The 71,609-nt window shown below is 28.3% G+C and overlaps 10 protein-coding genes across 10 annotated transcripts; 3 read left to right on the plus strand and 7 right to left on the minus strand.

Moving 5' to 3' along the window:
• Positions 1–3,527: 3,527 nt before the first annotated feature.
• LOC124940584 (bifunctional riboflavin kinase/FMN phosphatase-like) lies at positions 3,528–6,492 on the plus strand. Its single transcript, XM_047481110.1, has 10 exons — positions 3,528–3,861; positions 3,938–4,124; positions 4,289–4,419; positions 4,718–4,787; positions 5,019–5,084; positions 5,173–5,327; positions 5,405–5,485; positions 5,645–5,781; positions 5,866–5,958; positions 6,066–6,492. The coding sequence occupies exons 1-10, from the start codon at positions 3,768–3,770 to the stop codon at positions 6,201–6,203; spliced, it is 1,152 nt and encodes a 383-aa protein (XP_047337066.1). The 5' UTR covers positions 3,528–3,767; the 3' UTR covers positions 6,204–6,492.
• Positions 6,493–7,050: 558 nt separating this feature from the next.
• Positions 7,051–8,088, minus strand: LOC124940585 (senescence-specific cysteine protease SAG39-like). Its single transcript, XM_047481111.1, has 2 exons — positions 7,737–8,088; positions 7,051–7,652 (listed from the first exon to the last, which is right to left on the minus strand). Exons 1-2 carry the CDS (start codon positions 8,062–8,064, stop codon positions 7,054–7,056), a joined length of 927 nt encoding a protein of 308 aa, XP_047337067.1. The 5' UTR covers positions 8,065–8,088; the 3' UTR covers positions 7,051–7,053.
• Positions 8,089–16,299: 8,211 nt separating this feature from the next.
• LOC124939964 (senescence-specific cysteine protease SAG39-like) lies at positions 16,300–17,334 on the minus strand. Its single transcript, XM_047480432.1, has 2 exons — positions 16,995–17,334; positions 16,300–16,913 (listed from the first exon to the last, which is right to left on the minus strand). The coding sequence occupies exons 1-2, from the start codon at positions 17,317–17,319 to the stop codon at positions 16,312–16,314; spliced, it is 927 nt and encodes a 308-aa protein (XP_047336388.1). The 5' UTR covers positions 17,320–17,334; the 3' UTR covers positions 16,300–16,311.
• A 3,038-nt stretch (positions 17,335–20,372) lies between these two features.
• On the plus strand, positions 20,373–21,721 carry LOC124938651 (bifunctional riboflavin kinase/FMN phosphatase-like). The gene is made up of 5 exons (XM_047479131.1): positions 20,373–20,556; positions 20,634–20,714; positions 20,874–21,010; positions 21,095–21,187; positions 21,295–21,721. Exons 1-5 carry the CDS (start codon positions 20,388–20,390, stop codon positions 21,430–21,432), a joined length of 618 nt encoding a protein of 205 aa, XP_047335087.1. The 5' UTR covers positions 20,373–20,387; the 3' UTR covers positions 21,433–21,721.
• Positions 21,722–22,281: 560 nt separating this feature from the next.
• LOC124938650 (senescence-specific cysteine protease SAG39-like) lies at positions 22,282–23,389 on the minus strand. The gene is made up of 2 exons (XM_047479130.1): positions 22,966–23,389; positions 22,282–22,881 (listed from the first exon to the last, which is right to left on the minus strand). The coding sequence occupies exons 1-2, from the start codon at positions 23,387–23,389 to the stop codon at positions 22,283–22,285; spliced, it is 1,023 nt and encodes a 340-aa protein (XP_047335086.1). The 3' UTR covers position 22,282.
• An 8,011-nt stretch (positions 23,390–31,400) lies between these two features.
• LOC124939902 (senescence-specific cysteine protease SAG39-like) lies at positions 31,401–32,427 on the minus strand. The gene is made up of 2 exons (XM_047480363.1): positions 32,085–32,427; positions 31,401–31,999 (listed from the first exon to the last, which is right to left on the minus strand). The coding sequence occupies exons 1-2, from the start codon at positions 32,410–32,412 to the stop codon at positions 31,401–31,403; spliced, it is 927 nt and encodes a 308-aa protein (XP_047336319.1). The 5' UTR covers positions 32,413–32,427.
• A 3,659-nt stretch (positions 32,428–36,086) lies between these two features.
• On the minus strand, positions 36,087–37,240 carry LOC124940045 (senescence-specific cysteine protease SAG39-like). Its single transcript, XM_047480522.1, has 2 exons — positions 36,811–37,240; positions 36,087–36,726 (listed from the first exon to the last, which is right to left on the minus strand). The coding sequence occupies exons 1-2, from the start codon at positions 37,235–37,237 to the stop codon at positions 36,125–36,127; spliced, it is 1,029 nt and encodes a 342-aa protein (XP_047336478.1). The 5' UTR covers positions 37,238–37,240; the 3' UTR covers positions 36,087–36,124.
• A 2,462-nt stretch (positions 37,241–39,702) lies between these two features.
• Positions 39,703–40,944, minus strand: LOC124937667 (senescence-specific cysteine protease SAG39-like). Its single transcript, XM_047477966.1, has 2 exons — positions 40,524–40,944; positions 39,703–40,439 (listed from the first exon to the last, which is right to left on the minus strand). Exons 1-2 carry the CDS (start codon positions 40,942–40,944, stop codon positions 39,841–39,843), a joined length of 1,020 nt encoding a protein of 339 aa, XP_047333922.1. The 3' UTR covers positions 39,703–39,840.
• Positions 40,945–41,489: 545 nt separating this feature from the next.
• On the minus strand, positions 41,490–44,294 carry LOC124937665 (ketol-acid reductoisomerase, chloroplastic-like). The gene is made up of 10 exons (XM_047477965.1): positions 43,961–44,294; positions 43,790–43,882; positions 43,638–43,703; positions 43,414–43,554; positions 43,097–43,324; positions 42,901–43,018; positions 42,675–42,814; positions 42,415–42,582; positions 42,166–42,321; positions 41,490–42,076 (listed from the first exon to the last, which is right to left on the minus strand). The coding sequence occupies exons 1-10, from the start codon at positions 44,249–44,251 to the stop codon at positions 41,711–41,713; spliced, it is 1,767 nt and encodes a 588-aa protein (XP_047333921.1). The 5' UTR covers positions 44,252–44,294; the 3' UTR covers positions 41,490–41,710.
• Positions 44,295–57,498: 13,204 nt separating this feature from the next.
• Positions 57,499–58,832, plus strand: LOC124939489 (seed biotin-containing protein SBP65-like). The gene is made up of 3 exons (XM_047479961.1): positions 57,499–58,008; positions 58,083–58,583; positions 58,668–58,832. Exons 1-3 carry the CDS (start codon positions 57,499–57,501, stop codon positions 58,830–58,832), a joined length of 1,176 nt encoding a protein of 391 aa, XP_047335917.1.
• Positions 58,833–71,609: the final 12,777 nt, after the last annotated feature.

The following is a 71,609-nucleotide window of genomic DNA, read 5'->3' on the forward strand; positions in this document are numbered from 1 at the left end:
TTAATAAAGTTTTTTATTCTACAAAATACCTAAATTTTCTTTCAAATATTGTATCATTAACAATTGCTCTCAATTTGAACCATCATACATTCATTCTCAATTCGAACTAGGGACGATAATAAGTACTCGTATACTTGATATTCGTAAGTATTCGATGGTCGGAGTCGAGTTTTTAAATCGGGATCGGGTTCAGGATCGAGAATGAGAATAAAAGTAGGTTACCAGATCGGGTTTGTGATCGGAAGTAAAGAGTGTACGTGCAAACCCAAACTCGAAACCTGATACAATTTTTAATTATTTTTTATATAAATATAAATACATATAAGCGAATATGAATAAAGGGCCGTAACAATGCAATTAATAATGCGCTGTCAATTGAGGGATCGACTACAGTATGAGAAAATAATGGTAAAAAACATAATTAATAGCATGACAGGATGACATGTAAGAAATTAATAAATGAAGAGTATTATCAACTCTCTTTTTATAAACTAAATACACCAAGAAAAAAAATATCTATCATCATTTACTTTCAAAATAAGATCACAATAATAAAATAAATTAAATAATAACATCAATAATAATAGTACGTAATAATAATAACATAAAAATTATTCACAATTTTCTAATGTAATAGAACAGTTGAAGATGACAAGTCTTCAAATTTCTTTTGTTTTCAAAATATTAGGTTTGAGAAAAAAAATATGCATAACCTAGTTTAATATAAATATTTATTTTGTTTTTAATATAAATATTTATAATAACTTAATTTATTTTTAATTAATTAATTAATTATAAATATTAAAATTTTAATAAAAAAATCATTTTTTAAACTTAAGTTATAAACTTGTTTATACTAATATTTTTTATTTAACTATAAATATTTATTATATATTATATCTAATTTATTTTTATTATTATCATTATTATTAATTAGTTTATAATAATATTTTTTTTATGATTTTGTTTATAATTTAATTTTATTACTTACATTATAATAATTATTAATTCAATATATCCAATAATTTACTAATATAATAACTATTAAAAAATGATTGTTGTAAATTAATAATCTTATAAGTTTATAATATTAAACTATATTTTATTTTAAAAATTACTCAAATTAATAATAATTAAAATAATTTTATTAATATAATAAATAATAATAAAAATTATTAAAATTGGCTATAGTTAACATAATTTACAAAAAGATAAAACCCAATTAATAATTATTTTAAATATAATCTTTACTAATAAAAATATTGATATTAATAATATATTATTCTAATTTGTTTCAATAAATATATAATATTTTTAATAAATATATATTATTTTTAATCTTATTATATATAATAACTTTGTATACATTAATTAATTTTTTTATTTTTCAAATTAAAATTCGAATTCGAATAATTTTTGTTTATTATTATTATTATTATTTTTAATTATAATTCAATATTTATTTTTTATTTTAAAAGTTTTGTTTAATTATTTTTTAAATAAAAACTCATTTACTATTTATTATATTTTACAAATTATTTATGATATATATATTTATAAATTTTATTATTATATGTATTTATATGTATGCAAAAATTTAAAAACTGTTTTAAAATTTTATTTAATAATCTAATTAATAATTAAATTAAAACATTAAAAAAAATTAATTTTTGAGTTGGATGATGTTAATTGGAAAAAATAAGTTAATTTGTTATATTTTTAATATAAATATTTATAATAAATTAATTAATTTTAAAATTATTAATTTAGTTAATCATACATATTTAAATTTTAATAAAAATATAAATTTAATATAACAAAAATATTATGAAATAATTAATAACTTTAATATAGCATTTATAGTTTTGGAGTAATACTTTTACTAAAACATAACTGTTTAAATAATTTTTATTATATTTTAAAAATAATTTAAAAACTCTGAATTATTATTATTATCATTACTAATTTAAAATAAATGAGAAATAAAAAATATAAGAAATTTTAAATGTTAAAAAGTGAAAAATAATATGTCTATTAAAATTAATTTAGTTAATTATAAATATTTATAATTTAATAAAAGATAGTTTTTTTTTTTTAAATTTAAGTTATAAATTTATTTATAATAATATTTATTTTATTATAAATATTTATTATATATTATCTATATAACATATTAGTTATTATAAGAAATAATAAACATAATAATTTTTTTAAATAATTTTTTTTGTAATATTATATATACATATATTTATATTAATATTTATTATTAATTGTTATTTATTATTTATTATTTTTATAATTTTATTATAAAAAATAATAAACATAATAATATTATTTAAATAATATTTTTAATATTATATATATTTATATTAATATTTATTATTAATTAATATATTTTTTTTTATTTTCTAAATTTATTTTATTATATATTATTTATAGTATATTGGTTATTATAAAAAATAATACTTATATTAATATTATTTAAAATGAGTTATTTTATAATTAGTAGTAGTGAGATTTTGTTCTTTAGTAAAAAATTTAAAAGAAAAAAAAAGAAATGTAATAAGTTGTGATAATTTTAAGAAGGATGAGATTTTTTTTAATAAAATAATTAAATCGTATTAATTTAAAATAATAAAATAAATAATATTAATTTAAAGTGAAGGGTAGGTTGTGTATTTCTATTTTTATTAAAATACAAAAGAAAATTTAAAAAATAAAAATTGCATACTACAAACAATATGAAATAATAATAATAAAAGTCATAATTACATAAAAATAAATAAATTTATAAATTTTACGTCATTATATATGATGAAGGTAAACTATAATTTTTTTATATTTTGTTTTGAGATCAAAATTGATTGAGCGAAAGAAGTTAACAAATATTTCAACTTCTAGAGCTCACTTTAACTATCAGGTGTTAAGTGGTAATTAATTTTTAATTTTATTAAACTTATGACTAACAATTTTTACAATCTTAAAATGTAAAAAAATAATTTTTTTGTGATTGTTTCTCAAAAGTTTAGTCAAATTGGGTATAAGTTGACCATATCTTACTCCCAAAAATAAAATAAAATTGTGTGAGCATTAGCATATTTCTTAGCATATACTCTAAGAGTTCTAAGAGACCAACTGCCCAAACAAAATAATTAAGTTTCATAAGTAGAGTTAATAGTCAATCTTGAGATTTTACTAATATTTAGTCTACTTGTTTTTGTTTCTTTTAAATAAAAAATTCTTCTTTTGTATATTTGTGCTTAAAAGAATTCAATAATATGGTAGTCTACTTATTTTTGTTTTTTTAAATAAAAAATTATTCTTTTTGTATATTTAAATATAGTAGTCTACTTGTTTTTGTTTTGTTTTTTTAAATAAAAAAATCTCAGGTCATTTTTTTCTTAAACTAATCTCAATAATTTTTTATTATTAAGCTAAGAATCTGTCTTTTGTTTCATCTCCAATTATTCCTAAATCAGTAAGTAATATATAATAAAATCCGATCAAAGACGATTTTCGTTTACCAAGGAAGAAGAAGAAGAAGCGGGAAGTCTGGTCTTCTCTCTTTCTTCTCCACTTTCTTTCTCAACAGTTCAGTTGATTACTTACTCTTGATTTCGTATTAAGGAAATCGATCCCCAACGCACTATTAATTCATTGCATTGTTGTTGTCCCCTTTATTCATATTCACTTCTCTGTATCATCATCATCATCGATCAATCCATATTCTCTTTCTTCTTCGCTTGCCAAGCAACAATCCTTCTACCATGGCCATGAACAGCCAGATTGGAGAATCTCGGAGCATAGAGAACTCTATTACTGCTGTCATTCTCGATTTGGACGGCACTCTTTTGAACACAGGTTTGATTTTCAGGAAATAGAATAATTCAGCCCTATATTTTATTCAGCCATGAAATTGATGCGTGTTTTGGTACAGAGCAAGCGACGAAGAGTGTTTTAGTGGAGGTTTTGGCAAAATATGGGAAGGTCGTGGACCATGACAAGGAAGAGAAGAAGTTGGGGATGATACACAAAGATGCTGCCGCGGCCATTGTTAAGGACTATGATCTGCCATTGAGCCCTCAGAGCTATTCGCAGCTTATCTATCCTATGTATCATGAAAAGTAATCCCAAATCTTCATCTTCTTCATTTCTTATTTTATATATATATATAATCAATCAAAGTACTCATTTTAATTGCAAATTAGCATAAGTTTCTTGAATTATTATCATCCAATTATTATTTGGTTTTAGTTAAAAAGAAATATGACATTCTTCATTCTTGTAGGTGGAAGAAATCAAAGCCACTTCCTGGTGCGAATAGACTACTGAAACATCTTCGTAAGCATGAAGTGCCGTTTGCTCTTGCTTCAAATTCATCGCGTGAAAATGTAGATATGAAGATTTCTCATCATGCAGGTTTTCTCACTGAAATGCCCAAACTCATGTTTAATTCAATCAGTTTATGCCTTTTATGTGTTGTTGCTGCTCTGTCCGGATTGATGCTACTATTGGAGTTTTAGTTTCATTTACAGGAGGCAGCAAACTAAGTTTTCTGTTATGTTACACATCTACCTTATTTGAAAACACTTTTTTTTCCTGACTGTGTGTCAATCTAAAATGATCCCATATGGCTGAAGGATTATTGTGTACAATTCTTTTGTTGATACTTGACTTTCTTTTTATTTGTATTTCATGTACAAATTTATCGAGAAAGGTTGGAGAGAATCATTCTCTGTCATTCTTGGAAGTAACCAGGTCAAAATGGGGAAACCTGCTCCAGATTTGTAAGTCAGAATTTCAACTTATGCTCTCATTTGTACATTGATTTACAAGATGGGTAATCACTGCCCTGAATCATCCGTCAACTCGGAGATTTCCTATTTAGAATGAAGTTTTTCTGAAGTGAATTGTGAATAAGCAAAAGCTTAAGAATTTTGTCCAAAGATGTACAATATGCGTTCATCATCAGAAATTAATCCCGTCATGTATGCAAATAATAACGTTTGTATGATTAGGTTTCTGGAATCTGCCAGCAGAATGGGAGTTGATGCAACTCACTGCCTTGTGATTGAAGATTCAGTGTAACACTTTTGCACATTTTCTCTGATAAGATAAACCGGTCATTTATTTTATTGAGTCTTTATTATTATTGTTCATGTTCCTCAATAGAGTTGGCGTTCAAGCAGCAAAGGCTGCTGGAATGAAGGTGGTGGCCATTCCTTCTCTCCCTAAAGCAGCCAATCAATATTCCAGTGCTGATTGTCTGCTTCATTCACTTCTAGATTTTCAGCCAGAGATATGGGGTCTTCCGCCATTTGAAGACTGTATGTGTCATTTTAGATTTCACTTTTTTCATTTTCTTGTGCTCGAATTAACCAATATACCGAATTGGATGGTTCAGGTGTTGATGATAGCGCATTTCCAATTGAATCCATCTACTTGAAGGGACTGTTTAGCAATGGCCTTTTGTATCAATCAGAAGGTTTGAGCCTGTATCATTTGTTTACTAACACTTTTAGAGTTTGAAGCAAAACATATAAATCTTTAGAGTATTATGTGCATATTTAGCTGTTATAGGCTATGTAGGTCCTAATTTTAGCCTTTATTTGTTTTTTATGCAAAACTGGAACACTAAATTCAGATAGCAAGCCATCTGCTCTTCCAGATCAAGTTTCTGGACTATTCTTTGGATGGGTCAAGACGAATAATGGTGAAATCTTCAAGGCGGTAACCAACTTTAGATGGAACCATGGTTGCTGTGGTTCCAAGAGAAAAATTGTAAGTTTTGTACTTTTAAACTATGTCAAGTCTTTTATGTATTTGCAATAAACTGAAAGGTTTTTTATTCTTGTTCTTTTGTAGCATGTATGCATTGTTGATGAAATAGATGCCAAAGTTTGCGATCAGCAGGTTCAACTGATGATGGTTGGGTATATTCGAGGATTTAGTGTCCAGGTAATTTTTCTTTTTTTAACAGTTAAGAGTATCTTGAGACAAACCTTGGAAACCCATAGTCATTTAAATGTGTGTTTTTACATGTATCTCTTCTAAATGGTTAATAGGAAGATCTAACCGCACAAGTTGAAGTACCTGAAGAAAGGAAATCCGCTGCTCGTGTGTATCTCGATTTGCCTATGTTCTCCACTCGACGAGATGACCCCTTATTTCTACAAGCTTCTTGGGAGGATCTATATGTCTGATTGGACTGTAGTTGGCTGCAGTACCTTCAGATTTGCATCATATAACATTTGAAAACATATTTTCTATCAGGATTTCTGATTAGATTCAGATGGGATCATATTTGAAAACTGAATTTTTTATACTTGCAAATTAAAAACATTGTCCACACGTTCTTGTACAAAAGGAGTGTTTCTCCTTATCTTCTTACATAAATAATTGCCCTATCTAATAACTTGTGATGTTGAAGAAGTGTATCCTTTTTCCAGGAGTGCTTTTGAGGTAACTCAGAATTACATATGTTTTCATGAAGTGTAATAAGTCGATAAAATGACCTTCAAGTTTAAGAGATGAAACATAAAGCTAGATTCTTCAACAAATCTTTTTACTGTTTTGAAAATCGAGATTCTTTTCATGGATCCACAGTACATACAAAGGCCTCATTTACCGATGAAGTTCAAACCATTACAAAACAACTTGCACTGAGAATACCCATATTTGTGTCATTGAGGCGATAAGCTTTCCAAACCTTCCCCCATGGGCTGGTATGAACCAAAATAGTGATTTGTGGAGTCTGAATACATCAGTGAGGGTAGATCAAGTTCCTGAGGGAATTCCATATTATAAACTTCTTTTTCCAAGTCACATTTAAGAGATGCATTTCTTACACCCAGTGTAAGAATATATTAATGAAAGAAGCTACTTTTTATACATGGATTGGTAACAAGTATGTATACTTTATACTTAAAATTAAGGTAAGAACTGCACATATATTTTGAGTTAAACAAGACTGCAGGTCCGCAAGAAAGAAACTTTGATTTACATTATATATGATCTTCTTCATGATTATGTTGGTATTTTGATATGATTTGTTTATTCCGCAGCAGTGGGATAGGAAGCCTGCATAGCAATACCGCATAGGCCTTCCTTGGCATCAATATCCCTCTGCATTCTTATGTATCCTTCTTCTCCCCAGCTCTCTCCCCACGAATTCTTTACAATCCAGTATTTGGTTCCATCATCTGTTGTTCCATACCCCACCGCGGTCACCCCGTGGTCCAGCTCAGTTCCACACTCACCGGTGAAGACCCCGCTAGAGTAGAATTGGAAATCAGAGTCTCCAGCATCAATTGCTACAGAGACAGGTTGATTGGCAACAGCTTTCATTAGTGAACTTTCGCTGTTGGCTGGCACGTCTTCGTAGCCAGTTATAGTGGCTGCGTAGTTTGATTCCTTCTTCTTATTGCAAGTCCCGTCAGATCCATCGTATACGTAGTTGGATTCGCTGGTCAGGCCCCCATTGCTTTGGATGAATTCGAAGGCGTCGTCCATGAGACCCCCGTTGCAGCCTTGATCCTGTCCGTTTACATCACAATCAACAAGCTCTTGCTCAGACAAAGATATCAGCTTTCCCGTTGCTATCTGAGCGATTCCTTCAGTCGCAGCCACAGCAGAAAAAGCCCAACAACAACCTGTGTAATATCCCGACCCACAAGTTAAAAATCAAATTTCTTTATACAAAACAAAAGATTAGTTCATTTATAATTACTGCTTACCGCATTGTCCCTGGTCCTTGATGGGGGTGACGGCACCCTTCTTCCGCCAGTCCATGGTGGCGGGCACAGCTGAAATGTTTTGGTATCTGAACAAGGAATTATTATCAGAGCAAACATGACTCTTGAACTTATTCCTTAGCTTGAACTCTTGGTTGGTAAGGTCTGCAAACTGATTGATTCCCATTTTATAAGGCTTGTTTGCGGCCCTGTTGAAGGATTCTATCATCTCCACGTTATCTTTGAATATGGTGTAGCGTTTCTCCTTTTCAGCTTCGTCTTTGTAAACGCGCCCTTGTTCTGTCATCCATCGTTCATGCCTCTTCTGCATTGTGGAATGGCCGTTAAGAAGAGAGCGAGATGCAGCTTGAGAAGCCAGTATAGTCAAAACAAAAAAGAGAGTCAGGCAGAGAAGTTGTTGCCGCTGCTGGTTCATCATGATGATGTTCTTGTAAATAATGTAGAAAAAAAGACTAGGAATTGTTGTAAGAAACACTGCTTGTTTAGGAAATGGATACTTTTGCTTTTACATGCAAGCTCTATAAATAGAAATGGATCCTAGACATGCCTTGTCTAGGAAATTATTAAATCTTTGTTTTGCCGTGGCTTGGAAAGTGTTGAGTGGTTTTTGTTTTATTAGTTTGAAAATGACTAATTAAGGGAGACTGCATTGTTGTAAGTATACATGTACACAATTGATTTTTTTATAGTCTATTTTGTAACATATTTGTTTGGCCAGCATGGAGACAACTTCATACATACCCAGAGGAATCAATGATAGTTGATAGTGAGTTGATGTCATTTGTGTTGAATGAAAAAGGTTCACCCAATAGAAAATATCATAGTACTTTTTTGCGATAAAATAGAATTGGTAAGATTATATCTATATATATACATGGGCGTGCCCAGAATTTCGAACTGGGGTGGGTTTGAAAAAAATTTAAGGTGAGCTTAAAATAATAAAAATAAAATTTTGATAAAAACAAATATATAAAAGTAAGTTTTACCATTTATTTTAATAATTAGATAAAAAAACAATGAATTATATTAATTTTTTTTAAGAAATTAAGGGTAATTACATATTTTTACAGGAAAACATTTTTTTTTTTTGGCTGGGCTTCAGCCATCCGAACCCCTACATAGATTCGTCCTTATATATATGACAAAGCTAATAAATAATATATTTAAACAAAACAAACTAAAATTTTCTCTACAACATTTCATAATTGGATTCAAAAAAAAATTTCTTCTATTTTGCTATTTTTCTTTAGGTTAAAATAATGGCTATCTTTTTGGAGAAATTGAGAATTTTATTCAAATTCTACGAATGATTAATGTCAAGATCAAAGGAATGCAAAATTGTCAACAATTAACGTTGCGTGCCCAGTGACTTGAAGCTTGTTTTCAGTTAATAATTATTATAATCTTATTAACTATACATACCAATCTTACCAAAAGAAAAAAAAAAAAAACCATTATTTTGTCTTCTACATCATGGCATAACTAACTAAGTCTAGACTATGACACAATTTATAAAGTTCCACACCATTATATTATTTTCTTTAAGAAACTATAAAATACATTATTTTAATAATAAAATATATTTTCAAAAGAAGGGTGAGATGCTCAGTAAATTCACTTTTATATTAAAAATAAAGCCCAGTTATTATTTAAGGCCAGAAATTAGTTTGTTTTTATTGAGGTGAATTAAACTTTAAATTATGTCATACGAGACTTTAATTATCACAATTTTTGTGATTTAATGTTTTTCACAGGCGAACGAATAAATGTCTGTATTTTTATTAATAGTCGGCCCTGAGTTTTGGGCTGTCCAGCTCCCTGTAGAAAAAGTAGATATTTCTTTTATTTGTAACGATCTGCCTTTAGTATATGAATTAATATCACATTTAATTCTACAGTTATGCAAAATTAAGTTAATATTTACGTTTCTTGTTTTCAACATTTTTATAGTTGTAGTTTATTTCTTTTGCTGTAATCTGTTTTATTTTATCTTTTGACAATTAGAAATCTCTCTTCATCTGTTGATTTCCACACTTCATTGTTCATCATTTTTTTGCATTCTACACAACAATTGGTATCAGAGTGGGTTAGATCCGATCAGATTATCACTTTTGTTTTCTGGCGAGAGAATGTCTTCAATGAATCTAAAAATCGAAAAATTCACAGGGCAAAACAGTTTTGGTCTATGGCAGATCAAAATGCGAGCCTTGCTTAAACAACAAGGCGTCTGGGCACCATTGTCGAAGGAAAATGCGAAGATAGTTGCAGGTCCTGCAAAGGAGTCTTCCTCTGGTAAAATCACTGCTGAGCTTGAGGTCTTGGAAGAGAAGGCGCACTCAACAATTTTACTCTGTCTGGCTGATGAAGTGATTACTGAGGTATCAGATGAAGATACTGCAATCGGTCTGTGGTCGAAGTTAGAGGCTTTGTACATGACAAAGTCACTGACTAACAAGTTGTTATTGAAACAACGTCTGTTCAGTCTTCGTATGCTTGGAGGTAAGTCTCTTCGTGAACATCTTGATAAGTTAAACACTATATTACTTGAATTGAGAAATATAGATGTTAAGATCGAAGATGAAGATGCTGCATTAATTTTGTTGGTATCTTTACCCAACTCGTTTGAAAATTTTGTTCAATCGTTCGTTGTGGGTAAAGACTCCGTAACTCTAGAGGAAGTTCGGTCAACACTTCATACTAGAGAACTGCGTCATAAGGCGAGCGGTGAAATTGTAGACAGTCAAGCATCTAGGTTGATTGTCAGCACAGTCAACTACAAAGGGCCTGGAAAGAAGAAGGATAAAAAATATAAAGTTAAGGGTCCTAGTGCTAAAGACATCTGCAATTACTGTAAAGAACCTGGTCATTGGAAGAATAATTGTCCTAAGAAAAGGGGCAAATATTCTACGGCTGCTATAGCACATGAAGACAGAGACACCGACTCAGAGGAGGACATTGCCCTTGTAGCTAACGCTTCTCTACACCCTATTGATACGTGGGTGTTGGATTCAGGGTGTTCATATCATATGAGTCCGAACAAAGAATGGTTCGATACCTATGAAGATTATGATGGTGGAAACGTTGTCATGAGAAATGATGCCATATGTAAAACGGTGGGTATTGAGACTATCAAAATTCTGACTGATGATGGTAAGATACGGACCCTAACTGGCGTTCGACATGTTCCTCAACTGAAGAAGAACTTAATATCTTTAGGCATTTTAGATGCTAAATGTTTCAAGTTTAGCGGTGAAGAAGGAACATTGTGCATCAGTAAAGGTTCAAAAATAATACTGAAAGGTATTAAACAGAATACCTTGTATATACTACAAGTTAAGACGCTGACAGGTTCCGCTGTGGTCGCATCCAAATCTGTGAATCGACACCCTGATGTAACCAAGTTGTGGCATATGCGACTTGGACATATGGGGGAGAGGGGGATGCAAATTGTGTCCAAACGAGATCTTCTATCTGGCCACAAGGTTACCAACCTTAAGTTGTGTGAACACTGCATTTTCGGGAAAAAACATCGCCGCAAGTTCAGTAAGGGAGTTCACAAAACTAAGGGCACACTGGATTATATCCACTCTGATTGTTGGGGTCCTGCTCAAGTTGAAGGTATAGGAGGTTATAGCTATTTTTGTAACATTCATAGATGATTACTCAAGGATGACCTGGTTGTATCTTTTGAGACATAAGAGTGAGGTATTTAAGACCTTCAAACATTGGAAGGCACTGGTGGAGAATCAAACTGGAAAGAAGGTTAAGAGGCTGCGAACAGATAATAGGCTTGAATTCTGTTCATCTGAGTTTAATGAGTTCTGCAGGGATATGGGGATTGCAAGACATCACACTATCCGAGGTACACCACAGCAGAATGGTGTAGCAGAAAGGGTGAATCAAACATTGTTAGAGAGAGTTAGAAGCATGCTCTCTAATGCAGGATTGACTAAAAAGTACTGGAGCGAGGCTGTCTTAACAGCTTGCTATCTGATAAATCGTGCACCACACACTGGGATTGATTGCAGAATCCCTTACGAGGTATGGTCTGGTAATGTCGTTGATTATTCTCATTTGAAAGTCTTTGGGTGCACATCTTACTATCATGTTAATGAAGGAAAGTTGGAACCAATGGCAAAATAGGGTATTTTCATGGGCTATGGAGATGGAGTTAAGGGATATAGAATTTGGTCATCTTCTGAAGGTAGAGTAATCCTCAGCAGGGATGTCACCTTTAATGAGAAGTTTATACTTAACTCCTCTATCAAGCCATCACTTTCTAGAGAAAATAATAATACCGAGAAACAGGTGGAGCTTAAGGTGGCTCCAGTTCAAGGGACAACTGACATGACACACGATACTGATAAGCCATCTGAGGAAGTTTATCAATTTGGAGCACCTGAAAGTCAATCTGACATTGCAACACGACCTAGAAGGCAAATTAAAGCTCCTGACAGGTTAATTCATTCAATCGAGGGAAGAAAGATCTCAACTGGTCCTGGAAGTAGGACAATCAGTCCCTCTATAAATGATACTGAAGAAATGGTAAGTTATGGACTTCAGGTAGCTGAAGATGTCATACATAACGAGCCATCTTCTTACAATGAAGCTGTTAATACTGCTGATTATGCGCAATGGATTGCTACCATGTGTGAGGAGATGGAATCACTTCACAAGAATAATACATGGGAGCTGGTTACTTTACCTAAGGGAAGAAGAGTCATTGGGTGTAAATGAATTTTCAAAAGGAAAGATGGAACCTCTAGTGCTGAAGGGACCAGATATAAAGCACGATTAGTTGCAAAGGGATTCAGTCAAAAGGAAGGCGTAGACTACAATGAGATATTCTCACCTGTAGTCCGACACACTTCTATCAGGGTACTATACTAGCTATAGTAGCACATCAGAATCTGAAACTCGAGCAATTAGACGTGAAGACGGCTTTCTTACATGGTGAGATTGAAGAGGATATACTGGTGAGTCAGCCTGAAGGATTTCTTGTTCCTGGTAAGGAAACACATGTTTGTAGTCTGAAGAAGTCTTTGTATGGACTTAAATAGTCTCCTCGACAGTAGTATAAGCGGTTTGACAATTTCATGATTGAACATGGTTACAATAGGAGTGCATATGATTGTTGTGTCTATCACAACAAAGTCAATGATGGTTCTTTGATTTATTTACTCCTGTATGTAGACGACATGTTAATCGCAGCCAAGAAGATGTCGGAGATTCAAAAGCTGAAAGACCTTCTCAGTTCTGAGTTTGATATTAAAGATCTAGGTGGAGCACGAAAAATTCTGGGCATGGAAATAGTAAGAGATCGAGTTCAAAAGAAGCTATTTTTTCACAGAAGAGTTATATTTTGAAAATGTTGTCTCGTTTTGGGATGAGTACAGCAAAGGCTCTCAATACTCCTGCTGCTGTTACTGATCATTTGTCTGCATTCGCACCCCAGTCTGAAGCTGAGAAGTTATACATGTCTAATGTATTGTATGCTAGTGCGGTGGGTAGTTTAATGTATGCCATGGTATGCACTAGACCTGATATTGCGTATTCAGTAAGTGTTGTTAGCAGGTTTATGTCTCGACCTGGTAAGGAACACTGGCAAGCGGTAAAGAGAATATTTCGCTATCTGAGAGGCACATCCGATGTTGGTCTCATTTATGGGAGTAATAACCAGTGTCTCGTAACTGGTTATTCTGACTCAGATTATGCTGCAGATATCGATGGTAGAAGATCAATGACTGGTTATGTTTACACTCTTGGTGACTCTGTGGTTAGTTAGAAGGCAACGTTACAGTCGACAGTGACGTTGTCCACTACCGAGGCTGAGTATATGGCGCTAACTGAAGCAGCCAAGGAAGGTATATGGTTGAAAGGATTAATCAGTGGCCTTGGTATCCATCATGATCAGGCAATTGTTTTTTGTGATAGTTTAAGTGCTATTTGTTTGACCAAAGATCAAGTGCATCATGATAGAACCAAACATATTGATGTTCGTTATCATTTTCTTCGTACTGAGAAGAGAATCAAAGTGAAGAAGATCAGCACACATCATAATCCTGCTGACATGTTCACGAAACCGATTCCACTTAACAAATTCACCCATTGTTTGGACCTGCTAAATGTTGACAGTTGGAAATAGTTTGATCAGGCTCTTCTTGTTGGGTGATACTAAGGCAAGGTGGAGATTTGTAACGATCTGCCTTTAGTATATGAATTAATATCACATTTAATTCTACAGTTATGCAAAATTAAGTTAGTATTTACGTTTCTTGTTTTCAGTATTTTTATAGTTGTAGTTTATTTCTTTTGCTGTAATCTGTTTTATCTTTATCTTTTGACAATTAGAAATCTCTCTTCATCTGTTGATTTCCACACTTCATTGTTCATCATTTTCTTACATTCTGCACAACAATTGCACTAAATCTAGTTTAAAAAACTAATAAAAAAAATGTTTTTAAACCCATAACCAAATAAAAAATTTTAGTTTTTATTTTGAACAACTAAACTATAACAACTTAGGTTTAAAATTACAATAAATTTAATTAAATATCTCAATAATTTTAAAATTGGCTATCTGGGGAGTATGCTACCCTAGCCCGAGGGTTTGTCGGGCTTACCCCAGAGTCGGTTCATTTTCTTACTTTAACATAGAAGTTTCATTTTTTTAATTAATTTATCAAATTTGTACCAACAAAATAACAATTTCTCTTTTTTCGATTTTTTAATATATTTTCATACATTATACATTTTTTTAAGACATTTCAAATCGTATGCGGCAACTTTAAACGTGTATATCTCGAAAAAATATTGAATTTAAAACACAAATACTACTAAATTGGTAAATCATACACAATATTATGTCATTATGAGATTATATGAAATAAATACAAAATTTATTTTTATTAAAAACAATTCAATTTTTTTTGGATTACACATTTTTGTAGTAATTCAAATAAACTTTAACAAAAATAGAATACGTAAATCTCGAAAATAATACAAAAATAATACTCAAATTTAAAAAATACGTCATCTCTAAATATAATTTAATTTAAAAACGTGACAAATTAATTAAAAAAACGAAAAAAAAACTTTTAAATAAGATAAATTACACGTTTTTGTCAAATGACTAAAATTTTGATAGTTCAATCTCATTAAATAAAAACGATCCAAATTCGAGTTTCAAATAACAATTGGGTCAAAAGAAATATATATCAATCACTAGTACATTAGTAATCAAATAGCTCCTAAAATGTTAAGTGTCTCTTTTTAAGAGATTAAAAGTGATGAGTTTGGTTTCAAATTAGGATTCAAATGTTTCTCAAAAGATTATGCGTCTCCACACTAAACCCCATGAGAAACTAAAACTATTTAAGCCAACATTTTCTTCTCCAAAGTTGTAGATTAACTCTTTAACCATTAACAAAAATTAAAAATTTCATTTGGGTTAATAACATAATTTTGGTATGATTGTTAACAAATTTAGGTAGGCTAGACATTATTTGTTTCAGGGCTTAAGTAACTCTTTATTTTAAAGAGAAAAAATCATTTCAATGATTCATTTTCTTGTTAATGGTTAAAACAAATAAAAAAAATATTTAAGTATAAGTTACATCACTTATCATAAAAGATCAAAAGACAACTAACTAATAAGCATGAAAAAAATACCAATGTGATTTGTAGACCTTGAATAAACAATCACTAACTATCACAACATATCTATCTCTCAGTCTTCAAAACATAAATAGACATTAGAGATTCGAAACTCCAGTAACACAGGGATTTTTCGTCAGTTTCTTCGTAAGGCTTCTTATTTCTCATTTCAAGGCATAACTAACTTAGCTACGAAATTTATAAAAAAAAATTACACTCATTTCCTTAGCCCTTTTCGTGTTATTCACCACATTTTCAATTCTATCCAGCGCATTGTATCTCTTTTAAGTGTCCAGATTGAAAATCATGACTAATGTTATTAACGTGGTAAGTTGTGTGGCCTCAATTATATGTATTTTCACGTCTCGAATTTTGCTTTTGAAGTATACCATACTCAATTTCTAGTGCAGTCTTCGATATGTGATTTTCCTTCTCATTTTCTAAGTCATTCGCTATGAAATCTTCTAACTGTACCTACTTCTAATTCCTCCTTCAACAACAATTCAATCTTGGTGAAAACAGAGTCCTTTTGTAATTTTTTTTTTCTCAAACTCTTATTTTCTATCTAAACCTACAAGATCATTACATTCAACGTGAATTGTACATCTATCTATATAATTTTGAGTACATTCTGCATTTAAATCTTTTCTTTCAAGAAGAAGAGTAGTTAGGTATTAATGAAAGAAACTACTTTTTATACATGTATACTCTCATCGATTAAGAGACATTCTGAGAATTGGTGACAAGTATGTATGTATGTATATTTACAGAGATTTTAAACATAAATTAAGGTAAGAACTGCACATATATTTTGATTTAAACAAGACTGTAGAAAATAAACTTTGATTTATATTTTATATGATCTTCTTCGTGATAATACTGGTCTTTCGATATGATTTGTTTACTCCGCAGCAGTGGGATAGGAAGCCTCCATAGCAATTCCACATAGACCTTCCTTGGCTTCAATATCCCTCTGCATTCTGATGTATCCTTCCTCTCCCCAGCTTTCTCCCCACGAATTCTTTACAATCCAGTATTTGGTAATTCCATCGTCTGCAATCCCATACCCCACCGCGGTCACCCCGTGGTCCAGTTCAGTTCCACACTCACCGGTGAAGACCCCGCTAGAGTAGAACTGGAAATCAGACCCTCCAGCATCAATGGCTACAGAGACCGGTTGATTGGCTACAGCTTTCAACAGTGAACTTTCGCTGTTGGCAGGCACATCTTCGTAGCCAGTTATAGTGGCTGCATGGTTTGATTCCTTCTTCTTATTGCAAGTCCCATCAGATCCCACGTATCCGTAGTTGGACTCGCTGGTCAGCCCCCCATTGCTTTGGATGAATCCGAAGGCGTCGTCCATGAGACCCCCGTTGCAGCCTTGATCCTGGCCGTTTACATCACAATCAACAAGCTCTTGCTCAGACAATGATATTAGCTTTCCTGTTGTTATCTGAGCGATTCCCTCAGTCGCAGCCACAGCAGAGAAAGCCCAACAACAACCTGTGCATCCCGACCCACAAGTTAAAAATCAAATTTCTTTATAGAAAACAAAAGATTAGTTCATTTATAATTACTGCTTACCGCATTGTCCCTGGTCCTTGATGGGGGTGACAGCACCCTTCTCCCGCCAGTCCATGGTGGCAGGCACAGCTGAAATGTTTTGGTATTTGAACAAGGTAGTATCAGAGCAAACGTGACTCTTGAACTTATTCCTTAGCTTGAACTCTTGGTTGGTAAGGTCTGCAAACTGATTGATTCCCAATTTGTAAGGCTTGTCTGTGGCTCTGTTGAAGGATTCTATCATCTCCACGTTATCTTTGAATATGGTGTAGCGTTTCTCCTTTTCAGCTTCGTCTTTGTAAATGCGCCCTTGTTCTGTCATCCATCTTTCATGCCTCTTCTTCATTGTGGAATGACCGTTAAGAAGAGAGCGACATGCAGCTTGAGAAGCCAGTATAGTCAAAACAAAAAAGAGAGTCAGGCAGAGAAGTTGTTGCCGCTGCTGGTTCATCATGATGATGTTCTTGTAAATAATGTAGAAAAAAAGACTAGGAATTGTTGTAAGAAACACTGCTTGTTTAGGAAATGGATACTTTTACTTTTACATGCAAGCTCTATAAATAGAAATGGATCATAGACATGCCTTGTCTAGGAAATTATTAAATCTTTGTTTTGCCGTGGCTTGGAAAGTGTTGAGTGGTTATTGTTTTATTAGTTTGAAAATGACTAATTAAGGGAGACTGCATTGTTGTTAGCTTATACATGTATACAATTGATTTTTAATGTCTATTTTATAATATATATATATATATATATATATATATATATATATATATATATATATATATATATATATACACGTTTGGCGAGGAGACAACTTCTTACATAAAGAGAGAGGGTTAATTCGATGCTACATGTACATGTACTACCTGTATCTCACTCATGAAGTGACACCTATACACAAAAGTAAAGCATTACCTTTTTTTTTCTTTTTGTACATGTGTCACTTTCTTAATTGATATATGCACTATAATACATGTAGCATCGAACTAACCCATAAAGAGGTATATAGTTAGCTGATGTCATTTGAATATATATGTCATTTGTGTTGCAAGAAAAAGGCTTACCCAACAGAAAATATCATTGTACTTTTGCAATAGAATAGAATTGGTAAGATTATATCTATATATGACAAAACTAAATAATATATTTAAACAAAACAAACTAAAATTTTCTCTACAACATTTCATAATTGGATTCACATGTTTTTGCATATTTTGCTATTTTACTTTAGGGTCAAATTATGGTTATCTTTTGGACAAATTGAGAATTTTATTCAAATTCTAAAACACAATTAATGTCAAGATCAAGAGGAATGCAAACTTGTCAACAATTAACTATGCGTGCTCAGTGACTTGAAGCTTGTTTTCAGTTAATAATTATTATAATCTCATTAACTATACATACCAATCTTATCAAAAGAAAAAAAAAGAAAAATAAACAAACCATTATTTTGTCTTCTACATCATGGCATAACTAACTAGAGTCTAGACTATGACACAATTTATAAAGTTCCACACCATTATATTATTTTCTTTAAGAAAATATAAAATACATTATATTAATAATAAAATATATTAAAAAAAAGGTGAGATGCTAAATAAATTCACTTTTATATTAAAAATAAAGACAATTATTATTTAAAGCTAGAACTTAGTTTGTTGGTTGAATCAAACTAAATTATGTTACATGAGCTTCTAACTATCATAATTTTGATTTTAGTGATTTATTGTTTTTTACAAACGAATAAATGTCTTCTAGTAACATAGTAGTTTTATTTTTGTAATTAATTTATCAAATTTGTACAAACAAAATAATAATTTCAAAAATAGTTATTCAAATCAACTTTAACAACAACAAAACAAAAAAAAAAGAATACGCAAATCTCAAAAATAATACAAAGTAATATTCAATTTTTAAAAATGCGTCATTTCTAAATATTATTTCATTTAAAAACGTGATAAATTAATTAAAAAACGAAAATAATACTTTTAAATAAGATAAACACATTTTGTCAAATGACTAAAATTTTGATAATTCGATCCATTCGATAAAAACGATCCAAATTCGAGTTTCAAATAACAATTAGGCCTAAAAATAAATATATATAAATAAGTATATTAGTACTAAGATACCTCCTAAAATGTTAAGTGTAGCTTTTTAAGAGAGTGAAAGTAATGAGTTTGATTTCAATTTAGGATTAAAATGTTCTAAAAAATTTATGCGCCTCCACACATAAGCATATGAGAAACTAAAACTATTTGAGCCAACATTTTTTTTCCAAAGTTGTAGATTAACTCTTTAACCATTAACAAAAATTAGAAATTTCATTTGGATTAATAACATAATTTTGGTATGATTGTTAACAAATTTAGATAGATTAGCTAGACTAATAAAACCATAACTTGTTTCAGGGCTTAAGTAACTCTTTATATTAAAGAGAAAAATCATTTCAATGATCCATTTTCTTCTTAATGATTAAAACAAATAAAAAATATGTAAGTATAAGTTACATCATTTATCATAAAAGATCAAAAGATAACAACTCAATAAGCATGAAAAAAAATACCAATGTGATTTGTAGATCTTGAATAAACAATTATTAACTATCACAACATCTATCTCACAGTCTTCAAAACATAGATAGACATTACAGATTTCAAATTCCAGTAAAACGGGGATTTTGCATCAGTCTCTTCGTAAGGCTCCAGGCATAACTTCGCTATGAATTTTATAAGATTTTTTTACACTCATTTCCTTCGCCCTTCTCGTGTTATTCACCACATTTTCAATTCTCTCCACCGCATTGTATTTCTTTTTATGTGTCCAGATTGAAAGTCATGACTAATGTTATTAAAGTGGTAAGTTGTGTGGCCTCAATCATATGTATTTTCACGTCTCGAATTTTGCTTTTGAAGTATACCATACTCAATTTCTAGTGTAGTCTTCTATATGTGATTTTCCTTCTCATTTTCTAAGTCCTTTGCTATGAAATCTTCTAACTGTACCTACGTCTAATTCCTCCTTCAACAACAAGTCACTCTTGGTCAAGACAGAGTCCCACAGGGCTTTTGTAATTTTTTCTCAAACTCTTATTTTCTATCTAAACCTACAAGATCATTACATTCAACCTGAATTGTACATCTATCTATATAATTTTGAGTACATTCTGCATTTAAATCTTTTCTTTCAAGAAGAATAGTAGTTAGGTATTAATGAAAGAAACTACTTTTTATACATGTATACTCTCATCGACTAAGAGACATTCTGAGAATTGGTGACAAGTATGTATGTATGTATATATACAGAGATTTTATACATAAAATAAGGTAAGAATAGCACATATATTTTGCACATTTTCTCTGATAAGATAAACCGGTCATTTATTTTATTGAGTCTTTATTATTATTTTTCATGTTCCTCAATAGAGTTGGCGTTCAAGCAGCAAAGGCTGCTGGAATGAAGGTGGTGGCCATTCCTTCTCTCCCTAAAGCAGCCAATCAATATTCCAGTGCTGATTGTCTGCTTCATTCACTTCTAGATTTTCAGCCAGAGATATGGGGTCTTCCGCCATTTGAAGACTGTATGTGTCATTTTAGATTTCACTTTTTTCATTTTCTTGTGCTCGAATTAACCAATATACCGAATTGGATGGTTCAGGTGTTGATGATAGCGCATTTCCAATTGAATCCATCTACTTGAAGGGACTGTTTAGCAATGGCCTTTTGTATCAATCAGAAGGTTTGAGCCTGTATCATTTGTTTACTAACACTTTTAGAGTTTGAAGCAAAACATATAAATCTTTAGAGTATTATGTGCATATTTAGCTGTTATAGGCTATGTAGGTCCTAATTTTAGCCTTTATTTGTTTTTTATGCAAAACTGGAACACTAAATTCAGATAGCAAGCCATCTGCTCTTCCAGATCAAGTTTCTGGACTATTCTTTGGATGGGTCAAGACGAATAATGGTGAAATCTTCAAGGCGGTAACCAACTTTAGATGGAACCATGGTTGCTGTGGTTCCAAGAGAAAAATTGTAAGTTTTGTACTTTTAAACTATGTCAAGTCTTTTATGTATTTGCAATAAACTGAAAGGTTTTTTATTCTTGTTCTTTTGTAGCATGTATGCATTGTTGATGAAATAGATGCCAAAGTTTGCGATCAGCAGGTTCAACTGATGATGGTTGGGTATATTCGAGGATTTAGTGTCCAGGTAATTTTTCTTTTTTTAACAGTTAAGAGTATCTTGAGACAAACCTTGGAAACCCATAGTCATTTAAATGTGTGTTTTTACATGTATCTCTTCTAAATGGTTAATAGGAAGATCTAACCGCACAAGTTGAAGTACCTGAAGAAAGGAAATCCGCTGCTCGTGTGTATCTCGATTTGCCTATGTTCTCCACTCGACGAGATGACCCCTTATTTCTACAAGCTTCTTGGGAGGATCTATATGTCTGATTGGACTGTAGTTGGCTGCAGTACCTTCAGATTTGCATCATATAACATTTGAAAACATATTTTCTATCAGGATTTCTGATTAGATTCAGATGGGATCATATTTGAAAACTGAATTTTTTATACTTGCAAATTAAAAACATTGTCCACACGTTCTTGTACAAAAGGAGTGTTTCTCCTTATCTTCTTACATAAATAATTGCCCTATCTAATAACTTGTGATGTTGAAGAAGTGTATCCTTTTTCCAGGAGTGCTTTTGAGGTAACTCAGAATTACATATGTTTTCATGAAGTGTAATAAGTCGATAAAATGACCTTCAAGTTTAAGAGATGAAACATAAAGCTAGATTCTTCAACAAATCTTTTTACTGTTTTGAAAATCGAGATTCTTTTCATGGATCCACAGTACATACAAAGGCCTCATTTACCGATGAAGTTCAAACCATTACAAAACAACTTGCACTGAGAATACCCATATTTGTGTCATTGAGGCGATAAGCTTTCCAAACCTTCCCCCATGGGCTGGTATGAACCAAAATAGTGATTTGTGGAGTCTGAATACATCAGTGAGGGTAGATCAAGTTCCTGAGGGAATTCCATATTATAAACTTCTTTTTCCAAGTCACATTTAAGAGATGCATTTCTTACACCCAGTGTAAGAATATATTAATGAAAGAAGCTACTTTTTATACATGGATTGGTAACAAGTATGTATACTTTATACTTAAAATTAAGGTAAGAACTGCACATATATTTTGAGTTAAACAAGACTGCAGGTCCGCAAGAAAGAAACTTTGATTTACATTATATATGATCTTCTTCATGATTATGTTGGTATTTTGATATGATTTGTTTATTCCGCAGCAGTGGGATAGGAAGCCTGCATAGCAATACCGCATAGGCCTTCCTTGGCATCAATATCCCTCTGCATTCTTATGTATCCTTCTTCTCCCCAGCTCTCTCCCCACGAATTCTTTACAATCCAGTATTTGGTTCCATCATCTGTTGTTCCATACCCCACCGCGGTCACCCCGTGGTCCAGCTCAGTTCCACACTCACCGGTGAAGACCCCGCTAGAGTAGAATTGGAAATCAGAGTCTCCAGCATCAATTGCTACAGAGACAGGTTGATTGGCAACAGCTTTCATTAGTGAACTTTCGCTGTTGGCTGGCACGTCTTCGTAGCCAGTTATAGTGGCTGCGTAGTTTGATTCCTTCTTCTTATTGCAAGTCCCGTCAGATCCATCGTATACGTAGTTGGATTCGCTGGTCAGGCCCCCATTGCTTTGGATGAATTCGAAGGCGTCGTCCATGAGACCCCCGTTGCAGCCTTGATCCTGTCCGTTTACATCACAATCAACAAGCTCTTGCTCAGACAAAGATATCAGCTTTCCCGTTGCTATCTGAGCGATTCCTTCAGTCGCAGCCACAGCAGAAAAAGCCCAACAACAACCTGTGTAATATCCCGACCCACAAGTTAAAAATCAAATTTCTTTATACAAAACAAAAGATTAGTTCATTTATAATTACTGCTTACCGCATTGTCCCTGGTCCTTGATGGGGGTGACGGCACCCTTCTTCCGCCAGTCCATGGTGGCGGGCACAGCTGAAATGTTTTGGTATCTGAACAAGGAATTATTATCAGAGCAAACATGACTCTTGAACTTATTCCTTAGCTTGAACTCTTGGTTGGTAAGGTCTGCAAACTGATTGATTCCCATTTTATAAGGCTTGTTTGCGGCCCTGTTGAAGGATTCTATCATCTCGACATTATCTTTGAATATGCTGAAGCGTTTCTCCTTCTCAGCCTCGTCTTTGTAAACGCGCCCTTGTTCTGTCATCCATCTTTCATGCCTCTTCAGCATTGTAGAATGACCATTAAGAGAGCGAGATGCAGCTTGAGAAGCGAGTGTAGTCAAAATAAAAAACAAAGCCAAGCAGAGAAGTTGGTGCTGGTTCATGATGTTCTTGGAACTATCCATGCTTCTTTCTTAGAATATTGTAGGAAAAAAGACTATGAATTGTTGTAAGAAAAACTGCTTGTTTAGGAAATGAATACTTTTGCTTTTACATGCAAGCTCTATAAATAGAAATGCATCATAAACAGACAGTCTCATATGTTTTGTTTAGGAAATTATTAAATCTTTGCTTTGCCGTGGCTTGGAAAGTGTTCATATGTTTATTTTATTAGTTTGAAAATAAGTAATTAAGGGAGACTGCACTGTTGTAATTAAGCTTCTACATGTATACAATTGATTTTTTAATGTCTATTTTAGAATATATATATATGTTTGGTGAGCATGGAGACAACTTCATACATACACGAAGGGATCCATGACAATGAGTTAATGTCATTTGTGTCGCATAAAATATCATTATAATTTTCTATACAAAGAATGAAAGAATTGGTAAGATTATATATATGGCAAAGCTAAGTAATATGTTTAAGCAAAACAATTTTTTTCTCTACCACATTTCATAATTGGATTCAAATACAAATGCATAATTTGTTATTTTTCTTTAGGATAAAATTATGGTTTTCTTTTTGAACAAATTGAGAATTTTATTAAAAATTCTAAGCATGATTAATGTCAAGATCAAGAAGAATGCAAAATTGTCAACAATTAAGGTTCCGTGCACAGTGACTTGAAGCTTGTTTTTTTCAGTCAATAATTATTATAATCTCATCATGTATACGTACCAATCTAATAAATAAAGAATTAATAATCAAACCATTATTTGTCTTCTACATCATCTTGTGATAACTAACTAAGCGGTGGTTAGGGTCGGTATATTGGAAATCCTGTAATAGTAAATATATTAAATATATGAGTTTTTTAAAATTTTAGTATATTCAAATAATATTTATAAATAAAAATATATATAATATATATTTTTTAAATGTGCATGATAAAAATTATTTAAATAAAATAACAGATCATGACATGAAAAAAACGTTACTCAGTATGTTATCGAACTTGTAAATCTTTGAGAATAACGATTAACTCCTTGACAGACTCTACTATTTTTCCAAAACAAATATCAAAAAACGTAATAATATAAACCTTATGAATGATATGTATTGAACGACTACAATAATTGAAAGTTCGACAATTTCTCTTCAACCAGATAGTCTACAAAAAAATAATTGAGATGATAACCAAAATACGTAAGTCTGTCATATCAGCCGCATCATTCCAAACTTTCTAACAACTATCAAAGACTTATGCATCACATAATGAATACCAGTAATACTTCACAAATGACTCCAGATACTAGTCACTCATCGACAATACAAAAATAAGTGAGTTATTGATTCAACATTTTCGTGACAATACGGCAACGACTAACTATAATACAACATTTTTTCATGCACATATAATCTGTAAGAATTTTATCGTGAATAACGCTCAATCAAAAAAACGAGATCTTAGATGAATTTTTTTACTCATTAGGTTTCTCCTAATAAAAATTATATGAAATTATCTTAGTGAACAACTTGTAACAATGTCTTATATGGAAATTGTTAATATTTTATCAACGCATAACGTCATGTTCAAATGGAAACACTTGTTTGCGTCATATCAAAAGTAAAACTCTATTATAGAACGAAATATCTCGTTTAATCTCATTGTAAATCTAATTTGACTAGCAAAACCATTAGATCGATAATAATTGACATTTATATATATTTATATAACATAATATTTTAATAAATAAATAAATAATAACTAATGAAGTTATAAATAATTATAATTTAATTTTTATTTCATAAACTAGATTCATGCACAATAAACCGTTATCAAAAATCAACAAATTTAAGTAAATTTATTTATTTTTCTCAATATATATAAGGCTCAACTTTTAATATATCTATTTTGTCGGAAAATTTGATGAAATGACCCTAAAAAGGTCCTTAAATGCGCTGGTGACCAGCGCATAAATTTAATGGCACAAATGATCACTTCAAAACATTTCGTCAAATTTCCCTATTTTGTCTCTATAAAATTAACAAATATTTTTTCCAAATAGAATTGATATTAATTAATTAAATTATAAAAACATAATTTTTGAAAATTAAATGATGTTAAATCATTATTATTGTTATTATCTAAATGGAGTGTATTATAAATTTATAAAAACTTTTGCAGATATAAATATGATTAAAAATTGTTTCAAATCTCATTTTTTTCTTCACCACTTTAGTCTAACTTGAAAATTATACTTATATTTATTCATGTTAATTTCAACTTTATAACAAAATTTAGTTTTTAACATTTGATAATCTCTAAAAATGTTGAATTCTTACAAACATATTTATTTTATTATAGATTTCTTTAAATTTTAATTTTATCTAACGTTTTTGTAATAACCATATTTTTTTTTGAAACAATTTAATGCAATATGATATATTTTTTTTGAAAAAAATCCATACAATATGATATAAATTACCGTAGTTAATCATAACGACAAAACTTTACAAAAACACGAGTGTTCATCTAGTCACCAAACACACCCCAAACACAATAATGGAAAACATAAACTAAAAATATTTACCAACAAATAAATAAAACATAAAGTCTAACAACAACAAACTCAGAGATCCTTAAAAGATCCATAAGTTCACCTACCATCTTCACCGATTTTTCAGAAGAGATCTCACATATCCTGATAATAATAACGTTGTGAATTAAACGAATCGACCGATCGCGATCACTGAACGTTCTACGGTTCCTTTCGAGTCAAATAGTTCATTATAAAATAATCAGGATTGGGACTCACCGACTCAATCCAACCGAGCTCACGGTTTATACCTAAATATCCCATCAACCGACGATTAACACAATTTAATATAGTTTTTATAATAACATACTAAATTGATTTTTTGTTTAAGTATATATATTTTTTCGATATCAAATATATAATATCGATACAATATCGAAATCAATGCATACCGAAATTAAGGTAACGTATGAATTTTTTTATATCGAAACTTTCAATAAAATATAATATATGGATAAAAAAAATTAAGATATAGTGTACTGACTCATCCTAACTGACACAATTTATAAAGTTACACATTGTTATGTACATATTTTTTTATATTTTAAAAGGATGAGATGTTGAATAAATTCTCTTTATATTCAAAAATAAATATATATCAACCAAATAAGATAACTCCAAAGTATGAATTAAAAAATTTGAGTTCGATAAGTATGAAAATTTTGACTTACCATAATTTTCAAATAATATATATTTTTTTAATAATATTTTTAATTTTTATATATTCAAAATAACTCAAAGAATGAATTAAAATCTAATTAAGGGTTAATTATTGTAATAATTAAACTCTAATTAAGAAAAATATTTAAAATTCTAAAAATAATTTGAGGATAAAATATTATATTTATTTTACCCAAATTAGAGTAATTTAATCATGAATTATGTTTAATTTATGACTTAAAGTAATTAAATAAAATACCCAAAATTCCAAAATAAAATAAAATATGATCATAATTTTTATTATAATTATAGAAATATTTTTTTTGTGAAATTTTTGGTGAAGAAAAACGTAAAAAAGGGAATTAAAATCGATTTTTAATAACTTTTTTAATAAAAATAAAATATAATAATCCAGTGTAGCCGGATTTTTGTTAAAATTCTGCATCAGGATCCTGGACCATCAAATGAGCGCCCAGACTTCATCCAACAGCCCAACGCTCCCACCCAGCCCGCTACAACAAATCAAGCGCGCGTCTGCCACACTGAGTCAACTAACGGGATGGACTAACCACGTTAGTGAAAACCGTTGACGGTACGCGGACGTCGTTAGTCGAAACGACGTCGTTTCAATTGTCTTCTTTGCTGGGTAGGCCGCTCGCCGGATTCGCGATCATCGCCAACACGATTCTTTCAGAAGCTCCAGCTTCCTCCACAAACCATCAAATCCCTTGATTTTTCATCCACATGCTCCCCTTATCCCCTCCAGTAAGACGCCCTTATCCTCCAGCCTTATTCTGCCCTAGATAAGGCTGTCACGATTGAGGATAAAATTTAAGATAAGTTCGTGAGGTCAAATTTGTCTTAAATTATCCCTCCCCGATCGATCTTAGGGCAGTATAAATACTTCTATATGCTTTGTGAAGCAAATCATCAAACAAACACTAAGAATTACAGCCTATAACAATCGGAATCAAAGTCTGAAAATCCGGTCAAGAAATGGTTTTTATCAAAACCTTCTTCGACGACTCTTGCTTCAATCCAGGCTTCTGGATAGCCTCTAGTACCTTCCAGGAGTGTTCTCCAAGTGTTGGTATGGATCTATGACGCCTATATATCAATCTGTAATTGAAAATTTTGAATTTTTTTAAATTTTCTTGTTTGATCAGGTTTGATCTGTTCTTAAGCTTGATTATGTGATTTCTTTCTTTAGAATCATTCTATATATCATGTATGAACTTTATGTTAAAAGAGATCAGATCAAATCAACCTAAATCAAGAATTTCGAAAATTTGAATTTGAAAACTGGATTTTTTATTTTTTTGTGTTCTTGATTTTAATCTGAATTATTTGATCCAGTTAATTTCTATACATGTTTGTTAACATGTTAGGATGAATTCCAAGCAACTGTAACAATTTTTTAATCATGTTTAATCAAACTGCATTTTTTAAAATTCAAGTTTAAAATTGGATTTTTAAAAATTTCATGTTCTTGGTTTAATTCTGGATTTTTTTTATCCAATTAGTTGTTATACATGTTTGTTAATATGTCAGAATAATTTCCAAGCAATTGTTTTATCATTTTGATCATGTTTTTGATTTTTTTTTTTAATTTTGATTCAATCTTAAAAAATTGTTTTATTGTTTGAGTGACGTTCTTGTTTTGGTTGAGTTCAACTATATCCATCATTTTAAAGCTAATAGAACAAAAATTAGGACTTGAAATGACCTAATTTAAAAAATCCCAAAATTTGACATAGAAATAGTGTTTTGAAATTGATCTTCGCAAAGATCTTAAAATCGTGATTTATGTAAGGGTTTTGTTCTTCATGATCATATGAACTAACTGTAGCTTAAAGATCATGATTCCATGATTTGAATCAAAAGTTATAGACTTTTGAAATTTTGACCAAAATAAGAACACATCGGTCCTAAGGTTTTAGCCTAGGACCGGTAATCCTCGGTCCAATTCTTCAGTCGCGACCGAGAAAATCTAGCCTCTAACCGAGGACCAGAACTGGTGTTCTTCAACTCCGACCGAGGATCAGGACCGGTGTTCTTTAGCTTCGACCGAGGACCAGGACCGGTGTTTTTCAGGAAGGACCGAGTCCCAGGACCGATAGTTTTAGTCCAGGACCGTGGAGCCCGGCCTTTTAGACCAAGTCCTCCCCTTAACCTAGGACCATTTTTTGAACCTAGGATCAAGCCCTGTTTTAACCTAGGACCGAGAGCCTTTAGCCTGGGATCAATGGTTAGGACCGAGAATCTCTAGCCTATGATCGATGATTAGGACCAAGCTCTTAGACCTAAGACCGGTAAAACTAACCATAACCTTAGACTTAAGATCGATAACTACCTAACCATAGGAGTGAGAACCTAGACTGATAGACTTGACTTGGAACCAAGCAACCTGAGTTTTGGACCAAGCCTCTTGAGCCCATGACCGAGCTCTCTATTCCCTTGACCCATACGACTCGAACCATGGTCCGGACCATCCCGATCTTGATCGAGCCCGACTGAGCCTAGATCGGCCAAACCGAACCCAGACCCTAGGACTCTGGTCATAAGTTCTGTTTGGTTCCACTTTTCAAAATCTAAAATTATTTTTGTAATTTTAGAACCCGAACCCATTTTCAAATAATCCCGAAAGGTCATAAATGTTATTTTTATATTTTCAGGATATTTCCTAAACCAATATTTTGGATAAGACTCTGTTTGGAATTTATTTTTAAATTCTAACACCTTTCTCTGGTATTTTCAAGTTTTGTTAAATCTAATATCAGCGCAACAGGTATACACCCCTTTAAAATAATTTTGTACAATTATTTACGCAATCTAAACTCATCATTGTTTAGGACCCTTGAACTACTAATTAAAGGAAATAAATGTTATAAATGAATTTATCATAGCCAAACTTTGTTTATTTTAAAAGAATTTTTAAGAACGGTCTTAGGCGGGCGCAGATGACATAGCGCGAAAACTCTTTCCCGTGCGTAACAGACAATGAATCCCTTTTCATAAACTCTAGTATAAATACGTTTATACACCTATCATTTTATTGATCACTTGGCCGCTCTGATTTTCAAATAAATAATATTTAAATTAGTTATGTTTAATTAATTTAAACGGGTTCTAGTTGAATTATTATTTGGGCTATATTTGAATAAAGGATTAATTATTTTTTACATAATTAATTTTAAAAGATGTTTGACACGCAAACCAATGTTGAAATGCATCAAACCTCGAGCCACCCCGAGATATTCCCCCCATATTGTAATGTGTTTGCTTTACCGCAGCGTGTGCTAAACTATGGGACGGAAGATATGTTTCTCGGGATTACAAGTTCAATTCCAATTTAAAATTCAAATGTTTTTAAAAGATTATACGCATTAAACATAACCTTTTCAGAAAAAAAAATTATTGTAGCAAACATTTTCTTCTCCAAAGTTGTAGATTAACTCTTCAACAAAAAAAAAATTCAGATATTATTTCATTTGGATTAATAACATAATTTTGGCATGATTGTTAACAAATTTAGGTATGCTAAACTAATAAAACCAATTTATTTGTTTCAAGGCTTAAGCTATTTTTAGAGAGAAAAATCATTTTATTGATCCATTTTCATTGTTAATGGTTAAAACAAATCAAAAATATTTAAGTAAAGTTACTTGATTATCACAAAGGATTAACAGACAACAACTCAATAAACATGAAAAAAATGCCAATGTGATTTGTAGACCTTGAATATAAACACTCACCAACTATCACACATCTATAGTTCAGTCTTCAAAATATATCGGCCTTCTTTTTTATGGAATTAAAGGAAAAGACACTCCACAGTTATGGCCCCATTTTAAATTCAAAACGCTTTCAAATGGAGTCGAACCGTGACCTTTAGGTCTCTTAAGCCGACAATTACCACTGGGCTAACTTGGTGGGGTTAAATGGGACAACGAATTAAGCAGGTAGTCTGCAAACATATTTAACCATTTAACTAAACGCAGAATTTGCCGTCTGACGAGCTCGAACCCAAGACCTTATGTGAGAATATCCACCTTTTATTGTCGTTAGAGCGTTCTTACTCTACATTTTCAAGCATAATTAACTTTGTTACCGAATTTTATAAGATTTTTTTTCACACTCATCTTCTTAGCCCTTATCGTGTTATCCACCACATTTTCAATTCTATCCATCTCATTGTATTTCTCTTAAATGTCCAGATTGAAAGTCATGCCTAATGTTTTTAATGTGATAAGTTGTCTAGTCTCAATCATATGTATTTTCACACCTCAATTTTTACTCAATTTCTAGTGCTATCTTCGATATGTGATTTTCCTTCTCATTTTCTAATTTCGCCTCCAACACAAGTCACTATTGGTCAAGACATTACAAGATCATTACATAATAGTTACAGTCAGCTTGAATTGTACATCTATCTTATATAATTTTCAGTACATTCTGCATTTAAATCTTGCCTTTCAATAAGAAGAGTAGTTGGGTATTAATGTAAGAAATTACTTTTTATACATGGATTGATGACAAGTATCAATATATATGTATGTATACAGAGATTTTATACATAAATTAAGGTAAGAACTGCACATATATTTTGATTTAAACAAGACTGCAGGAAAGAAACTTTGATTTACATTATATATGATCTTCTTCATGATTTTGTTGGTATTTTGATATGATTTACATTATATATGATCTTCTTAATGATTTTGTTGGTATTTTGATATGATTGTTTAATTACTCTGCAGCAGTGGGATAGGAAGCCTGCATAGCAATACCGCATAGACCTTCCTTGGCTTCAATATCCCTCTGCATTCTTATGTATCCTTCTTCTCCCCAGCTCTCTCCCCACGAATTCTTCACAATCCAGTATTTGGTTCCATCATCTGTTGTTCCATACCCCACCGCGGTCACCCCGTGGTCCAGCTCAGTTCCACACTCACCGGTGAAGACCCCGCTAGAGTAGAATTGGAAATCAGAGTCTCCAGCATCAATTGCTACAGAGACAGGTTGATTGGCTACAGCTTTCATTAGTGAACTTTCGCTGTTGGCTGGCACGTCTTCGTAGCCAGTTATAGTGGCTGCGTGGTTTGATTCCTTCTTCTTATTGCAAGTCCCGTCAGATCCCTCGTATCCGTAGTTGGATTCGCTGGTCAGACCCCCATTGCTTTGGATGAATTCGAAGGCATCGTCCATGAGACCCCCGTTGCAGCCTTGATCCTGGCCGTTTACATCACAATCAACAAGCTCTTGCTCAGACAAAGATATCAGCTTTCCCGTTGTTATCTGAGCGATTCCTTCGGTCGCAGCCACAGCAGAAAAAGCCCAACAACAACCTGTGCATCCCGACCCACAAGTTAAAATGAAATCAAATTTCTTTTTACAAAACAAAAGATTAGTTCATTTATAATTACTGCTTACCGCATTGTCCCTGGTCCTTGATGGGGGTGACGGCACCTTTCTTCCTCCAGTCCATGGTGGCGGGCACAGCTGAAATGTTTTGGTATTTGAACAAGGAATTATTATCAGAGCAAACATGACTCTTGAACTTATTCCTTAGCTTGAACTCTTGGTTGGTAAGGTCTGCAAACTGATTGATTCCCATTTTATAAGGCTTGTTTGCGGCCCTGTTGAAGGATTCTATCATCTCCACGTTATCTTTGAATATGGTGTAGCGTTTCTCCTTTTCAGCTTCGTCTTTGTAAACGCGCCCTTGTTCTGTCATCCATCTTTCATGCCTCTTCTGCATTGTGGAATGACCGTTAAGAAGAGAGCGAGATGCAGCTTGAGAAGCCAGTATAGTCAAAACAAAAAAGAGAGTCAGGCAGAGAAGTTGTTGCCGCTGCTGGTTCATCATGATGATGTTCTTGTAAATAATGTAGAAAAAAAGACTAGGAATTGTTGTAAGAAACACTGCTTGTTTAGGAAATGGATACTTTTGCTTTTACATGCAAGCTCTATAAATAGAAATGGATCCTAGACATGCCTTGTCTAGGAAATTATTAAATCTTTGTTTTGCCGTGGCTTGGAAAGTGTTGAGTGGTTTTTGTTTTATTAGTTTGAAAATGACTAATTAAGGGAGACTGCATTGTTGTAAGTATACATGTACACAATTGATTTTTTTATAGTCTTTTTATAACATATTTGTTTGGCCAGCATGGAGACAACTTCATACATACCCAGAGGAATCAATGATAGTTGATAGTGAGTTGATGTCATTTGTGTTGAATGAAAAAGGTTCACCCAATAGAAAATATCATAGTACTTTTTTGCGATAGAATAGAATTAGTAAGATTATATCTATATATACATGGGCGTGCCCAGAATTTCGAACTGGGGTGAGTTTGAAAAAAATTTAGGGTGAGCTTAAAATAATAAAAATAAAATTTTGATAAAAACAAATATATAAAAGTAAAATCTTACCATTTTTTTAATAATTAGATAAAAAAAAACAATGAATTATATTAATTTTTTTTTTAAGAAATTAAGGGTAATTACATATTTTTACAGGAATTTTTTTTTTTTTTTATTGGCTGGGCTTAAGCCATCCGAACCCCTACATAGATTCGTCCTTATATATATGACAAAGCTAATAAATAATATATTTAAACAAAACAAACTAAAATTTTCTCTACAACATTTCATAATTGGATTCAAAAAAAATTTTCTTCATATTTTGCTATTTTTCTTTAGGTTAAAATAATGGCTATCTTTTTGGAGAAATTGAGAATTTTATTCAAATTCTACGAATGATTAATGTTAAGATCAAAGGAATGCAAAATTGTCAACAATTAACGTTGCGTGCCCAGTGACTTGAAGCTTGTTTTCAGTTAATAATTATTATAATCTCATTAACTATACATACCAATCTTACCAAAAGAAAAAAAAAAAAAAAACCATTATTTTGTCTTCTACATCATGGCATAACTAACTAAAGTCTAGACTATGACACAATTTATAAAGTTCCACACCATTATATTATTTTCTTTAAGAAACTATAAAATACACTATGTTAATAATAAAATATATTTTCAAAAGAAGGGTGAGATGCTCAATAAATTCACTTTTATATTAAAAATAAAGACCCAATTATTATTTAAGGCCAGAAATTAGTTTGTTTTTATTGAGGTGAATTAAACTTTAAATTATGTCATACGAGCCTCTAACTATCACAATTTTTGTGATTCAACGTTTTTCACAAACGAACTAATAAATGTCTGTATTTTTATTAATAGTCGCCCTGAGTTTTGGATTGTCCAGCCCCCGGTAGAAAAAGTAGATATTTCTTTTATTGCACTAAATCTAGTTTAAAAAACTAATAAAAAAAAAAAAGTTTTTAAACCCATAACCAAATAAAAAATTTTAGTTTTTATTTTGAACAATTAAACTATAACAACTTAGGTTTAAAATTACAATAAATTTAATTAAATATCTCAATAATTTTAAAATTGGCGGCTGCCTGGGGAGTAGGCTACCATAGCCCGAGGGTTTGTCGGGCTTACCCAATAGTCGGTTCCTTTTCTTACTTTAACATAGAAGTTTCATTTTTTTAATTAATTTATCAAATTTGTACAAACAAAATAACAATTTCTCTTTTTTCGATTTTTTAATATATTTTCATACATTATACATTTTTTTAAGACATTTCAAACCGTATGCGGCAATTTTAAACGTGTATATCTCGAAAAAATATTGAATTTAAAACACAAATACTACTAAATTGGTAAATCATACACAATATTATGTCATTATGAAATTATATGAAATAAATATAAAATTTATCTCTATTAAAAAAAATTCAATTTTTTTTGGATTACACATTTTTGTAGTAATTCAAATCAACTTTAACAAAAATAAAATACGTAAATCTAGAAAATAATACTCAAATTTAAAAAAATACGTCATCTCTAAATATAATTTAATTTAAAAACGTGACAAATTAATTAGAAAAACGAAAATAATACTTTTAAATAAGATAAATTACACGTTTTTGTCAAATGATTAAAATTTTGATAGTTCAAATCTCATTAAATGAAAACGATCCAAATTCGAGTTTCAAATAACAATTAGCCCTAAAAATTAATATATATCAACCACTAGTACATTAGTAATCAGATAGCTCCTAAAATTAAAATGTTAAGTGTCTCTTTTTAAGAGATTAAAAGTAATGAGTTTGATTTCAAATTAGTTTTCAAATGTTTCTTAAAAGATTATGCGTCTCCACACTTAACCCTATCCCTATGAGAAACTAAAACTATTTAAGCCAACATTTTCTTCTCCAAAGTTGTAGATTAACTCTTTAACCATTAACAAAAATTAGAAATTTCATTTGGGTTAATAACATAATTTTGGTATGATTGTTAACAAATTTAGGTAGGCTTTTACCATTATTTGTTTCAGGGCTTAAGTAACTCTTTATTTTAAAGAGAAAAAATCATTTCAATGATCCATTTTCTTGTTAATGGTTAAAACAAATAAAAAAAATATTTAAGTATAAGTTACATCACTTATCATAACAGATCAAAAGACAACTAACTAATAAGCATGAAAAAAATACCAATGTGATTTGTAGACCTTGAATAAACAATTCCTAACTCTCACAACATATCTATCTCTTAGTCTTCAAAACATAGATAGACATTAGAGATTCGAAACTCCCATTAGAGATTCGAAACTCCAGTAACACGGGGATTTTTCATCAGTTTCTTCGTAAGGCTTCTTATTTCTCATTTCAAGGCATAACTAACTTCGCTACGAATTTTATAAAAAAAAAATTACACTCATTTCCTTAGCCCTTCTCATGTTATTCACCACATTTTCAATTCTATCCACCGCATTGTATCTCTTTTAAGTGTCCAGATTGAAAGTCATGACTAATGTTATTAACGTGGTAAGTTGTGTGGCCTCAATTATATGTATTTTCACGTCTCGAATTTTGCTTTTGAAGTATACCATACTCAATTTCTAGTGCAGTCTTTGATATGTGATTTTCCTTCTCATTTTCTAAGTCCTTCGCTATGAAATCTTCTAACTGTACCTACTTCTAATTCCTCCTTCAACAACAAGTCACTCTTGGTGAAGAAAGAGTCCTTTTGTAATTTTTTTCTCAAACTCTTATTTTCTATCTAAACCTACAAGATCATTACATTCAACGTGAATTGTACATCTATCTATATAATTTTATGTACATTCTGCATTTAAATCTTTTTTTTCAAGAAGAAGAGTAGTTAGGTATTAATGAAAGAAACTACCTTTTATACATGTATACTCTCATCGATTAAGAGACATTCTGAGAATTGGTGACAAGTATGTATGTATGTATATATACAGAGATTTTAAACATAAATTAAGGTAAGATCTGCACATATATTTTGATTTAAACAAGACTGTAGAAAATAAGCTTTGATTTACATTTTATATGATCTTCTTCATGATTATGTTGGTCTTCTGATATGATTTGTTTACTCTGCAGCAGTGGGATAGGAAGCCTCCATAGCAATTCCACATAGTCCTTCCTTGGCTTCAATATCCCTCTGCATTCTGATGTATCCTTCCTCTCCCCAGCTTTCTCCCCACGAATTCTTCACAATCCAGTATTTGGTAATTCCATCGTCTGCAATCCCATACCCCACCGCGGTCACCCCGTGGTCCAGTTCAGTTCCACACTCACCGGTGAAGACCCCGCTAGAGTAGAACTGGAAATCAGACCCTCCAGCATCAATGGCTACAGAGACCGGTTGATTGGCTACAGCTTTCAACAGTGAACTTTCGCTGTTGGCAGGCACATCTTCGTAGCCAGTTATAGTGGCTGCATGGTTTGATTCCTTCTTCTTATTGCAAGTCCCATCAGATCCCACGTATCCGTAGTTGGACTCGCTGGTCAGCCCCCCATTGCTTTGGATGAATCCGAAGGCGTCGTCCATGAGACCCCCGTTGCAGCCTTGATCCTGGCCGTTTACATCACAATCAACAAGCTCTTGCTCAGACAATGATATCAGCTTTCCCGTTGCTATCTGAGCGATTCCTTCAGTCGCAGCCACAGCAGAAAAAGCCCAACAACAACCTGTGCATCCCCCCGACCCACAAGTTAAAAATCAAATTTCTTTATAGAAAACAAAAGATTAGTTCATTTATAATTACTGCTTACCGCATTGTCCCTGGTCCTTGATGGGGGTGACGGCACCCTTCTTCCGCCAGTCCATGGTGGCGGGCACAGCTGAAATGTTTTGGTATCTGAACAAGGAATTATTATCAGAGAAAACATGACTCTTGAACTTATTCCTTAGCTTGAACTCTTGGTTGGTAAGGTCTGCAAACTGATTGATTCCCAATTTGTAAGGCTTGTCTGTGGCTCTGTTAAAGGATTCTATCATCTCCACGTTATCTTTGAATATGCTATAGCGTTTCTCCTTCTCAGCTTCGTCTTTGTAAACGCGCCCTTGTTCTGTCATCCATCGTTCATGCCTCTTCTGCATTGTGGAATGACCGTTAAGAGAGCGAGATGCTGCTTGAGAAGCGAGTGTAGTCAAAATAAAAAACAAAGCCAAGCAGAGAAGTTGGTGCTGCTGGTTCATGATGTTCTTGGAACTACTCATGCTTCTTAGAATAGTGTAATGAATTGTTGTTTGAATACTTATGTTTTTTTACATTCAAGCTCTATAAATAGAGATGAGATGCCTTGTTTAGGAAATTATTAAATCTTTGCTTTGCCGTGGCTTGGAAAGTGTTGAGATCATAGTGGTTTTTGTTTTATTAGTTTGAAAATGAATAATTAAAGGAGACTGCACTGTTGTAAGCTTATACATGTATATAATTGATTTTTTGATGTCTATTTTATAATATATGTTTGGTGGGCATGGAGACAACTTCATACATACGACAGAGAGATCAATAATGATAGTGAGTTGATGTCATTTGTGTTGCAAGAAAACGGTTCTTAATACGATATTCAAGATAATTTGGTAAGATTATATCTATGGCAAAGCTAAATAATATGTTTAAGCAAAACAATTTTTTTCTCTACAACATTTCATAATTGGATTCAAATACAAATGCATAATTTGCTATTTTTCTTTATGATAAAATTATGGTTTTCTTTGTGAACAAATTGAGAATTTTATTGAAAATTCTAAGCATGATTAATGTCAAGATCAAGAAGAATGCAAAATTGTCAGCAATTAAGGTTCGGTGCACAGTGATTTGAAGTTTGTTTTCACTCATTAATTATTATAATCTCATCTATTATCTATACATACCAATCTTACAAAAAAAAAAAAAAAATCCTAAACAAACCATTATTTTGTCTTCTACATCATGGCATAACTGACTGACACAATTTGTAAAGTTCTGCACCATTATCTATATTTTCTTTAAGAAAATATAAAATATATAATATTAATAATAAAATATATTTACAAAAGAAGGACGAGATCGATGTTAGAATAAATTCACTTCTTATATTAATATATATATATATTTGGTAATAATTAAATATTATTATAATTAATTTAAACAGTTACAAGATTTTCTGTTTAATACAGACACATTTACTCAGGTTAATTAAATAATTTTTCACCCATTTTCCGAATTTAGAGTTTTGATATATTAATAAGTTAGAATAATTTGTAGAAAATCTTTATCTATTTATAATTAAGTTATATATATTATTATTGTTGATAGATTGATTTTTTATATCAAATCATTCTATAATTATGTTGATTTAAAAAATATTATATTAAAATTGCATTATCAACATTAAAAATGAAAAACTATTATGTGATGGTGTTGAATTTAAATTATTAAATTACTTTATACGTTATTTGATAAGTTGTAAGAATGTACTATATATATTTTTTTACTGGGTTAGTTGATTTTAAATATAAAAAAAATAAGGAAGTCGTGAATGTATTAATTTAGTTGTTTTTTTATTAAATTTCATTTATCTCCATTAGAATATGTTACTTGCTACATAACTCATATGTCACTTATTTCTCTTTAAATAAAGAATGTGTCACTTAAAAATGATGTCACATATAATTTATATATGAAGTCATTTATTTTTATTTTTTATTTTAAATTCAGATATTACATCTTGTGCACTTGTGCAACAGCCAACATTGAAGTTCATATACTTAAAACATTTTTGGTAATTGGTTTAGACATAAAAGAAGGTTTTGATTGACATTATTAAGGGTTTTCATTTACATAATTCCAATTATACCCTTTTGAATGGAGAAGGATGATTAGAGGATATTTGACACATTTTCACCCAATCAAAACATTATGCCCCTCCAAACATAAACTTGTGAGAAACTAAAACAATTGGAGCCAACATTTTCTTCTCCAAAGTTATAGATTAACTATTTCACAAAAATTCAGAAATTTCATTTGGATTAATGACAATTTTTTCAGGCTTAAATAACCTTTTTTTTTAGAGAGAAACCATTTCATTGATCCATTTTCTCGTTATTGGTTAAAAATATTTCAAGTATAAGTTACATGATTTAGCATAAAGGATCAAAAGACAACAACTCAATAAACATGAAAAAAAAATATCAATGTGATCTGTAGACCTTGAATAAACATTCACTAAAGATCGCCACATTTTCAATTCTACCCATCTCATTGTATTTTAAGTGTCCAGATTGAAAGTCATGAGTCTCAATCATATATATTTTCACGTTTCGATTTTTACTTTTGAAGCAATAGATATTTCTTCATTGGGACATACACCATACTCAATTTCTAGTGCAGTTTTCGATATGTGATTTTACTTCTCATTTTCTAGTTTCGCCTCCAACACGTAGTCACTATTGGTCAAGACAGAGTCCCGCAGAGCTTTTGTAATTTTTTTTCTCAATCTCCTATTTTCTATTGATTTCTACCTAAATCTACTAGATCATTACATAATAATTACATATATCTATATAATTTTGAGTACATTCTGCATTTAAATCTCGCCTTTCAATAAGAAGAGTACTTGGGTTTTAATGAATGAAACTACTTTTTATACATGGATTTTTATACATGGATTGGTGACAAGTATGTTATGTATACAGAGATTTTATACATAAATTATGGTAAGAACTGCACATATATTTTGATTTAAACAAGACACTTTGATTTACATTATATATGATCTTCTTCATGATTTTGTCGGTATTTTGATATGATTTGCTTACTCTGCAGCAGTGGGATAGGAAGCCTGCATAGCAATACCGCATAGACCTTCCTTGGCTTCAATATCCCTCTGCATTCTTATGTATCCTTCTTCTCCCCAGCTCTCTCCCCACGAATTCTTCACAATCCAGTATTTGGTTCCATCATCTGTTGTTCCATACCCCACCGCGGTCACCCCGTGGTCCAGCTCAGTTCCACACTCACCGGTGAAGACCCCGCTAGAGTAGAATTGGAAATCAGAGTCTCCAGCATCAATTGCTACAGAGACAGGTTGATTGGCTACAGCTTTCATTAGTGAACTTTCGCTGTTGGCTGGCACGTCTTCGTAGCCAGTTATAGTGGCTGCGTGGTTTGATTCCTTCTTCTTATTGCAAGTCCCGTCAGATCCATCGTATACGTAGTTGGATTCGCTGGTCAGGCCCCCATTGCTTTGGATGAATTCGAAGGCGTCGTCCATGAGACCCCCGTTGCAGCCTTGATCCTGTCCGTTCACATCACAATCAACAAGCTCTTGTTCGGACAAAGATATCAGCTTTCCCGTTGTTATCTGAGCGATTCCTTCGGTCGCAGCTACAGCAGAAAAAGCCCAACAACAACCTGTGCAATATCCCGGCCCACAAGTTAAAAATCAAATTTCTTTATACAAAACAAAAGATTAGTTCATTTATAATTAATGCTTACCGCATTGTCCCTGGTCCTTGATGGGGGTGACGGCACCCTTCTTCCGCCAGTCCATGGTGGCGGGCACAGCTGAAATGTTTTGGTATTTGAACAAGGTAGTATCAGAGCAAACGTGACTCTTGAACTTATTCCTTAGCTTGAATTCTTGGTTGGTAAGGTCTGCAAACTGATTGATTCCCATTTTATAAGGCTTGTTTGCGGCCCTGTTGAAGGATTCTATCATCTCCACGTTATCTTTGAATATGCTGAAGCGTTTCTCCTTTTCAGCTTCGTCTTTGTAAACGCGCCCTTGTTCTGTCATCCATCTTTCATGCATCTTATGCATTGTGGAATGACCGTTAAGAGAGCGAGATGCAGCTTGAGAAGCGAGTGTAGTCAAAATAAAAAACAAAGCCAAGCAAAGAAGTTGGTGCTGGTTCATGATGTTCTTGGAACTACTCATGCTTCTTAGAATAGTGTAATGAATTGTTGTTTGAATACTTTTGCTTTTTTACATGCAAGCTCTATAAATAGAAATGAATCATAGACAGACAGACACATAGATGCCTTGTTTAGGAAATTATTATATCTTTGCCGTAGCTTGGAAAATGTTCAGATGAGGACTTTCCTAATGGGTTTTGTTTTATTAGTTTGAAAATGAGTAATTAAGCCAGACTGCACTTTTGGAAGCTTTTACATGTATACAATTGTTTTTTCAATGTCTATTTTAGAATAGAAGTTTATCAAAATTTTGTGCAACACCATGGGACAAGGAGTGCTGAAAATATGTCAATTTTTGGTTGATGTGTCCTAAATGGGGGGGGCATCCTCACCGAAAAAACACATTTTACACAAAGAGGAACAATCATAGTGAGTAGATGACGTTGGCTCGAAAGAAGACAGCTCAACATATTATACTTCCTATAATGATCAATCTTTACTAGAGTATTATTGGCTTTGTTTAATTAGATACTCATTATGCATGTGTCTTACCAAATGTTCTGAACTATTATTGTCAACATCAAGCAGCAATTGAATTATAATTCAAAGTTGTCACCAGATTAACAAACCTTGTGCCCAAAAATTTAACAAGTTATTATTCAAGTACTCATACCCGTTGCAATTAATAACGCCAACCACAACTTATAATAAGCTAGTACTAAAACTCTCAACTGAAAATCTCACTAAAACTCCACTGAACTTAAGATTTAAACCTTTTGACGCAGTTCAGGACGGACGAAATCAGCATCGGCCGGCACAGAGATATCAACAACAGGTCTAAGCTTCGCACAGATCTCCATGGCATCATGGACTTCGTCCTTAAAGAAGCTGTTGATGAGATTTCTGTTGATTTCAGCACCGCTGTCCACAGCCGGCAAAGCCTGTTGAGTCAGAATGTAGTCAAATCTGGGTGCCCACTTTCTTGATCCTAGACGAGCTGTGGTCGAGCAGTTGTCAACCATAAACGAGACTCCACGTGCGTGCATGAAAGGGTTCAAAGAATCCACAGCCTCGATTACACTTTCGTTGATGATCTCCGAGTAGGAATGTCCCTTTTGCCTTAGAACCTCAATCTGTATGTTTTGAAAAGGAAAAAGAAAATTAACAAACTAAATTTAATCCAAAACCTAGATACATAAAAACAATAAGCTTTCCATCTGACCTGGGCCATCATCAGGGCAACATAGACACCTGCAGTAAAGGGATGAAGAGGACCGAGGTCACCTGCTGGACGTGAAGCTCGAACGCGTTCACCTACTATCCACATTCGGGTTTGATCAATATTACCCATGGGGAAAGCAGCCAAACCCTCTTTTTCCTACACCAGCCAAAATATGCTTATAGAAAACCGCCCACAACTCAAATTCCAAAATAAATATATAAAAAATGCTGCGGACACAAAGTTACATACATAAAAGCGCCTTCCAGCCAATACAACGCTTCGAATCTCACTGCCACTAGCAACATCTTCATAGCATTCATATAGTATATCCATACAGGGATAGAATGAAGCACTGTATGCAGCTTCAAACTCCTTCTTCCCCTCATCTGAGAGGGAATTGTACAAAGCAATCATCCCCTGTTGAAAGGACAAAAACAGACATACATAATAAGAGAACATGATATAAACAGTATATCTTCACAAGGTAAAGAATTAGTCAATTCACTAACCTGAGTTGATATGGTCTTCGAAATAATCCCTGTTATGCACTCAACAGTATTCTTGTATGCCGAATCTTCATCCATCCCATTCTCCGTATACCTTCTAAACAAGGTCTCCACAATCCCATGTACAGCACCAAGTAAAATGCCTAAAATATAACAATCAAGCAGCAAGTGTGGGGTTAGTTGGGCAATTGAGTAATTTAACAAACAAACAAAATGAAGAAGCGCTCACCTCTTTCGCCAAAAATGTCACTCTTGTATTCCTGCTCCAGTGTGGTAGCAAAGGTAAATGGTGAACCCAAAGCCACTGACCATCCTAAGGCGACATTTGTGGCTCTACCATCAACATCCTGAACAGACCACCAATAACACCGTTAAGATTATAAATACAAGCTTAAAAAATATGTCATCATATAGAAAGGAACTACCTGATGGACAGCAAAACTGGAATTTATTCCAGCTCCATTGACTTCCTTTCCTTGAACATAGAGTCTCCTCACTGATGGACCCATTCCTTTTGGGCATACAGCTATAACACTGATGTTCTTGGGGAAATCAAGATCAATTGACTGCAAGTGACCTAGAAGAAACCCATGGGAAAGTCCAAGTATACTGTTCGGCTTCATGTGGGAGAATATTTGCTCGAAATTGTCAGCCTGTAAAGCATATAGTCAATTAAACAATGGAAAAGATAATAAATGATAAATTTTGTGGCAATGATAGAATATACTAGTAAGAAACAAACCTGGGCAGCATCAGAAATCAGAAGAAGCACCAAATCACTGCCTGATACAGTCTCCCAGATGTCACCCAAGGTTCCATTCTCTTCAGAGAAACCAGAAGCTCTAGCCTCAGCAAATGAGCTAGATCCCTTCCTCAGACCAACCTGTATTCATAATAAATAGAACGGATTATATATAACAGTTGTATGAACAAATTTAAAGGTGGATATGATAGGTGGAGACTCACTTTGACAACAATATCTGATTTTGCTTCTTGAAGTGAATCTCTAAGATTCTGAGCTTGAGCTGGACCCTAAGGCAAACAATAGATATTTATCATTATCATCACAGAGATATAAGCATGAACTATTGATTACTCATGAATATTGCAAATCTTACCTGTGATCCCCAACCAATTACACCAATTTGTTTAATGCCTTTGAATGCCTCCGGAAGCAAGGGGAACAGATCCCTCCCTCCTCTTACAATAAACTGCAATCCACAAGATCTAATATAAACCTAAATCCGAGGCATTTCCTTGATGAAATGTGAGTTAAGACAAAATGTTACCTCATCGTTTCCGGCAAGTGTCACTTTCTCTTTCTTGAAGACGGATGTCTCGAAGTCGAGCGAAGGAAGCGTCTTGATAGCCGGACTGGATACCATGCGAGCTCCGAGAGCTGAACCAGCTACGTTGGAGGGAAAAGCAAGAGCTCTGAGAGAGCGGAATGCATTCCTCGAAGAGGAAGAAGAAAGGAAGCCTAGATTGAAACCTAGAGCCTGCTTTACGGTTTTGGATGAAGTAATAGACGAGGATGAAGATGCAGCCACAGAGGGAGAGAAGGATGCAGCAGCCGCCATTGATGACTGACAGAGGTAGTAGAAGGCGTAAGTGAAGAGAGAAAGAAATTTCAGGAGTTTGGACAGATATATTGTATTAGGGGTTTTGTATTAGCCCTAAGCTAAGTGCTTATAAAAAAAAAGAATGTATTTTTTTTTTATATACTGAACATTTTTATGTTAATTTTTTTTAATGAAAAAACTTAGTTTTATAATAAGTTTAAATTAGATAAGAATAAATTAAAATGTTAAAAATATATATAATAGGTTATTTTAATATATACATATATATTTACCAAATTGACAGAATACTAAGTTTTAAATTAGTATAAGAATAAATTAAAATGTTAAAAATATATATAATAGGTTATTTTAATATATACATATATATTTAACAAATTTACAGAAAAAAACAAAAGATATATAATATATTTGACCAAAATTTAGGATGTAAAATTGTTTTAAGAAAGTTGTAACTTTTTTATTTATTTAATTCAAATATTTTAAATTTAAAAAATTAAAGTAAAAAATAAATCTATATAATTAACCGTAAAAGTATAATTTTATTTTTATTAATAATACTGTAAATTTTAATTATTATACATAACTTGTTTATTATAATAATGTAAATATTTATTATTTTATAATTATTACCATAACTATTAATTATTTATTATTATTATTTGATATTTTTTATTTATTTAATTTATTTATTAATATTTTTCAGAGAAATGATACAATTCAAATAATAAATAATAAATTAATAATAATAATAAAATAATATTAAAAATAATAATAAATAATAATAAAAAATTAGCTTGTTTTTATAATAAAAATAAAAATAATAAATAACAATATTACTAATAATTTAATTAATTACCATAAATAAAATTAGTAATAATATTATTTATAAAAATAATTCTAAAAATAATAATAATAATAATATAAAAATTATTAATAATAACATTACTAATAATAAATTATTATTAATAATAATAATAAAATTAAAATAATAATAATAATAATGATTTGACATAGTAAAAACGTTATTTATATTTTATATAATAAAAATAATATTTAATTTTGTTATATTAAAATGTTAATAAATTATATTAGTTTAAAATTTTTAATATTAATAAATTAGTAATGATATAATTATTAATAAAACTTATAAAAAAAATATAATAAATAATTATTCAAAAATTTTATAATAAAATTAATTTCACTATTCAAAAAAATGACAAGGGTATATATAATTCGAAATTGTATATAATATAAATGTAAAACAAATATTATAATTATTTTGTAATTTATTAAAATAAATAAAAAATAATAATATAAACTATAAAATTAAAAAATAATAATAATAGTAATAATAAAAATAATTATAATAATAATAAAATAGCTTGTTTTTTTAATAATAATAAAAATAAAATTAATAAATAAATAAAATATTAATGATTATTATTTTAATAATTAAATTAATAAAATTAATGATAGTTATAATAATTATTGTAAAAATATTAATAATAATAATATTATAATTATTAATAATATTATAATTAATAATAATAAAACTATTAATAATAATAATAAAATTAAAATAGTAATTTATTTTTTATATAATAAAATTGTTATTTATTTTTTTATTAAAAATGTTAATAAATTAAATTAATTTAAAAAAATATTTTTTAAATTTTAACATTTGAAAATTTTATAATGATAGAATTATTAATAAAATATGAAATATCATAAATAATTATTCTAAAAGTTTTTAATAAAATTAATTTCACTATTTTACAAAAAAAAAAATTATTAATTGTATTTATATAATTCAAAATATATAACAAATATTATAATTATTTTGTAATTTAAAAAGTAAAAATTAAATAAATAAATAATAATATAAAGTTAAAAAATACATATAAATAAATAAAATGAAAATAAAATACATAACATACAAATAAATATAATAAATTGAAGAGTTAAAATATAAAAATCTTATTTATTTAAGATATTTATAAATTTTATTTTATTAATAATAATTTAAGTTTGAAAAATTATAATATCAAATATTTATTATTTGTTTTATTATATTATTATTATTATTATTAATAATCTAAATAAAATAAATAATAATTAAATAAAATTTATTAATATTAATAATAAATTGAAGATAAAGGATTTTTAAATTATATTATATATTATAATTTACAAAGTTTGATAAAATATAAATTTTTAAAACTAATATAATAATATAATAGTACAATTGATTCTCGTACATCTAGCTCTTAAACTTTAAAATATGTAATAAATAAATTAGTTATTAAATAAAAAATTTACATTCCAAATAAAAAAATAAGTCTTTTGAATATTTTAAATAAATTTGTTTTAAACTTTAAAATATGTAATAAATAAATTAGTTATTAAATAAAAAATTTACATTCCAAATAAAAAAATAAGTCTTTTGAATATTTTAAATAAATTTGTTTTATAGTAATAATAAGAATAAATAAGAATAAAATATTAATGTTAATAATAGTAATAATGACAATAATAATAATAAAATAAAAAATTAATAATAATAATAGTAATAATAAAAATAATAATAATAATCATAAAATAGCTTGTTTTTTTTAATAATAATACATATTAAATTAATAAATAAATAAAATATTAATAATTATTATTTTAATAATTAAATTAATAAAATTAATGATAGTTATAATAATTATTATAAAAATAATATTTATAATAATAATATTATTATTATTAATAATATTATAATTAATAATAATAAAACTATTAATAATAATAATAAAATTAAAATAGTAATTTACTTTTTATATAATAAATTGATATTTATTTACTTTTTATTAAAAATGTTAATAAATTAAATTAATTAAAAAAAAATATTTTTTAAATATTAACATTTGAAAATTTTATAATGATAGAATTATTAATAAAATATGAAATATCATAAATAATTATTCTAAAAGTTTTTAATAAAACTAATTTCACTATTTTACAAAAATATTAATTATATTTATATAATTCAAAATATACAACAAATATTATAATTATTTTGTAATTTAAAAAGTAAAAATTAAATAAAAAATAATAATATATAGTTAAAAAATACATATAAATAAATAAAGTGAAAATAAAATACATAACATACAAATAAATATAATAAATTGGAGAGTTAAAATATAAAAATCTTATTTAAGATATTTATAAATTTTATTTTATTAATAATAATTTAAGTTTGAAACATTATAACATGAAATGAAATGTTTATTATTTGTTTTATTATATTGTTATAAACAATAATAATAATAATAATAATAATAATAAATTAAAGATAAATGATTTGTAAATTATTTTATATATTATATTTTAAAAATTCGATAAAATATAAATTTATAAAAATACTCTACAACCTATGATATAAAAAATTATAACATCAAATATTTATTATTTGTTTTAATATTAATAAATAGTAATAAAATATTAATAATAGTAACAGTATTAATAATAATAACAATTGAAAATAATAAAAATAATAATATAATAAAAAATAATAATAATAATGGTAATAATAATAATAATAAATAATTGTTTGTATTTAATAAAATATAAATAAAATATACTCAACAGAAAAATGTGAGAAAATTAATAAAATAATATTATAATTATAATAAATAATAATAATAATAAAATAATCATAATAATTAAAAAAATATCTCGTTTTTGTGATAATAATAAAAATAAAATTAATAAATATATTAATAATAAATATTTTAATAATAAAATTAATAAATTAATAATAGTAATAATTATAATTATAAAAATAATAATAATAATACAAATATTAATAATAATAATATTATTATTAATAATAAAATACTACTAATAATAATAAAATTAAAATAGTAATAATAAAGATTTGACATATTTTTTATATAATAAATTTGTTATTTAATTTTATTATATAAAAAATTGTTAATAAGGATAGAATTAATAGTTTAAATATTATTTTATTATAATAGTTTAAACATTATTTTATTATAAATTTTAACATTAATAATAATAGAATTATTAATAAAAAAAATTAAAAATTATTATTTTTCAGTAAATTAAAATAGTTAAAATAATTATAAAAATAATAATAATAATAATTAAAAAAAAGATAAGAATATTTGTTTATACATGTTTATGTTTAAAGGTACATAAATAATAATAAATAATAGAGAGATAAGGATTTCGAACATTAATTATACAATCAAACAAGATGGTAAGTAAAATATTTTTATAATTGTTCTGTGATAAGATTGTTATTCGAATCATTGATTATAATATAAATTACTTCATTTGAGTTAAAAAAAAAAAAAATGGTTTCGTATATTTATATTTAGACCAATTGTTTAGTGCATTTAGACACATATTGTTATTTATTTTATAAACTTAAACTTTTTAACGATAAAATTATTAAGAAAATTGTCTAAACAAATATTCTTTTTCAATAAAATATCATAAATCATCTCTTTACTATGCTATTTTTTTTAATCTATCCTCTATAATTTAATTTTTCACCTCTTTCGTTGAAGAGATTAATTAATAATTCATTATAATTTATTAAACAAATTAAGAAAATTGACATATTAATTATTAAATTTAAATTTATTTTATTAGTCAAATTTGATTAATTAGTTTTTAGTTGTCATTTTTTTTAATCTTAAATAAATATTAGACCTATATCATCTTTAATATAATTTATTTCCCCTCTTCTGATTTTTCATTTTCTCTCTTATTAATTATTTAAATTTATGTTATTATTTATTAATAATATATTTATATTTTATTATTTATAATATAATTAAAATTTTATTATACACAAACAAAATAGTTAAGAGATGAGTTTATAATTTATTATAATTCACTGACACATCTAAGAAAATGGACACACTAAACAAATTTTAATTTATTTTATTATTTAATTATTTTTAATAAATTATTTTGTATTTAATTAATTTTTCAGTTAAATAAATAAATAATTTAAATTTATAATTAATATTATTGTAGAAATGTAATTTTGACCCATCCTAATTTAAGATAATTTTAAATAATATTTTAAATTTATTAATTCAAAATAACTTAAAGGAATAATTAAATTAAAAATTATTCGAAAATTAAAAATAATTTGAGGTTAAAATATTGTATTTATTTTACCCAAGTTAAGCCAAAAAAATTAAAAATATTTAATTGTGATTTAATCATAAATTATGTTTAATTTGTGACTTAAAACAATTAAATAAAATACTCCAAATTTCAAAAAGTAAAATAAAATATGAACATAATTGTTATTATGTTGATAAAAAAAATTATAATTTTTTGCGATAAGATTTTTTTTTTTTTGCAAGAAATTAAAAATCAAATTTTAATAACTTTTTAAATAAAAAAATATAAATCTGGCATAAATTATTTTTAATCTTTACGGAAGGATCCTGAACCATCAAATGAGCGCCCAAGGCTCATCCAACATCCCAGAACGCGCCACACAACCTGTTGTAGCAGAACCCACGTGCGCCTACCTCACCCGATCAACTAACAGGACGGACTAACCCCGTTAGTCAAACGAGCTAAGCGCAGACGAAACTCCAATGGAACTCGGTGTTCCGTCACCCGAAATAGCGTCGTGTCTACCGTCTTCCTCTCTTGAACTTGGAGCTCGCCGGAAATGCGACTTGGCGATGCGATTATTCCAGAAATAATAGCTCACGCCACGGACGTCCTTATCCGCTAAAATTTCGGCCACGTGCTCCCCTCAGTCTCGCCTACAAGACGCCATTATCCAGAAACCTTATACCTCCATAGATAAATAAGGCTTCTACGGATTAGGGGATAATCTTGTTGGAAAGCTAATTCCAACTTGAATTCGACTTCCACAACCGACTCCCTACAGTATAAATACCTCCCCTCGCTTGGTGAAGCATATAAATCAAGAACATTAACCAATTACATCATACAACACTCTGAATCGAAATGATCAAAATCTGGCCAAAACTAGTTTTTGTCAAAATCATCTCTGACGACTCCTACTTCGATCCAGGCTTCTGGATGGCTTCCAACACACCCAAGGAGTGTTCTCCAACTGTTGGTATGAATCCAGAATCGTTGTATTTCGACATGTAATTGAAAATTTGAATGTTTTCAAATTTTCTATTTTGATTGTGTTTGATCTTTTCTAGGGCTTGTTCATGTGATTTCTTTGTATAGAATCATTTCCTAGATCATATATGAACTTTTGGTTGAAAGAGATTAAATCAAATCAACCTAAATCAAGAATTTCGAAAATTAAAGTTTGTAAACTTGATTTTCAAAAATTTTGTGTTCTTGGTTTTAATATTAATTTGTTGATCCATTTAGTTGATATACATGTTTGTTGATATGTTATAATGAATTCCAAGCAACTGTAACATCATTTTTATCATGTTTGATCAAATTGTATTTTTTATTTTTTTTGGATTTTGATCAATCTTCAAAAATTGTTTTAATGCTTGAATGATGTTCTTGTTTTGGTTGTGTTCAACTATATTAATTATTTCAAAACTAATGGAACAAAAATAAGGCCTTGTTATGGCCTAATTTGAAATATCCAAAATTTTGATCTAGAAATGATTTTTCAAAATTGATCTTTGTAGAGATGAAGAAATCGTTATTTATATTAGGGCTTTTGTTCTTCATGATTATATGAATTAATTGTAGCTTACAGATCATGATTCCATGATCTAGATAAAATATTATAACTCCTGCAAATCTTGACCAATTCAAGAACACCTCAGTTCTGTATGATCGGTGTTCTTGAGCAAGGATCGAGAGTCAGGACCGAGCACCTCCGATCCTGATCGAGACCGAGTACCGATAGAATTTTGCCTAATACCGAGGCCAAGGACCGATGTTCTTAAGGCAGGACCAACACATATGACCGATGTTCTTCGGCCTAGGACCGATGTTTTTAACCCTATGAACGAACCCAAGGACCGATGTTTCTAACCCTAGGACCGATGTTTCTAACCTAGTACCAAGTTTTATAAAACCCTATGATAAATGTTTTCAACCCTAGGACAAAGTTTTTCAAAACTTAAGATCGAGTTTCCTAAAGGACCTAGGACCAATGTTTTTAACCTATGATTGATACTTAGGACCGATCATCTAAACCTTAAGACCGGTCCTCGACCGATAAAAACGGACCCAAACCTAGGACTCTAGTCCTATGGCTTGTTTGGTTCCTCTTTTCAAAACCTAAAATTATTTTTGTAATTTTGGGACCCTTTACGCATTTTTGAATAATCCCGATGTACGAAAATGATTTTCAAATACTTCAGGGATGTCTTCCAAACAAATATTTTGAATAAAGTTTCGTTATGCGTTTATTTCTAAACACTAACACGACATTTTCTGATATTCCTAGGTACTCACTAAAATGCATATTACTTCACACTCAGGTACGCCTAATAAATAATTTTGTACAATTATTTACGCTTTATGTATTGACCCTTACCTAGGACCCCAGACTCATAAGTTGAAAATAAATGTTATAAATAAACCTTTGTCTAGCCAAACTGTTTTGAAAAATAAAACCATTCTTTAATGGACACGGAGAACATAGTGTGACATAGTGTGACATAGTGTGAAAGCCCTTTCTCGAATGTAACTAAAAACCGAACCCCCTTTATAAAAACTATAGTATTTTCGCGTTTTTACACGTACACCACCGATTTATGTTTAAATCCCAAAACCCAAGCGCCAAAGCTGCATTTTTGCACAAATCTTTTTCTTAAATAATGTTTTATTTAAAAAGAGATTTTATGGAATGAAAACCGATGCTATATTGTTATATACCTTTAACGGCTCAGTCCAAATTTTGACTTATCCAAACCCATTTCCCGAACCCCAAGGGGGTGGATTTAGGGACACACGAACTTAAAAGGAAAAAACACCAAAAACGCTATTTGAAATTTAAAGCGACACACAAGTTTTTAAAAATATTCTTTTATTAGAAAAAAGGGAGAGGGTGACGAATTTGGGCGCGTACAATTATAGATATTAACATATACCTAACTTATATAATATATTCAAATTTGTGACATAATATTAATTTTTTAGGTATATGTATTAATAATTATAAATATTTTAATATCTATAATATATTTAAATTTGTTATATAGATTAATAAGTTAGGTATAAGTTAGGAAAGAGCTTTCGAGCTAATTTTTTCATAACGTTAAAGAATGGTCTCTACTTTATAAAATTTTGTCTACACTAGTAAAAAAGAAGCCTACACTAACGGTAATTCCCGTCGTTATTGATCTTTTTACTGTCGCTAAAATCCAATAGCGACAATATTTTAGCCGTAGCTAATTTTTTAATCAAACAATATTCAAGACTAGTCGAATAAAAATGCAAAATTTTCAATTTAAATATGTAACTTTAATTACAATTTGAATTAAAGCTTATAGTGAATTGGAGAACACTATAAAACTTTATGAAGCTTTGTGTAGATTCATAAACAATCATTAGATCTTTACACTAAATTTCCATAATTTTTAAAGACTGGAAAATATTAACGACGAATCTCATGAAATTTGGATTAGAGGCTTATGATTCTAATCATTGCCTTCGTCTTGGCCAAAGAAAGTTATTTATAACCTACTAAAGTCGGTTAGATAATCAAGTGGATCGAATTTGAGATAAAATGTCATTAATGACTTTTGTCCTTATTCGGCCGTTCTCATTCAATTAGGTTATGATTGCACCTATAATCGTAGGAGAAATTATCGCCATGTTATGGTGATCATTTCAGTTTTTGAATCACTTGATTTGGTTGAGTATCAGTCGAGTTTACATTTGAAAAATCAAAAGTTTCGGTCGATGTTCATCTAGTTCGTCGCGAGGAAGAAGACAAATTGAGGTTGAAACGTCAACATTTTTGGGCCAAAGCGCGAACGCGCATCTGCACGCAACATTTTGTCTTCATTCATTAGTGTTTGGGCGTTCTGTTTGCGTTCGTGCTAACGACGTTGAGTGTGCATTAGTTGATCTAGTGTTGCGCATAAGCTCTTAACTTCTGTTGTAGTGGGTGATGCGTGCGTTTGATGTCCGTTGGATGAAGCTTGTGCACTCATCTAATGGTTGCTTGGTCTATTGCAAGTAGGTATGACAATGGGTACCCTATCTGTCAGGTAGTGAATCATTCATCCCTAAACTCGATTTTCATTTTACTATCCGACTTTGAACCCGAACCTAACGGGTATATTTATTTATATCCCCATCCCCGATTTATCCCCAATTTATCAGTTATACGATCCCCAATGGGTACCCCATTACCCGATTAAATATTTATATAATTGTAGAGATTTATGGAAAAATATAACTTTGAAAATGTTGATGAAGACAAAAATAAATAACATACCTAATTACTTACCTACTTAATAGATGTTGAAGAGATAACAACTTTATTTTTACTATAACTGAAGGAAAAACTTGTAATAAGGTTGAAGAAAAATCAAAGAGACGATGAAAAATGAGAAGAAAGAAAATAAGTTTTTTAAGACGAAAAAAGAGGATAGAAATAATATTTTATTATTGAAAAAGAATTGAAGATTAAGAGTATTAACTCATGAGAGATAAAAAAAAAATTTAAATATTAAATAAAATAAAGTTGAGTGGAGTGTGAATAAAAAAATAGAGGAATGATAAACTCAACGAAAGCAAGTTCACGAATCTGATCTGACCTGCCAGGTTGTCTCCACGTCCCAAAAGCGTTCATTTAAGGAGAAAAAAAATATTTTGGTCCCAAAATGGCCGTTTTGAGACCCGAAATTACCGTTTCGAGACATTATGAAACCGTTTTAGGACTTGAAATAAACGTTTCGGGATATTTTGAAAATTTTCTCTCTCCTACCCACATGTTATACCATGTTGATTCGTGGACTTACTTTCGTTAAGTTTATCATTTTAAAAAAAAATAAATGATAGTATTTATTATATTATTTGTCATGATTAAGATTGTGAAGAGTCATATTATCCTTAATTATTTTTATTTTTATTTTAATATTAATAAAATCGAGTATTAGATTTGAGTTTCACATACTTCTTATCCCCAAACCCTATGAAGTACCTTATCTCCCTCCCCATGCCCGACTTCGATCTTGATTTAAAATACTCGAACCCGAAATCGGGTATACATATACCCATTTCCATCCATAGCTACAACCATAGCTACAACCGTTTCTTTTATTTTCGGTTACACTAAATCACATTCATTTTTCAGCTTTAGAATTGTTTGATATTGATTTTTTTTTCACTCTTTTTTACTTTATATTCAACCTACAAAATATTTAAATAGGCATAAGTATTTATTTTGTCAATTTTTATTTATTTATTTATTTTGTATATTTTTGGGATTTTATAAATAATTAATTTGAGATAAATTTGTACAACATTGGTTTAAAATTATTTATTTATTTGAACCCTCTTAATTAATTTTGGGATAAAATAAATATACAATTTATTTCAAATTATTTATTTTGACTTTATATTAATTTTAATTTAATTATGATTAATTATCACAATAATTATCCTAATTAATTATTTTAATTTTGCTTTAATTTTAATTATTTTGAATTTATTTATTTAAAATAATTATTTAATACTTATGAATTAAATAGGTAAAAATTTAGTATTTATAGAGATTTTTTTTACTTAAATGTGTTAACTATTAAAATGAGTTTTTTTTTTTAAATACAATCTCATAATCTAACGATACTTTAGTTATACCCTTATTAATCACTTTACTCAGTTCATTAATTAAAAACTAAAATACATTTTTTCTTATATTTTATTATAATATATTAATTTTTTTAATTTTTTTTATAAAAAAAATAACACATCAAAATCATCACCCTACCAATACTTTTAAATAAAACCAAATTTATTTAAATAATTTTTTATTGAATATTCTTTTAAAATATAATGATATAAAATAATTTATTTGTTTTAAATATAAGATATGTTATTATTTTGGTTAATGAATTAAGTAATGTAAAATGTGAGTAACATAATATATGATTAAATCTAGATTATTTAAAGAAGTTAAAATGAATGGGACTCCATGTTTTGATATGATCTATGAATTATATTTTTTTAAGTTATAATTTTTAATTTTACATGAAAAATTAAGTTATAGAACATTTAAATGTTTCATAATAAATAATATCTTTAATTTCAATAGGCAAATATAAAAATTATTTATCTTCCAAACTAAAAATCGAATAATTTTTAGAACAGTTTAAAACAGAGAATAACAAATATGTTAAAAAAACGTTTAATAATACACGTCCTCTTTTTTAATAATTGTGTCAAAAAAATCTTTAATATGTAACCGATTCTTAACAAAAACTTGTAATTACGATAGTATGAAGTTTTATTAAGAGGCAAAGAGAGAACTAAATCAATGATAATAATGAAATAGATAGATATGTAGATTGAGTCTTTGAGAATAATATAAAATTAAAGTTAAAACTAATGAAATGTTGATATTTTTGGATATTTTAGCATTTAAGTTATGGATACACATATTTTAATTTATTTACAAAATAAATAATTTATATGTTTTTCAAAAACCAAATACATAATCTATCATTTATTTTTTAAGATGTTACTTTGATTACCTATTGATGATTGGGTTGGATATTTAATGGGCGCATGTTGTTGAGGGTTGAATCTATAATGGGTCAAGTTGTTGGATTGAATCTATAATAAGTCAAGTTGTTGGGTTGATTGACTTAAGCCCATAATATGTATTATCCTCTATCTCTTATGTCACGTCACTTTTCTTCGAAATGAAATCATTTTTGTATCCAGAGATTTCTTATCATTTTTTTTAATGATATTGTCCCTTCTTCTATTAATATATATTTTAAACTATTATGTTTGAAAAATATGTAACAATAATAATAGATTTTTAAAAAAAAAAGAAAAGAAAATTACGTTGTTAAACATATTTATACATTTTAGTTTTTCTTATTATTGTTATTATTTTTTAATAAATATTAGAACTAAAAAAAAAAAAAAATCAATTTCATATATTTTCTATATTTGGTAAGTCTGAAATTGATATTAGAATTAGAATTTAAATTGAAATTTGAATGTCTAATTTTAATTATTATGTTTGGTAGACATTTTAGTGCAATTTTATAGTTCACACTTTCATTATTTTTAAGTTGTAATTATAATTCTAAATTTTATTTTATTTTATGTCTTTTCAAACCAAATAACTTATTATTTTATTATTTAAAACATGATTAAAATTTTCAATTAATAATTTTTCTTTCTCTAAATTTAGGAGGTTAAAATATATGTCTTTTATTTATTTAAAAAGTTAACATTTTAAATATATATATATATATATATTAATTTAAAAAATTAACTATATTTTATTTTTAAATTTAGAAAATTAAAATTTTCAAACCGATATATTTTATTTTTTTTTAATTTGTAAAATTTAAATGTTAAACCGAAATTTTTATTAAAAAAAAGGTTAAAACTTAAAAAATCTTTTAACATCATCCTAATTTGGTTATGACTTAGGTCAAATTCATATTTAATAAATTAAATAATATATATTAAAATTATATTATTATATTTTTTTATTTAAAAGATTTAAAAGTAATAAAAAATAGACTTACTAATTTTTTTTTTTTTTTTTTTAAAGGAAGCATACAAATTGAGATTGAATCATAATTTTAAATTTTCTTAAAACATAAATTAAATTGCAATTCAAAATTATTTTCACTCATCCAAACATATTAATTTTTTTTACGAGACTCTCATTTAAACAAAATTATATATAATTATTATATAGTTTAATTTATTGAAAATATGATAGCATAATATTAAGTCGGTCAAAAAAAAAAAGACCTCTCTAGAGTCTCGATTAGTGTAGATAGTCACAAAATAGATGATGCTTTGCATGGATTGCACTTGGCCTAAGCGGTGGCGTTGAGGTGTTAAATAGAGACCAAACATGTCTCATTCTCCTTCTGCCACGTCACTTGTAATTAATATCTTTCGTTTTTTGGGGGGATTTTTAATTTAAAACTATATATTAAATCACTGTATATATCCATATTGCGATAGAGAACTCCATAGACAAATACAAAGATTTCAACAACTGAAAGTAAGAGAAACAAATTAAGATCGATATGGCTTCAAATCAACAAGTTAGGAAGGGTTCTGCTACGAACGACGAGAAAGATGTTCAGATCAATAGGGAAGTAGTTCCACAGAAGGTAGCTCACTTCAGTGCACTTGCCGAGAAAGCCGCCGGAGGAGATCATTCCGATGATACACCTGCCGTCGCCGTTTTCAACGAGGTTCCCACGAAAAATCCCACCTCCGTCAAACCTATTCCATCCAGGTTCGACCGGGATCAGACCCAAGAAGACCAACGTCCAAAACGAGATATCAAAAGCAAAGAGGAGGGAGATCGACTAACTCCCGACGAGATTACGAATCTAAAACAAGACGCCCAGCAAAAATCAGGGGAGGCGGTTAAGGTTCTTGGAGAGAAGTATCAGCAAGTGAAGAACACAATTGGTCGAGGCGCTGAAACAACGTCGCAATACTTGACCGAAAAGGCAACACCTGTGAAGGATACTCTAGCTGATAAGACCAAACAGGCTAAGGATACAATCACCGCCGCTGCACAGCAGGTGAAATTATATTATATTATATTCTCCTGTTTTTGAATTGAGTGAATTTGAACAATTATATATGATACATACAGGCAAAGGAGAAGGTTGTCACATCGGAAGCAGTAGTGCCTTCTTCAGCGGAAAAAGTGAAAGGTGCAACCGTGGGGACAGTTCAGAAAATCGGTGGATACGTGGGGGAGAAGGCGGTGGCAGCAAAAGACATGGCGGTGGAGGCTGGAAAAACGACCGTTGGGTATACAGGGAAAGTGGCGGTAGATGTAAAAGACAAGGCGGTGGTAGCTGGATGGGGGGTTGCGAATTTCACAACCGAGAAGACTGTGGCGGCTACAAAGGCGGCTGCGGGTGCAGTAGGTGGAGTTGCTGGATATGTTGGAGAAAAGACGGGTGCAGCGAAAGATACGGTGACCGGTTTCGTGGGTGAGAAAATTGTGAACGCAAAAGATGCTGTGGTTAGTGCGGAGGAGAGTTTAGCTGAGTATACTGCGAGGAAGAAAGCAGAGGCGGATAGAGAATTGGGAATGAAGAAGAAAGTTGGTGGTGGTGTTGGTGTTGGTGGTGGTGATGAAGGAAAGGTAAAGAAAAAAGTACTATCGAAATTGTAATAATGGAAAGGCCGGATTCCTTTATTTGATTGTGAATATTAATATTGAAAACAGGGAGAGGGATTAATGATGAAGAAAGGGGAAGATGATATTGATGTAATGGACAAGGGAGGGGAAGAGGGCGTTTTACAGGCGATTGGAGAAACGCTGGTGGAGATCGCTCAAGAGACTAAGCAGTTCGTGGTTGGATCTGGCAAAGTAGCCAAGAAGGAGGAATAGCGAGTGTGATGATGCAATGTTTGTGTTTATGTATAAATGGAATAAGACGACTAGTACTTTATTTTGCCATGGGGCCATTTAGGGTTTTTTCTGTATCCTTGGTTTTGCTTTGCTTTGCTTTGCTTATAATCTATATATCATGTATCCATCTTCTATATTATATCTATATATATATATATATATTTTTTTTTTTTTTGAATTAAGATCTATGTTTTAAAAAATCAATAAAATCAGAGAATTAAGGATTATATCTTCTATATTATATCTATATATATGTTTTTTTGAAAATATATAAGGTCATTTTTTTTGGGGGGAAAAAAGGTCAATTTTAACCCACTCAAACTCAAAATGCATGTAGTAATTCATTCCAATCTAAAAATTTGTTAACTTGATGATATTTGTAACCAATAGTTTAAAAATCAATATCTGGATTTGAATGAGTCAAATTAGGCCCAAATAAAAAAATATTTCTTTTACACCTTTTGAGAAAATTGTTTTACTATTTTGTGTTTTATTTTAATAAAATTGTTTTTTTTTCTACCTATATTACTGACCTTAGTGTTTTATTTTAATAATTTTTTGTTTTGTTTTATCATAGTTTCTTTTTATCAATTTATGATATTAATAAAAAAATATATGATAAAAAATATATATATAATATATAAAATTCAAATAGTTAAATTACCAAATTATAATTTTAAATTTGGTGAGTTTGGTGGAAAACTAATTTTCAAATTTGGGTGTAGGTTGGAGTGAAAAAAAAGTGAAAGATAAAAATAAAAAATACAATTGATGTATATTAGTCGTAACAACCATTTAGTCGATACATTAAACTTTTTTCATTAGATTGTCTACATCCTTTTCATTTTAGGAAAAATGTATCAAATTTATATAATTAAGAGCAAATTTTGTACTTTTAATTTTATTAGAATTATGTAAATTTTCTAATTTTATTAGAATTATGTAAATCTTCTTAATGTTTTATTACCCTCACTTGGTATAAATTTGTATTATTCTGATTCAAATAATATGCTGAAGCAATTAGTCATTTTACAGATACAATTAAAAAACTATTATATAGACCCAATAATTGAAAGAGAGCACTTGTCATTTGCTAGAATTAGCATTGAAGTGCATCTTAGGAGTGTCCTGCCAATAAAAATGGCAGTTGTTGACAGAAAAGGAAAGCACAATATCATGTAGATTTTTTATGAATGGAAACCAAAAAGATGTGCTTTCTGTAACACTTTTCTGCACAATAAATATGATAAAGCTAAAGAAGAAGAGCGGAAAAACAGGAAATAAAAAAGAAAAAGAAGGAAACAGAGGGGGCTAAACTCAAAGATCAAACATTTATAGAAGAAAGCAAGAAAGATTCTAAGAAAATGGAAAGCAACGAAAGAAAGAAAGTAAAGGGAATCAAGGTGAAGAGGAAAATAAAATTTTCTGAAATGCAAAGGGTTAGACCTAAAATGGAAGATGAACCTCAAGTTATTGTTGAGGAAACTCAAGATTAAAACACCCAGAATTTCAAAGCTGAAACAGAGAATTCTAAAGCCGATAAAGAAGATTTCAAAACCGATGTGGAGTCTGAAACGAAGCTAAAGATAAGGAAGACAAGAATACAGAAATTCAAGTTGAAGATAACAGTGGTAAAAGTCCTGAAAATCTCAGAAATAATTATTTTTATCAAATCAGAACAGACTCGTACAAAGAGAGAATTCAAAATGAGAAACAACAATACTCATCATCCTCTTCAATACAATCTTCTTTTATCGTTAGAGGTAGAGGAAGAGAAATGGGAAGAAGGTCTCTCAATGAAGATAGATGACATACGAAAATCCCAAGCTGGGATGATTAGGTTTGAACGTAGTATTTTCTATTTGTAATCTCTGTTTTTTTAGAATGTATGAATGCTACTAATCAGTTTTTTTAGGGTATTTTGATTGTCATCCTTAATCATAGCTAGAGTTTGTCTAGCTTTGATTTCTGACCCTCAAACTTTTAGGATTTTAATAAAATTGTTTTAACCGTTTTCAAAAAAAAATATATAAAAAATATATTCTTAATAAATAATATAATTTGTTACCTATTAATATTATCTTCTCTATGTCAAATATTATAACAATCTCTATTTTAAAATTGAGATTCAAAAATTAATTATTTATATATTTTATATTTTGTAAAGTTCATATCATCTCTTTAATTTTGTAAAAGTTTATATGAGATGTCTTATAGAGTATATGTATGCACCATAAAATTATGATTAGTATTATCAATATGTAAATATAATAAAATTCCATGAAATTTGATTTGATAATATATAACATAGAATTATTAAACCCGTCATACAATTTTGTTTATTCTCCCTTTAAAAAGCGATTAAATCTCAGCAGGTGGTTGAATGGCGTGATGCTTAGGATTTGGTCCTCCAGGTACCAACCTTTGAATCTCTATGTCTAAGGACTGAAAATCGACATTATTTTTGTGATTTTTCTCCCATTCAGCTAGTTGGAACCCATATTTTCGTGAGAGGATGTGACTCTCTAGTGTCATTGCCTGACCGAAATCTATCGTGAGTACCAAACTTATCACCACCACTATCGAAATAAGAACCCTTGATAACATGAGATTTGTCATAACTTTTGTATAAATATGAAATGAGAGTGGTAATTGATAGATTTTAAGGATGAAATTAAAACTATTTATAGTTAAAAGAAACGTAATAGACACCTACTAATATTAATTAGTTTTTGACATTAAAAAAATAAATAAAAAGAAGGAAAAAATGTAGATACGATCTACACATGGACGGATCCAATTGTGTGAATCCACAAGTTTTGTTTGGTTTGAAAATTAATTATAACAACATAAATAATTATATAATATCTGAGAGATTTTTTTTTCATTCAACACAAATCCTATTAAATTTTAATTTTTTTTAAAGCGAAATGTTTTTTTTTTCTTATTCCCAATGTCTCGACCAGCACCTATACAACCATGAAAACAAAAAATGTCCAAAATTATCTAGTTACATTTTTCTTAATTTTTTTTTTATCATTATTAGTTTACCTTTAATATTTATTGATTTAAATATTCTTATTTTTCTCTCATAGATGTATCAAAATAGTGAAAAGAGTATAAACTTTATTTATTTTTTAATGATGTGTTAAAATAATTTTAAGAACTATAACATAAAATTGAAGACAAATTGAACCAATGTATGTCTCAACTTGACTATGTGGGTTCTAGATGAACGCAAAGTGTTTACATTATTTTAAACTAATAATATTGTATAATGACTTATAATTAGAGACTGTCTATCTAAAGACTTAAATCCAAAAAAAAAACTATTATTAATTGTATATTGGTTTCATTATTATATACATCCCAAGTTTGTAAAAATACACAAAAACATGTAGACTCTTTTAATTATTATTATATTTATACCAACTTTTTAAAAATAATAATAGTTTTACTTATTGTTTAGTGATTAGTGTAACTAAATCAAGCCCTCTTTTGTTTTGTCAGTTACAAATATTTTTTTCTTTCATCTCTTTTAAATTTTAGCTGGAGATATATGCTAGAGTTTATGGAGAAACTTAACTTTCTAATTTCTTAAATTTAATTAACTATTTAATTTTCTAATTCATGGGACAACTACAAGTCAAGTCGGAAGCAACTCGCTTCTGAATATAGACGGGGAATCTATAGATATAGTAATTCGCTAACCTCTTTAACTAACATACGATACAATTGAAACGGCACGGCCAAAAAAAGAAAGAGCTCCTTAGGTTGGCAGTGACGAATGCCTCCTCTCTCTTCTCTAAAATTTACGACAAACAAATGGGAGAGGTAGGATTCGAACCTACGTAGAAAACAACTTACTTTTATCTTCTCCTTTTATTAATAAATCAATACAGATCTACGTTAGAACTAAGGTGGGTTAAAGCCCAACTCAATATTTTTTTATTTTTCTTTTGCTAAAATTGTCAAATAACTCCTATTTTTTTTTTTAATTTAATTTTCTAATTCTAAAAAATAGGTAAGAAATCTAGGCTAATCTATAAATTTGATTCACAAATTCCCCCGAAAAAAAATTATAAGTCCACATATTTTATTTTTTTGAAATAAGACCTGCTAAAAAATATTTAAAATGTTTGAACAATATAAAACAAAAATGAAATGTTAATTTTACGTAATAATATTCCCAAACTTCGGTCCAACAAAATCACAGCCATTTATTATATATTAGTCGCTAACTAATTCAACTTTATTCCCATTTCATTTTAGAAATCTAACCAATATTTTAACTTTTAATTTGATTAGAAATCTGAACATCTTTTAATTCTTATTCTTTAGCTACCTTTATTTTTTATAAATTCATATTATTTTATTCAACTCATAGTATTTAGAAAATATATTTTCTATAAAGAGTAGTCTAATCTTCTTTACTAGTTCTTATGTACTGTACTATAATATAATATTATCTACTTATTTCAAATATTAAATTAGTTAAAAATAAAAAAATTCTAAAGAGTAAATTGAACTGTAAAACAATTATTTTCCCTTTAAAACTGTCATATGCTAGTTTTAAGGCTATTTTCAAATTGAGATTCAATTATTTTTATCTCTATGATTTAAAGTTAATATGGCATGTTTTATAGAGTATATGCATGCACTATAAAGTTATGATTAGGAGATGTGGGCTTAAGCCCACCCCTAAATTAATTAATTATATATAGTTACATAAATGAGTGAGACAAGAGTTTAAATCTATTAAATCTTAAATTAGTCAAATTAAAATTTTATTTTATAATATATTATATATATACCTAGTTTTAGTGGAATCAAATATATTTTAAGAGAGAGAAAAAACTAAGATTAGTGTAATTAATAATTAAAAAATGTTTATTATTTATTTATTTTTTTAAAGTTTGTTTGATTATAAATTTATAATTATTTTGATTAAACTTGAGGGGAGCTGTGTGAATGTGTTTAATGCGTTCAAGTTCACCTTGAAATTTTATTGTTATTTTTAATAAAATAAGGTCAAATACTCTCTAATTTTCTATTTCTATAAACTAATTAAATGAGATTGTGTTTATAAGATTATTTGTTTGGTTTAAAATATAATTATAACTGCATGCATAATTATAAAAGATTAATGTATTTTTCTTTTCATTTAACACAAAAACCCCATTAATTTTTATCTTTTTTAAAAGTTACAATTTTTCTTTTTTATTAATTCTCAATATCACCAGTATCATTACTTTTGAGTCAAATTATGATAAAAAAAAAAAGTCTCAAAATTATCTAGTTTCATTTTAAAACATTATTATTATTATTCTATAATTTAATGTATTTTAAAGTGCTAACATAGTATAATTAGTCCACTAATTTAAAGTCCAATTATATATTATTTTTTTCCTTAGAAAAACTATTTTAAAACTTGTTTCGAAATTTTTATTATCTTATTGGTCATGCAATTTAAGATTTAATGTATAATTGACGAATGACCTTTCTAAAATTTGGAACCAATAAAATTATTCTTAAACAGGCTTTATATAGGAAATTAATATGCAATAATTAGTTCTATATTAATATAATTAAATTAGAAATAAAATGAAATATCAAAAATAACCTTAGGCCTAATCTATTTTAATTTATTCTTGTAAGTGGGCTGGTCTTAACAGAAATCCAGAAATAAATATTAACAAAAGAAGTCCAGCCCAAACGTCAGATATGGCCTAAACAATGAGACCTTATAAAGAAAATTCTTATATAGTTCAAACAATAAATCCAAGAATTTTGAAAAACAACAAGAAAACCATACGCACACGCAGACCAATCCCGAAAATTCAACTTTTTTTTTTATAATATTTACAAAAATGAAACATAGATATATAATAGATTAATATAAAATTAATTTAATTTAATTTAATTTGTCAGTTATAATCTTTGTTAGTACAGTGATTATCTTTCAAATTTAAAGTTCTACATAATAATAAATAAAATAAACAAATTAAATTCAAACTCCAAATAATAGTTCATCAAAAATAATTGAGGTCAAGTATTTTATTAAAATATTAATTGAAATTAATTAATTGAAATTTTTAATAGGATAAAATGCATATGGTGATTTTGTAATGGTCTATGTATGTAATACTAAAAATAAATGTTTATACTCATTTTTAAATTTGGTTATTAATCTATTTGTTTTTATTTTATGTTTAATAGATTTTAAAATAAATAAATATTTTTATTTTTATTTAATTTTATACACAAACAAACAAATAATTTTATTATTATTCATAATTTTTTTTTTCTAAAACAAATTAAAACCATTTTAATATAACATTTTTAACCTCATTTATTTTATAAACATAACAATTTGAATACAATTTATTTTTTAATCTCATATATTTTATTCTTTTTCATATTTTTACATGAATTAATCCATAAATTAATATTAAATTTTAGATATAAAAATATTTATTGTTTTTATTAGAAATAAGAATTCTTAAATTAATATATTCTCTTTTAAAGAAATAATATATATAATTTTTTCTAACGACTAAGTCAAAGTTGGAAAAATCGAGGACGGATTTCCATCCTTATATACTTAGCGTCGCGATGAAGAAGAAGAATGAAGATCAAAACGATACTGTTTTGTGCACGTCCAGCTTTCGCACAGTGTTTCATCAGCGCGCGAGTGTTCCATGTGCTCCGTTTGCAACTAAGCTAACGGAGCGTTAACTGATCGTGTACGGCGCATGCGCGCGTTTCCTTCGTTGTAGTGGGCTACGCGGTCGCCTTTAGGTCATTTGATGAGATCCCAATGCTCAACTGATGGCCCCGTTTTTAGCTGTAGCTTTATTTCTCGATTTTAGCTACACCCGATTACGCTTTTATTATTATTTTAAAATCTTAAGTATTTGTTTGAAATTGATTTTTTTCACCCTTTTGACTTTATTTGTGATATTTTAAATACACCAAATATTAAAATAAATATAATAATTATTTTACCATTTTTTTTGTGTGTATATTTAGGGTTAAATAAATAATTGTTTTAGATGAAATTGTTACTTCAATTCATTTTAAATTATTATTTTTTTCTTCAATTTTTTTAAAAATTATTTTAAGATAAATTGGGTATAACCTTTATCCCAAATAATATTTTTTGTCTCAATCCTTAATTAATTTTTGATTAATTAGTACAATAATTAATCCTAATTAATTATTTTAAATTTATTTTCTTTAATGAGATTAATTATTTTAATTTTATTTATTTAAAAATAATTGAAAATAATTATTTTAATATTATAAATTAGAAGGTAGATTTGTAGTGTTTATCGTTATAAAATAATATTTTATTAAAAAAGTCATTAATGTATTAAATTATATTAATTAAGTTATTAGAAATTTTTTACACGAATTTATTATAAATTAAAAATATATAAATTCATAATAAAAAATCTATCTTATATGATTATATACATTAAACTCCCTATATATATATATTTGTAAAAAGTATGTAGAGTCATGTAAAAAAATGTCAACAATTCCATAAATAATATATATATAATTTTCCTATCAAATCTATTTCATAGTTCACTTCATAGTTCACTTTTTTTTAACAGTACTTTCAAAATTAGGAAGATTGCAATTTAAATATAATAAAAATTAAATAATAACATAAAAAATACTAATAGTAATAATATTAACATAAAAAATACTAATAGTAATAATATTAACATAAAAAATACTCACAATTTACTTTTGAATATATTATTGGTCTAGTTTGTAGAACAATTGAAGATGATGGGTATTTGGATTTTCATGTTGATATATATTTTTTTTCATAAAATAACCACATCCAAATAATAATCATTTTTTTACTTAGAAACACAAGTGATTCTATTTGTAAAGTTTTATGTTTTTAAGTGTTATAGAAATATTAGGGTTATATATACAATTATATTATTAATATTAATTACAATTCATTACATTAAAAATATATATAATATAGAAATATTATATATAAATATAATAACATACTTTAATAAAATTAATTATTAATAAAAACAATTTGTTATAATTTTTAATATAAATATTTATAATAAATTAATTTAGTTAATTATAAATATTAATTTTAATAAAAAAAACTTTTTTTAAACTTAAGTTATAAATTTTTTTATACTAATATTTTATTTAATTATAAATATTTATTATATATTATGTCTATAATATATTAATGATTAGAAGTAATAATATAATTAATAATATTATTTAAATAATGAATAATATTTTAATGTTATATATATATATATTTAAATTTATTATTATTAGTTATTATTTTTTTATTAATTAATTTTTGCTTTTGTAGTTTTATTTTATTACTTATATTATAATAAATATTAAAAAATAATTGTTATAAATGAATAATATTATAACTTAATAATATAAAATTATATTTATTTTTAAAAATTCAAATTAATAATAATTTTATAATTAAACTTTTACATCTAAATTATAAAACTTGATTTCATAATGTTGAATGTCTTAATATTTAAAATTTTATTTTTATTAATAATAATTTAAGTTATAATGAAAAATTATAATATCAAATATTTATTATTTATTTTATTATATTGTTATAAATGATAATAATAATAAATAATAATAAATAATAATAAACAATAATAAAATAATAATAATTGTAATAGTAACAACAATAAAATAAAATTTAAAATTAATAATAATAATAATAATAATAGTAATAAAAAAAATAATAAATAACTATTTGACTTTACTAAAATAAAATATAATGAATTAGAAAGTTAAAATATAAATTTGTTATGGATGTAAATTTATTATTATTACTAAATTTATTATTATTTATTATGTTATTATTATTATTTTGTATTTAATTTAATTAATTAATTAATTTATTATTATTTCATTATAAATTTGTAGAAATAAGTGATAATATATTTTTTATTAATTTAGTTTTTATTATTATTACAAAAACAAGTTATTTGTTTTTTATTATTACTATTATTTATATTATTAATAATAATATAAATAATAGTAATAAATAATAATATAAATAATAGTAATAAATAATAATAATAATAAATTTTAACTTTTAACTTTTCAATTCATTATATTATATTTGTATTTTATAAAAATAATTTTTTTTTATTAATATTCTTATTATTATTTATATAATAAAACAATTAATAACTGATGCTATAATTTTTAATTTAACTTAAACATTTTTATATTTTAAGTTAATATATTTTATTTATTTGTTTATATATTTTATTTACACTTTATTTATTTATATTTATATATTTTAACTTTATAAAATATTTTAATAATAAAGATTATAAAGCTACTACTACTAATAATTATTATTATTTTTTATTACTATTATTATTAATAATATTTTTATTATTATTTTTTTTTGTTATTATTACTATTACTATTATTTATTATTATTTATAACAATATGATAAACAAATAATAAATATTTGATGTTATACTTTTTCAAAGTTAAATTACTATTAATAAAATAAAATTTATAAATATCTGTAATAAGATTTTAATATTTTACTTATTCAATTTATTATATTTTATTTGTATTTTATATATTTTATTTACATTATATATATATATATTATTAACTTTGTTTTATATATATATATATATATATATTATTAACTTTGTTTTGTAGTATATGTTATACAGTTTTATTGTATATAAATTAGAATTAATTATATCAAAATATTTCATAATAATTAATTTAAAAAAACTATTTATTATTTTGATAGAGTTAAAATATATAGATATAAATAAATAAATTAGACTACATAAAATACAAATAAAATATAATAAATTGAATGGTTAAAATATAAAAAATCTTAATTTAAAATCTTAATAATAATTTAAGTTATATTGAAAAACTATAATATCAAATTAGTTTGCAAATCTCTCACTTGCACATTCAAATTTCTCACTTCACTTCTGCACACAAAAAACTAATAATAATAAATATAATAATAATAATTATTATTATCAAAATAATAATAATAATAATAAATATAATAATAATAATTATTATTATAATAAATATTATAATAATAATTATTATTATTATAATAATTATAATAATAATAATAATAATTATTATTATTATAATAATTATAATAATAATAATAATTATTATTATTATAATAATTATAATAATAATAATAATTATTATTATAATAAATATTATAATAATAATAATTATTATTATAATAATTATAATAATAATAATAATAATTATAATATTTTTAATAATAATAATAATTATAATAATTATAATTATTATAATAATAATAATTATTATATTTTTAATAATAATAATTATTATTATTATAATTATTATAATAATAATAATTATTATTATAATATTTATTATAATAATAATAATTATAATAATTCTTATTATAATTCTTATTATAATTATAATAATAATAATTATTATTATTATAACTATAATAATAATAATTATTATTATAAATATTATAATTATTATTATTATAATAATTATTATTATAATAAAAATAATAATAATTAAAATCTCATTATCTTATAAAAAATTCAAATCCTTGTTATTTAAAATTGTATATGTTTGTTTGAAAAGGAATATGGAAAAAGATCACCTCTCTATTGTCTATTTAAGTGTTTTTTATTAATAATGATAAAACAGTTAAGATAATTGAAATTAATATTCGATATAAATGACAATTGAATTATAAGTTTGAAATGTCGTTATTTTTAATTCATCAAAAATTTTACTTCAGTTTTTACAATTTGTTGGAGTATTTCAATGATCCTAATGGATTGATCTTCATCAAATATTTTTTTTTTACAAGACCATTTTAAAGAAACAAGAAAGAAGAAAATAATCTATAATTTTTAGTATATATAAGTTGTTTATTAATTATTTTTATCCGTACCTTACATGCACATATGGATTTTATTGTTAATAAATGCATATACTCTATAAGACATTTATATGAACAGAGACGGACCCAAGAATTAGAATTAGGGTGAGCTTAAAAAATAACTAAAAAAAATTTGAATAAAATTAGTGGATAAAGATAAGTTTATCATATTTTTAATAATTAATAAAAAAAAAACATTAAAGTATGTTAAAAATTTTGAAAAAATTTAACGGTCATAGTCAAATTTGAACCGTAAAAAAAAACCGTAAAAAAAAAACCGGGTTGGGCTTCAGCCCACCGAGCATATATAGATCCGTCCTGATTATGAACTATTAAATCACATAGAAGAATAAAGAATAAAAAAATAGCTGAATCTCAATTTTAAAATAGAGATTAATCTATAAACTTGCAATATCTTATAATTAGAAGAACAATCTCATTGAAAATAAATTTGGTTTTAGGGTTTAATTTATTAATGTTGCTCTCTTTAGAACAATCTCTGTTTTTCTAACAACTTTATATTTAAGGCATATACAAGAGATAATATTATAGGAGATGAGTAATAGTAAAGAACATTAGACTACTATTTCTGAAAATATATTTTATGATTTTATATAAAATAAATATAACTAAATAGTAAAAAATGTTCAAATTTTAAATAAATTTTGAAGTTAGAAAATTGGTTGGAATAAATAATACCGCCCCTAATGCTACTAAACAATATATTGTTGCTAATGGTGTGATTTTGCGTTAAAAACAAAATCTAATTTTTGGTTTATATTGTTCAACCATTTTAAATATTTTTTTAGCGGCTGCCGTCCCTTATTAAGAGATATTTGTTCAAAATGTTGTTTTCTCAAATAGCTAAAATTAATAAAGTTTAAATATTTAGATTAAGTAATTTAAAGTTAAAAATATCCAAATTCAAACTTCAAATAATAATAAAACATGTTTCTAAAAATAAAGAAAATAAGTAATAAATTTTGTGTTGAATAGAGATTTATGTACCTTCGTATGATATATAGGAGAATATTAAAAAAAAAATATTCTCTTTAAAAAATAAATAAATAATTTTTTTTTGATAAGATTTGTGTTGAATGAAAAGAAAAATACCTTAGATCTTATATAATTATTTAAGTTATTAGAATTATTTTTTAAACTGAACAACAATATAACTTGTGGATTCACATCATCCCTATCCATCCATGTGTAGACCATATCACTTTTTATTTTCCTTTTTTATTTTTTAATAATAGATTAATTAAAATTAGTAGGTGAGATTATGTGAACTATTTTTAGGGATGCCCATTAGGGATGGTAAGAGTTACCTTACTCGTTGGGTAGTGAAATAACCATTTCCAAACTCGACGAGTATCTCTATTTGTATCCTCATTCTCAATTCGTCGGGTACCCAATCTCTGACGTATACCCTATTACCAGATTAAATATTTATAAGATTTTAGATGTTGGAAAATAGAAATATAACTCTAAAACTAATAATATAAAGAAATTATTTATTCATACTTATGTTGTTGCAGTCGTTAAAGAATATTTAATCCCATTGCTGTTATTATAATTGAAGAAAAAACTAGAGAGAATAATATTGAAAAATTAGAGAGAAATATGTTATGAAAAATGAGGAGAGGGAATTGAAGATGAGAAATGAGAGGAAGAAAATATCATTTTGTTATTAAAAAAATGAGGAAGATTCTCGTGCGTGCGATTCACACGAATAATAATATAAAAAAAATAATAATATATGTATTTAATGTTTAAA

The sequence above is a fragment of the Impatiens glandulifera genome, chromosome 5 (genome assembly GCF_907164915.1).
Source record: "Impatiens glandulifera chromosome 5, dImpGla2.1, whole genome shotgun sequence".
Classification (NCBI taxonomy): domain Eukaryota; kingdom Viridiplantae; phylum Streptophyta; class Magnoliopsida; order Ericales; family Balsaminaceae; genus Impatiens; species Impatiens glandulifera.

Excerpts from the sequence above, each read along its gene's own strand:
- LOC124940584 (XM_047481110.1), top strand. The coding sequence starts at position 3,768 with ATGGCCATGAACAGCCAGATTGGAGAATCTCGGAGCATAGAGAACTCT. Across the intron at positions 5,486-5,644 it reads CCTTTTGTATCAATCAGAAG|ATAGCAAGCCATCTGCTCTT; the intron begins GTTTGAGCCTGT and ends CACTAAATTCAG. Across the intron at positions 5,782-5,865 it reads GTGGTTCCAAGAGAAAAATT|CATGTATGCATTGTTGATGA; the intron begins GTAAGTTTTGTA and ends GTTCTTTTGTAG.
- LOC124940585 (XM_047481111.1), bottom strand. The coding sequence starts at position 8,064 with ATGCAGAAGAGGCATGAACGATGGATGACAGAACAAGGGCGCGTTTAC. Across the intron at positions 7,653-7,736 it reads CAAGGACCAGGGACAATGCG|GTTGTTGTTGGGCTTTTTCT; the intron begins GTAAGCAGTAAT and ends GATATTACACAG.
- LOC124939964 (XM_047480432.1), bottom strand. The coding sequence starts at position 17,319 with ATGAAGAAGAGGCATGAAAGATGGATGACAGAACAAGGGCGCATTTAC. Across the intron at positions 16,914-16,994 it reads CAAGGACCAGGGACAATGCG|GTTGTTGTTGGGCTTTCTCT; the intron begins GTAAGCAGTAAT and ends CGGGATGCACAG.
- LOC124938651 (XM_047479131.1), top strand. The coding sequence starts at position 20,388 with ATGTTCCTCAATAGAGTTGGCGTTCAAGCAGCAAAGGCTGCTGGAATG. Across the intron at positions 20,557-20,633 it reads TCTTCCGCCATTTGAAGACT|GTGTTGATGATAGCGCATTT; the intron begins GTATGTGTCATT and ends TGGATGGTTCAG. Across the intron at positions 20,715-20,873 it reads CCTTTTGTATCAATCAGAAG|ATAGCAAGCCATCTGCTCTT; the intron begins GTTTGAGCCTGT and ends CACTAAATTCAG.
- LOC124938650 (XM_047479130.1), bottom strand. The coding sequence starts at position 23,389 with ATGAACCAGCACCAACTTCTCTGCTTGGCTTTGTTTTTTATTTTGACT. Across the intron at positions 22,882-22,965 it reads CAAGGACCAGGGACAATGCG|GTTGTTGTTGGGCTTTTTCT; the intron begins GTAAGCAGTAAT and ends GATATTACACAG.
- LOC124939902 (XM_047480363.1), bottom strand. The coding sequence starts at position 32,412 with ATGCAGAAGAGGCATGAAAGATGGATGACAGAACAAGGGCGCGTTTAC. Across the intron at positions 32,000-32,084 it reads CAAGGACCAGGGACAATGCG|GTTGTTGTTGGGCTTTTTCT; the intron begins GTAAGCAGTAAT and ends CGGGATGCACAG.
- LOC124940045 (XM_047480522.1), bottom strand. The coding sequence starts at position 37,237 with ATGAACCAGCAGCACCAACTTCTCTGCTTGGCTTTGTTTTTTATTTTG. Across the intron at positions 36,727-36,810 it reads CAAGGACCAGGGACAATGCG|GTTGTTGTTGGGCTTTTTCT; the intron begins GTAAGCAGTAAT and ends GGGGATGCACAG.
- LOC124937667 (XM_047477966.1), bottom strand. The coding sequence starts at position 40,944 with ATGAACCAGCACCAACTTCTTTGCTTGGCTTTGTTTTTTATTTTGACT. Across the intron at positions 40,440-40,523 it reads CAAGGACCAGGGACAATGCG|GTTGTTGTTGGGCTTTTTCT; the intron begins GTAAGCATTAAT and ends GATATTGCACAG.
- LOC124937665 (XM_047477965.1), bottom strand. The coding sequence starts at position 44,251 with ATGGCGGCTGCTGCATCCTTCTCTCCCTCTGTGGCTGCATCTTCATCC. Across the intron at positions 43,019-43,096 it reads CCAGTTTTGCTGTCCATCAG|GATGTTGATGGTAGAGCCAC; the intron begins GTAGTTCCTTTC and ends TGGTCTGTTCAG. Across the intron at positions 42,583-42,674 it reads CGAAGACCATATCAACTCAG|GGGATGATTGCTTTGTACAA; the intron begins GTTAGTGAATTG and ends TCCTTTCAACAG.
- LOC124939489 (XM_047479961.1), top strand. The coding sequence starts at position 57,499 with ATGGCTTCAAATCAACAAGTTAGGAAGGGTTCTGCTACGAACGACGAG. Across the intron at positions 58,009-58,082 it reads TCACCGCCGCTGCACAGCAG|GCAAAGGAGAAGGTTGTCAC; the intron begins GTGAAATTATAT and ends TGATACATACAG. Across the intron at positions 58,584-58,667 it reads GTGGTGGTGATGAAGGAAAG|GGAGAGGGATTAATGATGAA; the intron begins GTAAAGAAAAAA and ends TATTGAAAACAG.